Genomic DNA, 57,165 nt, shown 5'->3' with positions numbered 1-57,165 from the left:
GGATTCTGTGAAATTGGTTTTATTCGGTTGCTTTGGTTTCTGTGAAATTAAATTGCTTTGGGTAATGTTTTTTGAATCTTCATGCTCATGCATCTGGGTTTTTATCAAATTCATTTAGATTGCTCTGGATGTGTGAATCTTGAAACTTAGGATTTTTCATTTGATGTAGTAGATTTGTATAGTCTAATTGTGATGAATCCTTGTTCAGTGTTGGTTATTGCTGTTTTATTGCTGTTGTGTTGCTATTATATTGCTATTGTATTGTCATTGTATTGCCTGGTTATTGTGGTTGTATTGCAGTGATTTGGTCGTGGCTTCAAATGTGTTAATGAAATGTTGTTTTGTCATGGTCAGAAATGGAGACAATTATTATTCTATTTTGCTCAATGGAAAATGGGTAACCTTAAAGAAGATGTGCAAATACGAAGGGGGTGACTCAAAAGGCTTAATAGTACCACAGACCATCACATTTACTAAACTGTTGGATTGTGTGCATCAGATTGCTGAGAAATGAGAGGCAAGGCATGAATGTGGAAGGAGCATCAGGTTTTGTGGTGTCATTTTTTGTAATTTAGGGGATATGTAATGGTAGTGCAATGCATGACTTGTACATATAGAGTCCATTTTGAACGTGTGTATTGTAGGCCACATGTCTTTTAAGAGATGTATAAGTCAATCAAATAGTAGAGTCTGATGCAGTACCGACTGCAATGGGACCCTATTGTGACTGTATTGTGCTCTTATTGATATCATATTGCCCATTATTCGCATGCGTATTGTAGAGTTATTGCCGCTATAATCGTTTGAACTGGACATGGATAAAGGAAAGTGTATATGTACAAATACAAAAAGAGGCATCATAATTCCATCAAATCCAATTTCAAAACTTACATAATACAATAAGTAGCCACCCCATAGTTACATAATACAAAAAAAGGCCACCTCATAGTTCCATTTTACATATAAAAAAATATGTCAAATTAACAAGCATTATTCTGAAACAAAAAGTATGATATGGTTGGGAGCATACAAGTTAAAAATGATATACACAGGTTAATTGTCTTAGACTTTTAAGAAGGTTAAATGCAATGGTCATAATGACCCATAGTAACCCACCAAATACCAATTAATAACTGCTACAAAAATCATAATAAAACCATAATAAACTAGCAATACAACAACATTAAAATGCCATTACAACATCACTAAATTAGCAATACACCAGCAATAAGACAACAATAACAACAACAAAACAATAGCAGTGCAAACATCAATCCACAAAGAACAAACTCATTCACTGTTTCAAACAATGAGTCATCAGAATAAGACAATTTCAGAGGAACCCCTAAATCAATTTCAGAGAAACCCCTAAACCCTAAACCAATTTTGAACAAACCTCGTAACCAATTTCATAGAAACCCATAAACCCTAAACTAACTTCAGAGAAACCCCTAAACTGTAAGAAAATAATGATGAATAGTACCTGTTGGAGGTGAACGATGGAGTTGAGCTTCGATGAATAGATTCCGCTGGGAGAGGAAGAGAGAAGAGAGAGTGAGAGCTTAGCGACGACAGAGTAAGAGCTGGGTGACTAGAGATGAGAGAGTGAGAGCTGAGCGACAAGATAGTGAAGAGAAAGAGAGAGACAGAGCCAAGAGAGAGCTGAGAGAGAACTAAATTTCAGAAAAAGTGTTATTTGTGCAATAAGTGGACAATAAATATATATTTATAGGTGGTATTTGCAAAATTTGTGGCAGAGGTGGTATTTCCACTTAAAACTAAAAAAAGGGTGGCATTTAGAGCTATTTCCCAAAAAGAAAAGAGTGGAGGTGGGGTGGGGATTTGTATGGGAGTGGAGGGTGGTCATGGGAGGGGGAGGAGAAAATTGCATAAGGAGGGGGGGGGGGGGGGGTGAGTTTTGGGTCTGTTCTTAGGATTTTTATTTTTATTTTTATTTTTCTCCTTTTCTTCAATTTTTTCTAATTTTGTATTTATTTTAACCCTATTTTTATTTGTTAATTATAAAAAGTCATATTTACCCTAAAAGACAGTGTGATCAATAAAGTGAATAATATAGAGTTGATGGACAATTTGAACGAATAATTTAATTGATGGACCAAAATGTAAATCTGGTTTAAATTTGAGGACCATTTGAGTAATTTACCCTTTCCAACTAGGATCGAAAAGTATCGTCCAATATAATCTTAGAACTAATCTTAAAACCAATGATTTTACACCTTACACCCTTCCATGTCAATAAAGGCCCACTTATTATAGCATAAATCAATTAACCTACAAAAAAAAAACATTGCACAAGCCCCTCATTCGCCCTTTATTAATATAATAGAAGGTAAGGCCGGCTCGTCTATGGGTTCACTAAACATAATCAAAGGGCTTTCTTTGAATATAAATATGCAATCTTCCCTTAAACATCTCTTCCTGCCAATTAAAGCCCTGAATTTGTCTAAGATCAATTAGGAAATCAAATACATATATTTATTATCAACACCAAAACCCTATAGTATAGCAATAGAGATTTCGACAACCCATTAAAAAAGCAAGAAGTTGAAAATTGAATATTGAAACAAGAGGTTTCAATAGCATACAAGTTGTATGATACACATAGCCATTCAATTTTATATTTTTGAAATTTGAAATATGTTAGTATTGTTGTTGTTGTAAGTGTGGTGCTATTACTTTCATTGTTGACCATTGAATTTCGATCAATTATGTCATAAGAAAAATTGAATAGCTTGGTTTTGTTGTCCATTAAAAAGGATATGGTAGAAAAGCTTGATTATGTAAAGTTAACTGATACTTTTGAATCAAAAAATGCAAGACGGGTGACACTTAAGTGATATTTTGATGCATTTTATTAAGTTTTTGTATTACATTTTTTTTGTTTCCTTTATGTTACAATTGTGGATTTGAGTTCATATAATTTTTTTTAACTTACCCAAAAAATAATCACATAATATACGTATAAAGTAAAAGGCCCCATTTATATTGTTCGCTTAGGGCCTCCAAAATGTAGGACAGCCGCTGCACATGTATGTATGCATTAATTAACTGCATGCATGTTTGTTAGGCTAGTTATAGAAGATATATTATAAAAAGAACGAAGGGTGTAAGGTGCAAGAGTACTCTTAATGGAGACGAATCTTCATTCTTGTGATTTCTGGTCATTGGGAGATCTCAGGAACCCTCTGTCAATGCCCTCTATTGAAGAAGCTCTTGAGTTTGATACGTGGGTTAAAGAAGCTCTCCTCAATGGAAGGGATGATGATGTGAACCATTGCTTAGAGAGAGGGCTCATGCCAAAATGGCTCACCCCAATCTCGAGCATTTTTACCCATTACTGGTGGTAGTAGAGGCTGCCGTGCAAAGGCAAAAGCAAGACAAAGACAAAACGCATTCATCATCATAGTTTATTCCAACTACCAATTCATGTGCACAACCACCTAATATGTACCAGTTTCATAAATTCGAGGAAATTATGACAGTAGAAAAGGGTTATTGAAAGTTTTTTCGAGAGTAATTCTCTCAAGATCTTTTCAACTTTTTTATCGGATGGCTATGGCCATTGGGAAGTTTTTACCCATGTCAACCATATTGCCAATGGAATTACTCCATTTACTGTATGGGTCTTTTGTACTATTTTTTCCTATTGATCTAATCAATTTTATTGCATTTTGTTTCCCTCTTTTTTCCGACGGAATGAACTTTTGGTCCTTCTTCTCTTGGATTGCGTAGGCGTGGCACCACCAAACCATTGATTGGCTTGAATGGAAAAAGTTGGATTGTTATGTTCGAGCTTTTGACTTCTAACCAGCTGATTGATCGACCAAGCAAGGAACCTCCTCTTGGCCTAGGTTCTTTCACTTCGTCTGGTCGAGGATGATTAGGTTTTGTATGGGTATTTTAGTTTTTTTTTTTTTTGGAATTTAATGATAATGATGCAAATTAAATTAAAAGATGATTAAACTAAATAACAAGAAATTAATGTAAAAATAAGATCGAAGCAACAATAAACATAAATTTAAGTAAGAATGAAACAAGAACAATATGAACGATAAAGGCGATAAAATAAAGCAATATGAAATTAAATTAAACTTAAAGCAAAGCTGATAACAATTAAAAGTAAAGCAATAAACTTGAATCTTAAAACGACGTAATGAAAAAAGCAAGAAATTAAACTTACACTAATGAAAGCGAAGAACTGAACTAGTCTACTTGCTTGGAAGATAAAAACCTAGCCTAAGGATAGAAAAGTGAAAGACAAAAAGTAAATTCGTGTGTCTGATGTTGGGGGTACCTTGACTTAGCTGGTGGAAGACTATGTTGTCCTGAGCATTAGGAAACAGATTCTGATCAACACCCATAGTAGCTTTCTCCGAAAATTTCAAAATCTTTCAATCAATGAGGTCCTGCACAACATTTTGGAAAATAAATCAATTGTTAGTCATGTGAGACCATACATTATCACTTTCAAAATGTCTTATTTCTAACTTCATTAGCCGATGGAATATCATGACCATTAGGCAATTTTATCATTTTTTCATTTAAAAGTTAGTCAAAGATTAGTTTGGCTTTGGAAATGTCAAAGGTATAGGATTTGGTTTTGACTCCCTTTTGTGAGGTTCCGCTAAACTTAACAATGTGGATAGTCATCGGCCTCTGATCCTTGGAGGCTTTGGACAAAGCCTTACTTACATGTGGTTTGCTGACCACGATTTCAGCCAAGTTTCCCCAACCGATTCTTCTTCTTCCCCTAGGAAGACTTCCTCGTCTCTTTCCTTCGAGTCCATATCTCGTTCACTGCATGGATAGCGGTGGTTCTAGATATGGAAGGCTTTGGCAGATCTCTATAAAAGGCCAGCCGAGATGTCGACCCATTCTTTTGTAGTTCCTCATTCAGAAAAGCTTCATATCGATCCACCTGAAGTAGGAGGTCGTAAATGTCGTGAAACTCAATACCTTCGAACTTCTTCCGAAGGTCTAGCAACAACCCACCTTGGGCCAACTTTGTGAACTCATGTTCAGGCGTGTTGACTGTATATCTGGCCCTTGCTTCTCTAAAGTTCTTCAAGTATTCTTGGACTGACTCATTTGGTCATTAGCGTATCTTAGCCAAGTCGACCATCGAAACCTCTGAATCCGGCCGATAAATTGTCCATAGAAGATTTGCTCCATGGTCTGCCAATTTGGAATGGAGTTCTGAAGACATTTGACATACCATGAAAAAGAAATTTCCTTGAGGGTACTCAGGAATAGCCTGAATTTAAAAGCCTCATGATGTTCGATTTCGGCACATTGAGCCGCGAATAGCCAATATGCTCCATGGTTAAGTGAAGTCTGTCTCTTGAAAACAATGCAAAATTCAAAACTTTGAATCCTCGTGGAAACTCATCTTGATCAAAATGCTTTGGATATGGCCTTCAGTAAATTGGTCTACCAATCCTCCTAGCATGAGGCACCATATCTGGGATCATCTGTTCAATCGCCCCTCGGTCGATCGCTTGGTTTCCTAGTAGTTGATTATTCAAGTGTGCATTCCCACCAAGTTTATTCCATCCATCGATTCCAACGAATTGGTTGATATGAGGTCCAACGAAGTTAACTCCTGCCTCCTGGTGGGCTTGTAGGCGGAATTGGTTATATGGCGAGAATCCTTGGAATTGGTTGGCCGCCACATATGGGTTATTACCCATTGGCAGAATTGACCACTGAGGCTGGGTTTCCCCAAGCTGGTGGATTCGGTTTAGGCGGATTTGCACCAAAGATGTTTGGTTGGATCTCTACCTGAGGCCCCGCCACTAGCACTTTATTCGGAACCATTTGATTCCCATTTTGGTCATTTTGTTAGCTTAGCAATCGATCAAACCTCTCATTTATCTGAGAAGTTTGGGTAGCTATGGTTTGAGCCTTGTCTTGCATCCGTTGATGGTTGAGTTGGTTTGATGTCTTCATTGCTCGGATGAGTTGTTGGATCTCCAATAAAGTGGCCAAGTTCGACCTTAAGATTGGTCCTCCAATGACTTTCGTAACATCTTTGACCACCACGTGGTTGGGGTCGATGGCCATGGCTCGGCCAAGGCCATTTTGGCCTTGTTGACCATTCAGAACAATTTGTGGCTGATTGTTCATGGGAAGCGAACCAGCCATGCTTATCTCTGATTCCAAATGACGTCTAAACTCTTCAAACTCTTGATCTTTTCTGGGATTCCTCTTAGTGTTTACCACCATATAGAACCTAGTAGTCCCAACGAGCGTGCCAAATTATATTTCCCTCTTTTTGGTCAATGTGGCCAACGGAAGGAACTTGTAGTCATTCTTCTCTTGGATTGCGTAAGTGTGCCATCACTAAGCCACTGATTGGCTTGAATGGAAAAAGTTGGATTGTTGTGTTCTCCCTTCTGACTTCTAACCAGCTAATTGATCGCCCAAGCAAGGAAGCTACTCTTGGCCTAGGTTCTTTCACTTTCTTAGGGTCAAGGATGGTTAGGTTTCGTATGGGTATTTTAGTATTTTTTTTGGGATTTAATGATAATGATGCAAATTAAATTAAAAGACAATTAAACTAAATAACAAGAAAATGAATGTAAAAATAAGATCGAAGCAACAATAAACATAAATTTAAGTAAGAATGAAACAAGAATGATATGAACGATAAAGGCAATAAAATAAAGCAATCTGAAATTAAATTAAACTTAAAGTAAAGTCAAAAACAATTAAAAGTAAATCAACAAACTTGAATCTTAAAACATCGTAATGAAAAATGGAAGAAATTAAACTTACACTAACGAAAGCAAAGAACTGACATAGTCTACTTGCTTGAAAGATAAAAACCTAGTCTAAGGATAGAAACGTGAAAGACAAAAAGTAAGTTCTTGTGTCTGATGTCAGGGGTACCTTGACTCAGCTGATGGAAGACCTTGACTCGTTTGATGCCTATCAAGCCAAGGGAGTCTCCTTTGTCATGCTACGTAGCCCTAGAGGTCACCTCACTAGATAACTTCTTTTTGTCCCATAACTTAATACCACAAGACTTGTGGGTCTTTTTGTTTTATTCATTTATTTATTGACGTTATAAATAACAACCTCCTTGTCCATCTAAGCCTTTTGGGGTTGGGTCTTCCACCTTGACCTTAGATTAGAGTTGGGTTCCACCTTGACCTTGGAGTGGAGTTGCTCGACCCCGACCTCGGGTTGAATTTTAGACCACACCTAAACATATTTTTATCAAACATGAGAACAATAGAGAGCTATATAGCTCATAGCAGCAAATCTTTCTTCAAGGTTGAGCCAAAGTGATCTTCATGTTGGTGACTCAACCCTATATACCTTCTTATTCATGTTGGTGACCCAACCCTATATACAATTTTCTCTTCTTCATCTTGAAGGAATATATACAAGATTACTTTTATAAAAATAAACACATTACTTTTTCTTTTTTTTAATCATTAAAGAATTAGAGATTCAAACTTAAGACATCTTTCAACAATAGAAAGAAAAAAGAAGTATTATTAAACCAAAATTATTAGTTAGTCAAATATTTAATTATTTTTGTTGTTGTTTAATTTTTAAACTTCTTCTTTTACCGAGAGCGTGTTCTGCTTCATATATTTAAAAAAAAAGAAGATATTTAGTGATATACCAATTCTTAGCACTAATATTATAAATAAACCTTACACCATTGAATTTCTATAAACGAACCCAAAAAAAACTCAAAAAATGACAGCTGGCCTTATTGAATTCAATATTGATTATTAAATTACTTTGATGCCCTATTGAGTGTTTTGGGTATTTTTATGAGATTTTGGGGTTGTGCTTGTTTTAAGAAATTGATGGCAGTTTTGTAATTTATAAGAAGTTAAAAGCTTTTTTGTTATGTTGTAAATGGGCTTTGGGTGTGTTTCTAAAGTCCATTTTATGTAGGGTATTTTTATAATTTGGGCCCCCATATTGGGTATAATAGTGAAATTGGTATATCACTAAATATCTCTTAAAAAAATGGTCTACATCATTTATATTTAAAAAAATCTTTTTTGTCAACTCATAACATAAATGGTAAAAACAAATATATATTAACAACTTGTTCAAATATTAAAACAACTTTAATAAATAAGAGTAATTATATAAAAAATAATATAAAGAAAAGACATTGAAATTCTCCTACAGATTTTGTGAGTAAAATATGAGTACCGATTTTAATTATAATTAATTATAATTTTTTTGCGCGACCAAAAAAAGCCAATTATATTTTTTGCATCTAAATATTATAATAAATTGGATTGTTGTGTAAGCGAGTTGACTTGAGTTTGGTAGCAGACTGGAGCTTCGATTTTTGACTCGTGAGTCGTGACAAGCCCGAGTTGCAGTCGATTTTAGTGGGATTTGGTACGGCGTGTCCAACCAAACCAAGTGAATTTCAACCGTCCATCAAAGACAACAACATGATGATATCACTGTCCACAATCCAACGGTGCAAAAGTTCATATCGCTCACTGCCCACAGCTCAGCTTTGATCTCAACGTTTACTCTCTCTCTCTCTCTCTCTCTCTATGATGAGTTTGCGTGAGCTATGGAGCAAAAAAGCTGACGTATATTTTTTTTTTATCTCGAGAAAACTGAAAATCTGAGAGGAAAGTAGAAGACATGGGAAGAAAGTAAGCTCTAAAGCTGGTCGTCTGACTGTGATACTCATTGCATCTTATATTATCAGGTATAATCTAGTTGAATCTGCTACGATTTTCTTCTTCTTTCATTTCTTTTGCATCATCGTTTTTGGGTTGTGGGTTTTGTTTTCTGTGAAATATTGTTATATCTTGCTTAATTTGAAGGATTATTAGTGGGTTTTAAGCTTTTCGTGGAGTCGATATCATTGCTTGATTTGATCGTTTTGGGATGGTCAACTTGGGAAATTTCTTATCTTTAGTGTAATTTAGTGTGTGAATTGAGTGTATATGAAGTTTTTGAGACATGGGTTTTGCTTCTATGCTTGACATATGTCTTTGATTTTCTGAAATTGGATTTATTTTGCTTTTCCACTATGCGGGTCTCTGAGTTTTGAGCCTGTTGTGTATTGACTTGTGTTGTAGTACTGGTTTGAGAACTAAGAATTAGTTGAAAATGTAATGCATATCCGATAAACTTATACTTGCCTATAATCACCCACATAGGAATGTTTGATAGCAAGTCTTTAGTTTTTCATGATATCAGTTGGATAGATTTATTCACCTTCCACTTGTCTGGTTTTATCTTTTTGTTGAAACATGGTTTTGTTTGTTATGTATCACTCTCCCATTCTTGTTTCTGTATAGTGGTGATCTCCCCAAAAAATTGAGGAGTAAATTAGTAATGTATGAACAACAACTAATCTGTTTGGTTATGTGATCCTGATCATCTTTTTGGTGGACTGGCATTGCTCATTTACCAATTATGTGATATTGCAATCCTGCTCTCCTGCATTTTACTTTTTACTCTTTTAAAAATTCTTTAAATGTAGCATTGTTCAATTTGTGTTTTATAGAAATGATTAAAAACACCTGATTATAGTTCTGATTCTGTTGCAGCTTACATATGAATAGAAATAAATTATTTGAATCTTTTAGCTTCAGATAGTGTTGAAAGTAAAGAAGGAGGAGGATTTGTAGATAAAGTGCAAGTTAAGTATAATCTATGCATCCTCACCTTCCAATTTGGTTGGCGGATTTAGATGGATGTTCCCTGTCCAGAACCAAATAGTGACGCTCAAAGTGACCAATTTCCTTTGCTACTAGAGCAGATGGAAAGCCCTAACGATCATGTGCACATAATTGATGTAACAAGGAATCGTGATACTTCAGCAAGTTCATCTAGTGATGACCGACCTCCTAGAGTGGACTTGCCTCAGCATGAAGACAGACCATCAGCTAGTACACATGCCCCCACTTATCAAGCTGCTTCATCCTCCTCAAACAGATTAAATTCTAGGAATTCGTCATTTATGAGGAGAGGTGATGGGTACAGTCGTCGCCGAAGAAGCCCTTTGAATTCAGGGTTATGGATTTCTGTTGAGCTTGTTGTCACTGTGAGTCAGATTATAGCATCTATTGTTGTTTTGTCATTGTCAACAAATGAAAATCCACAAGCCCCTTTGTTTGCATGGGTTGTGGGTTATGCATCAGGTTGTGTTGCAACACTTCCTATTCTTTACTGGAGGTTCCGTAACCGCAACAGAGGTGCTGAGCAAGAATCCATTCAATCGCATCAAGGGTCTTCTGAAAGCAATCCTCCTGAACCAATGTCTTATACAGCTATTTCAATTTCTCAAGCATCTGATGAAGAAAACAATCGCACCTCAGACACAGTCACAAATAACCCTCATATTGCAGGACCCTTAAGTGCAAGGTTTTTCAATTTTTCCCTCATTTTTCCATTTTATATTTTAATTGATGGGTGATGTATTGCATTTTACTTGATATCATCAGCTGTAAAGTTTCCTGGTGTGGTTGCATTTAGGGGAATGGATTTGGTTTAATTCATTAATTTGTGTCACATACACCCTTTCATAACTACACTAAGATTTGTAGCCCTATTTGCTACAACAAACAATTTAAATGCTATCTTCAAGTTTTAAGCATCTTTTCTTTTCTTTTTGTGTTTCCCTACATTTTACACATGATTTATAGATGATGTAGTGAAGTGAAGAAGCTGGTTCTATTTTGCAGACTTAATGGGTTAGTGGATCATTTCAAGATGGCCTTAGATTGCTTTTTTGCAGTCTGGTTTGTGGTAGGCAATGTGTGGATTTTTGGAGGCCACTCTTCTCCCTCTGATGCTCCTAAATTGTACAGGTACCTCTTAATGACATAATGTTTAATATATACTGGTTATTGAGTCATCTAACGTTTTCTGGGTTTCTCATAGGTTATGCATTGTGTTCCTAACCTTTAGTTGTATTGGATATGCCATGCCATTCATACTATGTGCAACAATTTGTTGCTGCCTGCCCTGCATCATCTCTGTCCTGGGATTTCGAGGGGATTTTTCTCAGACTAGAGGAGCCACTGTGGAATCAATTAATGCTCTCCCAACCTACAAATTCAAGTTAAAGGAAAATGAGACCAATAATGATCACGAGTGCAACCTGGATAGTGAAGGTGGGCTCTTGGCTGCAGGGACAGAAAAGGAGCGCGCAATATCAGGAGAAGATGCGGTGAGTAGGTTCTGTGCCTGCTGAGTTCATGCTCTTCAAATTAAGCAACACTTAACCAAATTTGGATTCTCACACCAACTTTCACCATCAAGTTCAGGAAACTCTTCCTAACAGAAAATTAAAATTCATGCTCCTTCTGCATAGCTTGCTGGTAGAAGTTGCTTTTATGTTGAATATGAAGTACTCATGTTGAGAACATCCTTTCTCATAACAGTTTCTGTATCTGTATCCAGATATCACTTCATTTTTCCAGTGCTTTAAGGAAGACGCTGCCATGACATCCCCCAATATGTGATTAACTTGCCTCATTACTTATTAGGCTAGCTGGATGCATCTAGTATTGGAACAAATAGAATTTGAATTGCTATAATCTGAATATAGTATTAATGAAAATATAAAACACAATCGATGTTGATACTGGTTAATTGGCTGTGACAATTTTTTGGTTTAGCTAAAACTATAAGTTATATTGTGGATTAATTGGTTATCTATAACAGTACGTTTATTATGGGAAACAAGGGTTTATGTAGAGTAATAAATTATCTAAACTACCTGGTGCCTGTTTATATAACTTTCCTTCCTCATTATTAAAATATTGGTTATCTGTAACTTTCCTTTCTGAATCAACTACCTGGTGCCTTTTCATATATTACTAAATTGTTGCAAAGTAGAAGTAACAATGAGACCATTTCCAAAATTTTCATTTGATTGATGTGCTTTTCTCCTTCAATATGGTGCAGGTTTGTTGTATTTGCTTGGCAAAGTATGCAGATGAGGATGAGCTAAGAGAGCTACCATGTTTACATGTCTTTCATGTGGAGTGCGTTGACAAATGGTTGAAAATCAATGCCTCATGTCCCCTCTGTAAAAGTGAGGTTGGAGAGAGCAGCAGTGCCTCGCCATTGGCCAGAGACTCGGACCAGCAGTAGAGTGAGGGCGATGGGCTCAGCTGATGACATTGTATATGAAAGCACAGGCTTTATTCTGAATTCTCAAATGGTCAAACCCCAATTGGGGTGGTTCATCGAAGTGCAAAAAATTCCATATTGTTTCACAGAAGAGCCTTTGACAACTGTTGTGTCAGGTTCTGTCATGGGGACACGCGGTTCAGTATATCTGTAAATTTCATATATACTACTCAAATATGCAGGTGAGTTTTGTACCTTGTCCTGTACTCTTTTTGTTTGGTGGGCACATTCATGGAACCCTTGCAATGGAAGGAAAAATTGATAAACATGTCTCATGTCCAAACTACACTCCCTGCAAGTAAACCTTGTCACCTAAGACGCAATTTTATCGAAATTCCATTCCGTTGAGGTTCTGATATTGAGCTGCCAACATTTGAACATGCCAGGATGTTCAAATGCCTGATACATTAGTTTTTGGCCTTTTTATTTAAAAGTTAAAACTGATGTATACTGAGGTTCAGAAATCTGGAATATCCTCCACTTTTGTGACCACAAGATATAGAATGATGGTCAATTGATTCTTGAAGGAATCATATGTAGACCAGTTCCCAGACTTCAAAATATGGAACAATTTAGGTTTTTACGTCCTAAGAGTGAGTTTTTTGGTTTTTGGGTTTATTTATTTATTTATTTATTTTTTTGTAACCAGAACTGCTAACCTAAAGACACCAAACAAATAGCATTTCCTGAGACATGCTTGCAAACATGGTAAGGTCGATGTTTAAACATGCGACTTGAAAGATTTTCTATATGCGTAAACTAGGAGAAACAAAGAGGAAATCAAGAGTCGAGTAAATTTTTCGGTCAGAAGAATTACAATAATTTAAGCATCCACAATTGTCGTCATTCAATATTTGATGTGCTTTTCTCCTTCAATACGGTGCAGACTTCTTGCATTTGATTGACCAAGTATGCAGATGAGGTTGAGCTAAGAGAGCTACCATATTTACACGCTTTCATGTTGTGTGCGTTGACAAATTGTTAAAAATCAATGCATAAACAATAGGCTTGTAACTCAAGTGGTTAAGAAAATTTACTCATGCAAATTTGAAATGAAAACAAGAGCTCAAAAAACGTAAAGAAATTCAGAAGGCAATGATCCCAAGGAGCTTAATTGAAAAATGAAAATAAAATTTGTTCAGTCTCATGGTCTGTATGTCACAAACCACCAACGCTGATCCAGAAGCAATATCAAATTATCAATTGCAAATTGTATGGAATCCATGGCAAAAAATTTCAAATAATTTAGGGTTTATACATAATAATGAAGTCAATGAAATGGGAAAGTACAACATGCTCCGGTATCTATTCTGACCGGATCTAAAACCAGTGCCAAAAAAAATGATATTCTGTAGCTCCTCCCTCAACCTATTAGTAAAGATCAAATTTAGGCGCACATCCCCAATAAGTAACCTCATCTAAGATCCTCACAAAAAATGTGAGAAAATTCAAAAAGAACGAAAATAAACCCTAGAGTCACAATGGAAAAGTAGATTATACACATTTTTCAGATTCACAATTGGGAAAGGCAGAACTGGTGGGAAAATTAAACCTGATCTCAAAAGGAAACCATAACTTTGTGCACAAAACCCCAGCATATTTCTCTTCAGCGAGCTGCAACCTATTGTCTGGGCATATGTTTCTGACCTGCAGCTTGGTTTTGGGATTCACCAATCAAACATGGTGAACTTGCAAGTTTCCTTGGCTAATGTTTCTCTTCAACTTTATGGTTGCACGGTGAGGTCTTTAAATGCCTCTAATTTCCCATTTACTGCGATTGAATCTGCACTTTGCCCACCTTCTGAGTGGTTCGCACTTCCATTTTGGTTGTATGCTGAGTTGGGTACTGCAGAGCTACGATTCCCTTCAAAATACGTAGAGTAAGGGAAGTACTCAGCACATCGCTCTTTCCATCCTACAAAAGAATTAAAGAATTATAGGAGCCCATATCTTGAACCAGATGAACATATTACTGATTTGCACATTCTTAAATTGGATGAAGACATGTAAAAAGCTATACAAAATCCCAGCAGTCTTCACAGTTCCCTAAGGGCCTTTTTTCCCCAAACAAAAAATGTGTCATCTTTGCAACATGGATTACTACCCAGAAGGAAGAAAATCACTAAGAAAACAAGCACAGGTAGCATATTTTGCCAACAGCAAATGGAAACTAGAGCGACATGAACTGGAGCAATCCAAGACACCATCTATACTGTTATCTCCAATTTTGTGAGAAGTAACCCAGCTTTTAATATACAAACATAAATAGGCTAAAATATGCCAACAAACACCAATGTACAACTGCTTTTAACATTCTGTTGAATATAAAAAGAACAGAAATAGACTCTAGCTATTTTACTTACTCAGAGCAGCCTCAGGGTCAACAATTATTGTTTCAAGGAGTTTGTTGACAGTAATGCAATCTTTGAGTTTCCACTCTTTGACAGGTCCAAGTGCTCCACTTCTGATTTGATGCATGCAGCCATTTAAGAACAATCACTCTTACAGACATGTAAACCAATTTACAATTTTCGAAGGCAAATTAGAAGTAGGAAATGGAACAGGGCATTACTTGGGCACCATATTGTTGGTTGACTCTTCAATTAATTTAATAGCCTCAGATTTCTTTTCTGGTTCCATAGTATATAGCATTTCTGCAACTGCAGCTCTATGCATCAAGGAATCTGCAGAAAAAACAAACACAAAAACAACGGAAGACATAAGGAAAATGAATGCTTATGCATTTTTCTTTTACAGTGATAATCCTAAAAGTCACCTTGATGTTTCTCCAAGAAATTCTTGTTTGCCTCAATTAAAGACTTCCCTTGTAGTTGACTAGATTAAAAAAAAAGATGTTTGGTAAGTGAAATTAAAATTGTCAAACACATACAGGAGCATGAGAGAGAGAGAGCGCAAAGTGCACATTAAAAGAGAACCTGATCAATGGGCGCTCTGCTTCCAACACACTCCAAATGAGTTTCTCATTATCAGTCACAGGAGCAGGCATGGAGCCAACTTTATGGAAGAATTTAATCTGCAATACATGAAATCTTACAATAGGGCCAACAGAAAGATCACAACATACACACCCACACACAAACAAGCAAGCAGACACTAAACAAATAAAAATACCAAGGAGCGATGCGAATCTGGGTGTTCAGCATTCAACCTCAGAAGCTGCTTCAAAGCCTATAGTTGAGAAAAAAATTTAATTAAAAAAAAAAGCCGTGATAAATCAAAAGAAAGTTTAACTATAACAAACGTCCGTAAAATCTTGCGAAGTGATTTAACTAACAAACATGAAATTCCATTTCTGACAGACTGCTCTTTGTTAGAGACGAAAAAGTAACATGTACAAATTCTAAGCATTCCTTTTGTTGTTGTTTCTGACAGATGTCTTCGGTATCAATATTTGTGACAAATCTTTGCTTCAACTCTTTGAACCAATAAAACAAAATGGGAGTGCTTCAAGGAAATCAAACTAAATGCGAAACATCTCACTCAACATTTGAACAAATTTTTACCTGAAAGGCAAGCAAAATCTTCTGCTTTCTCATATTTACTTCAAAAGAAAGCAAGTGTGTCAGCAAGGACTGGGGCGAGTTCTTCTGAAGCAGCTTCAAGTACTTTGTAGCTTCTAACATCGGATCCTCAACCTGAGTAAATATGTAACAGCGTAAGAGAGACAGGATAATGCCATTTACTCTCTGCCCGTACAGCAGTTAGAAACGTGAAGCAAAGGGGTAAGAAGCAATCGGGAATAGAAAAAATAACCTGCAACAACTTCTCCCCATGTGGATCTGGATCAACAGGCTTTACATGTCGTTTCCCAGACTTAGATACACCACTCACACTAGATTCTTCATTTTTTCCCTCTGCCTCCTAAAAGAAAGCTAAACATTAGAATGGGGGAAAAATGCTAACAACCCCAAGGAACACAAACAAAATACAATACTTTCTTAGCTCGTGCTTCTGCCTTTCTCTGCTTTTGCCTCATTTTCTTTTTTTGAGAAGGGAGCAACTTAGACATCTCATCATCTTCTTCAGAGGTAGATTTCAAAGGAGAATCATACAGCTTCAAATAGCATCTGCAAGTCAAATACAACCATAAGTATGAGTGTGGGTCAATATTTAAAGAACCGCATATAGCTTTATTGCAAAGTGACAAACATAACACAATATTATTTGGATGCAGTTGTGAAAACTGGACAGATTAATTATCCTCTTTCACCTAAAATTTTTCTAGGGGCCCCTTGATGGAATAGAAGCCCCCTCTGATGTCATTAAAAATAAAAGATAATAAGACTTTATTTGTGATAACGGAATCAAAAGAACAATGTTCAGTCAGGCCTTCTTTCCACTTTTGAAGCAACTTATGCGATAATCAGTAATGCAACAACACAACCACTTTTACAGCCAACAATATATATACAAAATCCTCAAGAGTTTACCTAATTTGAGAATGCGTTCAATGAAACAAGAAATCAAGGAATACAAGTCACAAACTAATGTTAAAAAGTATAACAACAATAATAATAAACTAACAAACTCCAAAAGTATCTATACTCATTACAACTTACTTCACAGTTCTAATGAAAATACTTCACCTGATTGCACCAACTGCTGCTTTGTGAAAATATGCATGTGAATGCAACCGATCTTGAAATCTAAGCATTTCTACATAGGCACGTAGAGTCATTTTCCTTAAGCAATAAGAATGGAAGTCAAACTGATCTTCTGTAATATCAGCATAGTGCTTCTCCACGGCTAAAAATTTTTTCAGAGCTCGTCCAAGATCACCTTGGCGATAATAACTCTCACCAGAAGCAAGTTCATACCTTCAAAAGGACAATATAAAACATTAAGCATTCCTCACCAAAAGTGATATTTCATGAAAGCAGTATACAAAATCGATGCACACCACATGCACTGCATATCATGAAGGTTGTTGTGCTGATCACCATCTTTTGTGAACAATACAGCAGTTTTTTCTGCCAGAGGAACCTAACAAAGGAGGAAAAAAGCATGTAGAAACACAATCAGTACAGGGAAGAAATAGAGAAGAAAGCAACACAAATCAAAAACTAATTTCACATTAAAAATGCATAGAAAGTGTGCCCGCCTATATAGTTTTCTTTGTTTTGGTCTAAGTATGGCATTACTTGTTTTGTTTTAGGTGGTTTGGTTCGGATGGACCCCTTGTCCACCTCCTTTTGCAATGTGTTCCCTCTTTCTATGAAGTTTTTTTTCTATTAAAAAATAACAAAGTAAGAAAAGGAGATTAAAACCTGATCAGCCTGCAACATACGCTTAACACAGTCACTGTTTATATAGCGATCTGCAAGATCCATACATCTAGCTTCATCTGCCAATGCAGCAGCAGCAGGCAAATCACCAGCATGCTTCAAAACCCGGCTCTGCGAACATAACACATGTGAGAACTATTTTTTTGGTACAAAATGAAAGCTTTCCAACAATCCATGTATAACATCATTCAGTTTAAATAATCCACTGTTTTTTTTTTGTATAATTAACATAGAGAGAAAAACATAATTACCCAAGGATGCTAATTTGGATAATTAAAACTGACATTAATGCAAAATATAAATTAAAAAATTACAACCTAAGGAAGAAAATTTAGAGTCTGCATAAGGCCTTGCTTGTGGACTTCCAATATGGCGGGGGAAAGATTTTTATTTAATGCATTCCAACAAACCATATAGGAAAATACCAGAATACAGCACTTATTGTTTGACCTTTCGATAATGACGCTGTCAGAAGTTATCAAGGCTTCCATTATCTCAGTACCAGGTTCTTACATGTTACACTGAATCTCATTTGCGCACAACTTTAATAATTTAATTGAAAATTCAAAAAGAAAAATATATATACGCTTATGTACTAATTCCCATTGCTTATATGCATTACTTCAATAAACAATATCAATCTAGACATCTCTATGGTTTGAACACATTGTTATATTTCTCAAGAGAAAATATAGAATAGCAACACTTCAGGAAACTAATTATTTAAAGCCATTGAAAGTGAAATCAGAAGAGTGCATAAACAGCACAAGCTGATAAACTTAGTAATATGTATCAAACCAACCTTGGCCGAGTATAAATCAATCACAGTTGGAGTGTGCTCCATGGCCTCGTCAATTTTAGATAAAGCAATGTCATATTGGCCTCGTCTATCATAATGCTGCATCAGCACAGAATCCATTAGTACATGTGAATTCAAATAAATAAGGATGGAAGGCGTACAAGCACCAAAGAAAAATAAAAATAAAAACCAAGAATGACAGTCAACCTGAGCCAACAAAAACAAGGCCCACAAAAGTGTTGAAGGGGGCTCCTTCTCAGCCCTGCATTCAAGATTAAAAACAACAGCACATAAATATAAATAAATACTAAAAGAATTCAAAGGCACAAATACAACTAAATTCATGAAATATTTTAGATAGTGTTGGTTATAATTTTTCTTTTAGGAAAGGATAAATAAGAGATGGGAAAACTAAAAAAAAAAACCCTGGATCACTAAAAGTAGAGAATTGGAACAAAAAGGTATCTCATTTATGATCGAGTGATCCCGTATCACAGTTTGTTAGGGTAATATGGTATTCATTGTATTGTGATAACTATGGTCTACTTCGCATGTAATAAGCGCAACTGACTGGTCAGGCACAGAGTTCAAATAGTATCCTCTTAGCACATGTAAAAGCCTTGCCAGTAGAGACAGAAAAACACCTCAAGAAAGGATGGCCCAAAATTACATAATGTTCATTGCATAACTCCTATCTTTCCAACAAGTGAAGCGAAAACTAAATCAGCTTCCAAATCTATACATTTAGAAAGCCAACATCCCTTTGGTCTCTAAATTTATCATTCTTTAGAACTGGTATGCTGTTACCCGGGCCTTCAAAATATAATATATGATATGCAATCTAACCAAAGCATAACTCTTCAAGCTTATTCTTCTCAAATCATAATGGAACTAGTAAAGAAAAAAGTGGCCATCTAATATGGGTGGAGTTCATGTGGGACCAGTATTAAAAAGAGAACACCGAAAAGAAACATATGTGATTCCATTTAGCTAAACTTGCATGAGAATTTTTTGACTGGTTTTCATTCTTTATTCTGCACAAGGCATCATTGGCACATAGGGAAGCATCAACACGTACTGGTTTTATATCACACATAATTTTTTACAATCGTGTATTACCTCCCAGGGTATCGGCCAGTCATCCTAATTGAATGTTCCAACTCAAGAATAAGCTGTTCCAGAATGTCTGCCTGGACAAGAGTTTCCAAAGTAAAATTTTCAAAACCCAATGAGTTAATGATTCCACAAAAAATACCATTCAGTTTCATAACCTCCACAAACAAATCCAAACAATAATACCAAATGATTAATAAGGATGATAAGAATTACCTTTCCAGGGTGATCATACAAAGGAGAAAGATCGGAGAATAATGAAGGAACTCCCTAGAAGCATCGACAAGATCAGTCAATTTAAGTTGAACACCAAAAATTAGGCAGACTGATAAGAATTGTATGCAAATGACCCTAAATACCTTGGTAAGGAGGGGCCTGATATAATTATCTGCTGCTTCTCGAAACTTGTCACCTTGTAAAAAATCAAGTGGTATTCTCTGATGGAAGGGAAGGGAAACCAAAGAAAAGTTATAAAATATACTATGAAATCTTCAGCATGCATCTTTGACTAACAACAAAAACAGCAGCAGCAGCAAAGATGATAAAGTCCCCTTATCCTCTTATGTAGTAAACTATAATATCCTTCCCAACCAAGAAGGTACCAATGGAGGTCGCATCAAACATCAAACTGATTGTTCATCTCTCTTTGCCATGAGAACAAAACAATAAATAAACGCTATTATGACCTTCCACATTTTCCAACGTAAAAAGGTACTTAGAACACATGATACCATTGCATCACCAAAAAGAAACTCTAAAATAATTCTTAACAACAGCAAAAAAGTTCCCTTGGTTCTTTTCTAGATATCCCAATTTCCAGCAATACAACAAAATGAAGATGCAAAAACACTACTTCCTACATTGCAAAAAGCATCACAGAACAAGGTTTCTGTCAGAGTTCAGAATCACCTGATAATCTAGAGTGCTATTATTGCCCAAAAGAATGAGCAACTTTAATAAATGATAATCACTAACATACTTTAGAGGTGACAGAGAGAATGAAGAATAATATGCAAAGGATAAATGCTGGACATAAGTTATATACCACATGAATCTGGGATACCCTCAATAAAACTATAAACAAAAATAGATGGAAAATGTTACCTTAACAGCAGACGACCAACTGTATTTCTGCCCAAGTGATTTGTATAAGGCATCTAACCGTTCAACTTCATCAGGTGAATACTGGGCATTCTCGGCATACAGCCCAAGACATTTTTGCAGGCCTTGATAATATCTGAGCATTGAAAAGGCAACTACAATAAACTCACCTTAAACAATAAGGGAATGCGTGCATGCACGCACAAATGAGAGAGAAAGAGAGAGAGAGAGAGAGAGAGAGAGAGAGAGAGAGAGAGAGAGAGAAAGAGTGTGTGTGTGCGTGTGTGCGCGCACGCGCACGCATGTGGGACACAGAGAGAGAGAGAGATTACATAATACATGGTAATACTAAACTTAGTATACAAAATTAAACAAGTTAAAAGCAGAAAAGATGAACACAATCATGAGATGACCAAGGTCACAACCCATTGATTCTCTTAATCAATAAAGCTTTAGTCCTAGGATAGCATATGATCAACAATATTATTGTCCAAAAACAATGAAGAAAATCCAACCACCGTTCTCTATAATCTCAACTCAAATTAAGCACATCTCCATTCCCTCAAAAAAATTCTTGCAGATCTTCCAATTTTTTTTAAAATAATTTAGAAACCATCTCTGTAAACGTTTTGTAAACACGGAAAGTGAAAAAAGAAAATTACCTATAATTGTCAGGATTCATGGAAAGCAATATCCTATACAATTCAGCACCTTCTTCCAGGTGATCAAGCTTCACCAAAAGAGAAACTTCTTGTTCTTTATAATCTAACTTATCAACCTAGAAAAAGCATCAACAAAGAATGGTAAGTACCATAGGATCCTAATAGTCAAAGCATAAAGTTCAACAGCCCATATTGACCAGAAAATTGAAATACACACTTACAATTTTTGTCTCTTTCTTGTGCAATTCCTCAAGAGCTCTCTCAATTAAGTTACATTCCTCTAACAATGAAATCTACAGACATTAATATGCAACGACCATCAAAAACTTATGAGGTAGCTACTAAAAAATAACATTAATTTGCATCAACTAACAATTAGAAAGGTCTTGTACCATAACAAGTTAATGGAGTCATGACTGAAAGAATTATAAAGAACTAGGGATGATTATGTAAAAGGAGATAAGCCAAATTTTCGGTTATTCCTATCTTGAGCAATGGCACCATTTCCCACAACAACAAAAAGTTTTGTAAATCACTGTACAAAGCCATATCATAAAGATTTACTTTAAAAAATGATAATTAAAATGTTGTGGCTATTATTAAACAAATCATTTTAATGGCACTGTCACCGGTGAACAGAAAGTACTTCAGATAAAAGTATTTTTACTTTTGGTATACCACCACAGTACTGATGAAAACTTGATCTAGCAAATCCTTCCCCAACTTTATCTTCCAATTTCAGCCTTTTAAGTTCTGTTGATTCTTCCCATGGCATATCCAAACTTCTAAATATATTCATGGGTTAATCATTTTATTAATTCCTGAACTTAGACCTAATTTGCATTTGAGTCCCTCAATTTCCAAAATCGTTCCCGTGGTCCTTCAACTTCAGTTTCATTAGGACAAATGGTCCTGCCGTTAATTTTGTTAAATTTTCTGTTAAATGCAGGGGCAAAATGGTATTTTTGTATTAAATTGATTAAAATATGAATAAAAATTTAAAAACTAAAAAATTAAAATTAAACTCTCTCCCCAAAAACTTGATTTTTCTTTTTTCTTTTTCTTTTTTTTGTTGGTTTTTTATTTGATTTTCTTTTATTGTTATTTAAAGATATGATTTTTTATTCATTCTTTTGTTTTCATATAAAAATACCATTTTGCCCCTGCATTTAACAGAAAAAGTTAACAAAATTGACGGCAGGACCATTTTTCCTAACAAAAGTGAAGTTAAAGGACCACGGGAACAATTTTGGAAATTGAGGGACTCAAATGCAAATCGGGTTCAGGGACCAATAAAACGATTAACCCTATATTCATCACATATATCTAACATAAACTATACAATTGAGACAAAAAAAAAACTACTTTTGCGAATTACTTAAAGACCTCCGAAGAATCAATTTATTTCAAACCAAAGTAACTCGTTAGTTCCAACATCTTTGACAGTATGAAGCCTAAATAAAAGTCATAAATGAATACATGCAAGTGTATGTTTTCTAGACTAGAACAGTAACCTATTAGGAACTTGGCAAAAGTGTCCAATAAGTGCAAGGGGTATCTGAACAAAAGCGTTATATTAAAGGGCAAGGCTCCTCTCTATTTGTATAAGAAATGGGGAAGTACAAGTATTTGATCCAGACTGTTTCCCTGTACTGGAAGCAGAACCCCAATGGGTCCCAGATGGTTCCAGATTATACAGGCGTTCTCCATTTTGTACTGCAAATGGAGAGGAGTTGAGCTTACATGAAAAACATCAATGAAAAATACCTTATATAAAAGCATCTCCCCATGCTCACAGCGTTCATTATCTGGAGGATAATCATCTTCTAATGTCCCTTCATATGCTTCGAGAATTTCAACAGCTTTTAAAGCACTAATAGATGACAAGAACATTCATTTAGCGTAGTACTCGTTACAGAATTTAACAAATCAAAGGTTAGATCGTACTTTGCATTTAAATGCTGGGCAACAGCAAAGCCAATCCAATTCATGCGATGATTTGGTTTTAAAGTCAGAAGTTGTTGTCTTGTCTCAACAAAACCAGTCAAATCCCGCATTTGAGCCTGACACATGATTGGTAAATGCGTCAGTAGCTGATTGAAATTTGTTTATAAATAAATCAAGTATAGAAGTTTGTATAGATCACAATAGAAAAGAAAGAAATGTAACAAAAGCATCATAACCATAGCAACAAAACAAGTGAAACTAGTGCAAAGTGTACATGAACAGGGAAAAAAAAAACCCAGGAAGACTTGAGAGTCAAAGGAATATCCATAACTTCAACACCCTGGTCCTGAAAAACTTTTGAAGCTGTTGTTAACCTGTAAGGTGGACTCATCCTATATAGGTGAAACAGGTGGGAAAGATTTACTGCAATTTCATACTTCAAATAGATTATTATACAGAAGTGTTGACTAGATGCCTCATACACTACCAGAACACTAACGTTAGCTATCAGAATATTTTCTTATATCAATTCCCTTTTCTGCAAGTCTGATAGACCCCAGGCAAAATATCATCTACTATTAAAATAAATACATAAATATTTTATTACATTTCTATGTATATTATATATTTTACATAAATAATTAACGGTACCTATAATAAATAAATTAGAAACTAGTTAACAAAACATTTCATATTATGACGTTGTAGGGCAGTCAGAAGATAGAATAACGTGGTTCCATGGACCACCTTACAGTGTCGTAAACTCCTAATAGCTAGAAAATAAAAATGCAATTTACATAAGTCCAAATGAGCCTATCATTACCGCCCACTTTCTAAACAAGTGTGCCATATTTCAAACGACCAGGATCTGCAGTCTATATAACATAGAGGTGAATCCCCAGCACTTCAACTTAGTTCTTAATGAAATGTAGCACAAAATCTTTTTGGTGGTAGAGACTAGAGACCCATAAGAAAGATGGATCTGATTTTAAGTGCAAGGTAGGAATAGGCAATGGCAGATAGCCAAATTCAACATACTGCGAACCATCTCTCCAATAGTTGCCAAACAGATGTGTGCTGTTTAGCCATTTCCAATGTTGACTTCCATTTGCAACCCATTATTGGTGTCAAAAATGTATAACCTCTAGTTATGCATTTCCCTTTCTCCTCACATACGCCAATGTGTCCGAATCTCATCCAAGTTATACCAAGTTTAATTCACAACTTTAGTTACAGGCCTGTTAGAGCAATGAGGTCACAAGATTTGGAGACTTTCTCTTATAAGCTATCTCAAACATAAAGTCACTCTTTATATATAATCTTTTAATTCTTCATAAGTCAGACTTTATGATATCCTCCAAAAAGTACTGTGACAAATGACATCACAACTCAATGACTCTAAATAAACATGAAATGGTATACATGCTGGTAGAAAAAGCCCTTGAACCCCGTCAATTTTCCAGACAAGCATAAACATCCAATACGGGTTACCACAAGGGCTAACAGTAAATATTAGCATTAGCATACCAAGACACTCTTAATACATAACATTTCATTTTCAAACCATACAAGAAGCCATGTTGCAATTGATAGATTGCAAAATGTGAAGTCATTTGACAATGTCAGACACTGATAAATCACAAATGTCATGTTTACCTTTTTCTTAGGCAAGACTACTGTCTTCTTGTGCGCAAATTTATAAGAATTATTCAACAGACATTTACTTGGTTACAAGCTTTAAGTGGCATCTAACGCATACCTGTAAGAGTGACAGGTCACGTAATATTTCAATATTGTCTGGATCTATCCTCAGCGCATTTCTGTAGCATTTTATGGCCTCCCTGTATTCTCTGTCTGACCGATAAAGTAGACCATAAACATGCCAGCAAACATGACTTTTGAGGTCATTCTGGGAAAACAAAGACAAAAAAGTAAGCCAGACAAATCACAAAGCCTTAGCAATTATCTTGGAAACAAAACTAAAATATCAAAAGAGTTAAAACAACATCCTGACCTTTAATCCAATCCTGACAAGTTCATATGCTTCGGATTTGCGGTCCATGCAATTTAATGTCAACCCCTTCATCGACAAAGTTTCTGCAAAGGTCACAAGATTTACATTCAAGATGACTAAGCAGTCTACCATAAACAAAAACAGCAAATAAAATCAACTACCAACTCCAAAAACACCATAAGTAGCATATCACAAGGAAACCACAGCAAATTGGGGGAAAAGAAACAAGGAAACTTGTGGGTGGACAAGTAAAGTATCATAGCCCCAATAAAAACAAAACATATCAAATAAAAGCACCCTAAACCCATCACCATCTCCAATATCTTCAGCTTCATGGGCCGTGCTACACATTCATAAAGATTACTACTAACTAATAATATTTTTTGACAAGGCAGACAACAGCATCATCACTTAAATTACACATTTCACGTCAGAGGAATCCTACACAATGGATAACCTAACTAATGACATCAATACCCACAAGATGATGGTGACAACGACTATATCACCAGGATCATGGTTTCAGTATCAAAGTCTTAATTTTCAGAGAAGTGCTAATTATCTTCGTCTAAATGTAAGTGTTTGTACATATGAGATAGAAAATAGAGCATTTCGAGTGGTTAAGCAATCATATTTTGAGCTCAAGAACTTCTACCATCCCACACTTTCATTTAAGTTGTACTGGTTCCCTATCTTTCCAGAACAGTACTCAGTCATATCACTTGTTCTACCAGATTTGCCCCTTTTTCAGAATTTACTTTAAAAAAAACTCCCATGAAGAATCTCATGCCCTCTTCTTCCTTTAAAATATGCTTTTTAGAAGGGAAAAATGGAAGGTTGGAATCATGGAAATGAGTGGAAGAGGGATACACAACCCCTTCAGGCCCACACTTTTGTAAGAATTGGGGGAATATGCGTGGGTGCCTGCGCTCGTGAGAGAGTGGCGAAACCAAAACAAAAAATCTCCTTACGGTTTAAATATATAGAAAAACGGAAACCTCTAGGATATCTCTCCCTCCTCTTATCTTATCCTTCCACTCTACCGAACGAATCAAGGCATGAAAATTCCACCCTCCCTCATGTTCCATCCCACCTAGCAATCATAGTATTAAGCTTCTATGCATGCTCACGTGCTTTGTATCTTTTATTGTGTAGTTAAACAAAGAAAACATTAAACAAGTCAACGAAAATGTCCAAATACGACATGCATCTACTACAGATGAAACTGAGCCAGAATATTCAGTGGGGTACATAAAGCATTTTCAGTAGACAATCAGAGTTTCATATAAATTTTATGTAAATTGAGTGTATTTGAATTATAACATTAAATCAAAGGAATTGGCCTGGTCAGAAAAGCAAAGTCAACATCAAAATTTACTTGGGCCAAAAGCTAAGCACTTCTAAATTAAACATTGCATTTAGTAAAGGCTATAAGCATACCTCCATGGTCTGGAAACTTTTTCAATATGGCATCTGCTGCCTTCAGTCCCTTCTTATATTGTTTAGTTTCATATGATTTCTGCCATGATGTAAACAAGAAAAAACAGGTTTGAATTAGTTGTAGCAAAAAGATTTCTGACACTAATAATTTGTGATAAGTACATTAGAAGAGCTACAGATCATATTGCCAATTACTATCACCATATTAATATAATAATAGAGTAAACCAACAAGACACGGTAGCATAATCATATTTCAACTAGAAAAGTCAAACAGCTCAATTAAAAATCATCTCTGGTAATAACTTGGATACTAAATCTCATCAATGCACCCAGCAAAAGAAATTTACTTAGAATTTTTTTTGATGTATTTCTTTCTTCTACCAAGGCAGCTCATTTGATGGAAAAGAAAAAAGGTAAAACTTTAAGAGGATTGTTTGATACAGTCAACAATACTATCTCAGAAGTTAATAGTCATGGTAGTGTCAACCTCAGTTAAAGTTACAATAAAATGCTTGCAATCCAAATTATGAATCCGGCATCAGAATCAGCACCATATAAATTAGACATATTGTTATTAAACCAATTTCAACTCAACGAACAAGGGCATCACATAGCTTTGAAGTGTACACTGTACAACTCTCAATAAGCTTAAGAATGCACTACCATAGCACAACAAATTACCAGAAAAAGGACTGTGTTCAAATTAGCTTCTCTTACTAATTTTTGTGCACATAATAATCACTACCCAGTTCAAAATTTCACTTCTCAATCACTTTCTTCTGCTCAAACACTAAGGGGGGTGTATCCAATTCAAACTTTTAATGACTTTTATAGAGTTTAACCGATGCAGTACCAAAGTCTAAACCTTTACACTCACTAAAACCAAAGAAAACAAACACAACTTAAACTGTTATGCTTCCTTATCGATAAAACCAAAAAATTCACTAAGGTAACGAAATAACAGAATACCCAGTAGACTTGACCATTCATTTTGTTTAAAATCCCCAACATCAATCACAAAGAGCCCCAATTACTACACTTTACTCAAGTTCTCTAATTTCTGAGCAAAAGAGAAAGAAGTATACAATCAAAGCATAGAATCGGACACAAAATCTAGGGTTTTGCTTCTTTTTACTTTTCCGTGATTGTGTTAGTGAGAATAAGTTATCTAACTTGGATCCTAGTGATTATCAGTAAGAGAAAGAGAGGAATCGGAGCTTACGACGATGAGCTTGAAGAGGTTGGCCTCTTTGGGGGGGAGTGAGGCACCCATTGTTGAAGAGAAAGAGAGAGAGTTTCAAGTCCAAGAGCGCTTGAAGAGGTCTCCGAGAGTGTGTTTTTGTGGTGAAGAGCTGCGTTCGGAGAGAGAGGAGAAAATGGTGGCGTTTATCTGCTGCAACCCTACTGTGAAGGAGAAAAGCAAAGAGAGAGAATATAATAAGACCTCGAAGTTCTTGGGATTTTTCCTTTTTTTTTTTTTTTTTTTTGGGTAAGAGAGGTTTAGGAGTTTCTATGTCCGCGTGTGAAGTGAAGACTATGTTTTGTAACTTTTTTTTTTTTCTCTGGAGAGGTTATTATTATTTTTTTTTTTGGTAGAGGGCTAGAGAGGATTATTTTGCCTTTGTTTTTTCTCTTTTTTTCTTTTTTGTCTTTTCGTATTTTTTTACTTTGCCTTTTCATTCTTTCTTCTAATTAGGGGGGAGCACAATGTTGGGTCACCCGACCCTATTTTAACCCTACTCACCCTTACTTAGTAAAATGTATATGAGTTTTAATAATGAACTTGTTAAGTTCCATTCTTACTCTACACTATCAAACTTATGCACACCAATGAAATCTTCTATCAAAAGATTGATAAATGGATGACAAAAGATATTAATACAAAAAACTTGTAAAATCACAAAAGACAATGAACTGAAACATGGTCACATTTGACATAGCTCATAATTTAAAGTTTATCAATGCATTTTCATACAATATGGTAGATTGTTTTGAAATTGTCATGTTTAATTTTTGGGTTAATGACCTAAATTGTCTCCTAACTATTGCTCTATTATCATTTTGGTCCACCAACTAAAATTTTCAATTCAAACGTCCTTAAACATTTTATTTTGTACCAAGATGGTCTATCCGTCAAAGTTTGTGTATTATTCCATGAAATCGAGGGACAAAACCATATTTTTAGGTGAGTATCCTCCTTTCAAAGGGTTATTGATCTCAATGGTCCTCCAACTATTGCTCTAGTATCATTTTAGTCCGCCAACTAAAAGTTTCATTTGAACCATCCTTCAATTTTTATTTTTTATTTTTTGTATCAAGGAAACTATTATAAAACTTAGAAAATTTTAAAAAATTGAATCTCACTAGCCATATGGCTTCTTTTTTTGTGAGATTGGCCTAACAATTAATAATAAAAAATTTCTCTATTGTTTAAATTAATTAAAATCACATATATATATATATAAAATAACAAATTTTTTAAAAGAGCAAACAATAATTAAAAATTAAAGAAAACTATTATAGGAACTTATACCTAATTTTAAAATTGAAAAAATTGAATCTCACCACCAACATGGCTTTTTTTTTATGACATGGACTTAAAAAGTAATATTTTTTTTCTCTATTGTTTAAATTAATTAAAAATTTTAAAATCAGATAAATACAAAAATAAATAACAATAAAATTGACGAACTTTGACAGTAGGACCATCTTGATACCAAAAAAAAAAGTGGAAGGACGGTTTAAATGAAAATTTTAGTTTGTGGACCAAAATGATACTAGAGCAATAGTTGAGGGTCCATTTTAGTCATACCCTTCAATAGAGCTTCTCAAAAAGTCGTATATACCCTTCAAAACTCAGTCACGTGGCCATCGCGTGATCAGAAGTAACGGAATCTGTCACGAATGGACCATCTTGGTACAAAATAAAAAGTTTAAGAACGTTTGAATTGAAAATTTTAGTTGGTGGACCAAAATGATAATGGAGCAATAATTGTGAGACCATTTAGGTCATTAACCCTTTATTATTTTATTTTTTTAATGAACCGTCATATTTAATATTTGTGTTTGAATCCCAATATAGTTACATATAATTTGATAATTAGAATATATAAAATTTAAAACAAAATTAAAAAGAAAAAAACTAAACCTTTAATAGTTTAATTTGAATCCCAAATTGTTGAAATCGATCGACCTTACCCAATTACAAAAGATGTCGAGGTGATTTGGGTTGGCCCAATTATGAGAAGGTATTGAACTCAAGAAATCATAAATTGCTTTGTATGGGTTGAGTTACGGGGTGGGACCAAAATGTACCCAAAGTATTCCTTTTGAATTTTTTAAAAATACTAAAATCTCATACCATTTTTATACGAGTGAATTTGGGACACGAAGTTATGCATGTCAACCCACATGATGAAAAATGTCGAGATAAAGTTTGGATCAATCTGCCAAGAGCCAATTTATAAACGAATAACTTCCAAGTAAATCCATCAAGTCCCAATTCCGTTTACACTCCGAGACATTTAATACATTTAACTTTATTTGTCTATTTTTATAGAGTTAAAAATTATGTTTAGCATTACATTTATGGTTTTTAAATAAAAATTGTGTATTATGATAAGTTTTTTTTAATACAAATGTGGATGACAATAAATATTTAATCCATTAGTTTATGATTTGGAGGGTTGATTGTGAAGTCTTCAACAATATTGTTTCTTCTTCTTTTTTCCCTTCATCAGAAACATAGAAATTGACTTTGTAAACTTGAAGAAGCGGTTACAAAATAATAACTAAACCTAAGGAGCTTAATAATATGTCTTAAAACTAAGCCCTACTCTCTGTCCACTTCCTAAGAACCATTAAGGAGATGGCATTCAAAAAAGAGCCAAATGGTATTGTTTCATAAGTTACAAGAGAAAACAAAAAACAATGTGAAAAAATATACTTTTAGATAAATTAGAACATTTAAACATTATACTCTTCTTTTTTTTTTGTTGCTACATAAAGGAAAAAAAGAGAAAAATAAAACTGCTAACATAACATGTTGGAAGCAGGATCGAACCCCAACCCCTTTGTTGTGCAAAAGCGTTAACCAGTATGTGCAAAACTGTGAGTGCAAACAAATAACAATAGGCAAGAGACAAAGATAGCAAACCAAACAACAATAAGAATACCAAGATTTATACTGATTTGGCTTTATACGCCTACCTCCAATTTGGAGGCGACGGAGTAATCCACTGTAATCAAATGAGAGCAATATAAAGTGTTTTCATTTAAGAAAACCCAAACCCCAAATACACCCAAGTCCATACACTCAAACAATTGGAAGAGAAACCAAAACTAATATAATATGTATCTAGTAGCAAGAACAATTAGAGATACTAATTTCTTCTCTCTTGGCCGATTGGCTTTCTTGTAATTTTCTCTTCCTCACACAAAAGTGTAGCAGCTGCAAACCATCCAAAGACTCTCACTAAATATCTCACGACAAGATAGGCTATTCTTCAACTTAGGCTGCTCACCTTGATCCGTCCAACACCTCATCTGCACTAATAATAGTTGCACCAACCCCAAGTGCCTTCTCAAACAAGCAATTTCAATTAGTTGACAGCCAATCCAAATTAAAGGTGACATGGCAAATATAAAACCACACAATACAAAAGGTGATGGGTTTTAATGTTGAGCTAATAAGTCAATAATCTCCACCTTGACTCAAGCATTGAATCGAGCTCCCAAAGTAGAACACCCAACTATCGCCTCCCAATCCCTTAATGGACAATCAACAAATTTTAAGAATGTCAATCAAGTACAAACAATGCTTAAACTTGGGCAAACCAACTTTCTTTGTCAACATATCCTCAGGATTATCAGCCGTTCCAATCTTCTAAAGAAGAATATCTCCCTCATCCACAATCTCACTAACAAAATGGAACCTCACGTCAATGTGTTTCTTCCTTGCATGATGAATTTGATTCTTTGCTAAATGAATGACACTTTGACGATCACAATTAACGTCCACATGGTTCTATAGGACCCCATAAGTCATCAAGCAACCTTTGAAGCCAAATAACTTCCTTAATAGCCTATGTTATCGTCATGCATGCCGCCTCAATAGTAGACAAAACAATCGTAGATTGCAAAGTCAACCTCCAACTCACTGGTCATCCAGCAAGAGTAGGGATAGCAATGGGTCAGGTATGACAATACCATCCCCGTCCTCGCTCTTCATCCCCGTCCTCGTCCCTGAACCCATCCCTATTTAATAAATTTCAAGGAATCCCCGTCCCCGCCCCGAATCCCCTTTTTTTTTTTCTTTTTCTTTTTTTTTGCATAAAGTCAAATGAATACAAAGCAAGTGGACAAGATTCTCCTGAGAATAAATCTCCACTAAAGGCCTCTCTATGAATTTGAGACTTTCAGCTTAAACAATATTCTCTCTGGACATAAAGAAGCCATTTGCCAAACACATATATATTATATAGAGAAAAAAATATTACGGTGGACTTGTAATCAAGACTTGAGATACAGTTTAAATACAGAGAGGGGGATATGGTTGTTGGAGTAGAGAGAGAGAGAGAGAGAGAGAGAGAGAGAGAGAGAGAGAGGGGTAGTTGGAGACTAGATAAGATTAGGAAGAAGCTGGAGACTAGATAAGATTAGGAAGAATTAGGAGAGGGAGGTTAACTTAGGATTAAACAAAAATATTATACTTATTTATTTATTTATTTAAATATAAACATATGTATTTTCGAGTCAAGTTCGAGGACGGGGACACCAATACCATCATCGCCCCATACCTGTTGGGGATTTTTCAAGTTCAAGGATCCTCGTATCCGATACCCGTTTTGCCCTGAAATCTCCCTCAATTAGGGTCGGGGACCGCTCCTGTGAGGATTTCTGTCATCCCTAAGCAAGAGTAAATACAAAACTTGTAGTGGACCTACGATTGTCCAAATCACCTACGTAATCAGAGTCCACATATCCAATAAACAATAAGTCAACATCCACAGTACCCAGAATATACCGTAGAATCCATTTCACAGTCTTCCAATGTCCCTTTTCAAGATTATTGATACAGCATAGAATCACGGGTTTACGAATTGACAAACGTCTAAACTCAAAAAGATAAACTGAAATCCATCAGTGACTGTAATCCATCAGCGATTGGAATCCACCATAAAATAGAGAAAATCTCTAAATTTGATTAAAAATATGATAAAACTGACAAATACAACGTTATGAGTTGGTTTAAATAAAAAAACAAAGAAACCCTAAAGCCGTAGGAAACCTTAGGTTCTAGAACATTCTTAAACTTAGTTAACAAGAAAATAATAAAAATCATAGCTAAAATCATATTAGGAAAATAATATCCTAATAGATAACTTATTCTTAAAAATATTAAATTAAATATTAAATTAAATACAAATCTTGACACAATCATAATTTCTTTAAACTTCCTCAATCAATCTGAAAATCCCAATGATACGTCTTCCTTTTTTTCCTAGCGCTGTAATTGACATTTAATTCGAATTTTCCTATCTTGAACGATTTCCTTACAATTTTGAGCCACTTTATTTTAATTTATTATTCACACCATAATTGACTCATATTTCGTCCTACATCAATTATGCATGTACCTACTAACAATTTTAACAACTTGTGAAATATCAAGCCTAGTATACATCATAGCATACATCAAATTACAAACATCACTCACATATGGAATTTGAGCCATGTAACGACTCTCCTCATCAGTGCTTGGAGACATAGAAGGACTAAGTTTGAAATGAGAGGTAAGAGGTGTACTAACCGATTTTGATATATTATTCATCCCAAAATGTTGTAGTATCTTCTTCAAATACTGCTTCTGACACAGACTAATCTTTCCATTTGCTCCATATCTTTCAATTTCCATACCTAGTATCTTCCGAACTTCTCCCTAATCCTTGATCTCAAATTCATTACTCAACTCAATATTCAATTTTTTAATCTCCACTTTGCTCATATATGCTATCAACATATCATTAATATATAAAAATAATGAGATGAAGGTTCCATCTTGTAGCTTGCAAAAATAAACACAATGGTCATATTGACTCACTGTGTACCTTTGCCCAATCATGAACAGATTAAATCGCTTATACCATTGTCTTGGAGACTGCTTCAAATCATACAATGACTCTTAATTTTTGCAAACCTAATTTTCTTTTTCAGCAACACGAAAACCTTCTAGCTGAGATATACAAATCTCTTCTTCTAAATCATCATGTAAGAATGTCGTCTTGAAATCAAGTTAAGCCAACTCAAGGTCAAATTGCATAACCAAAGCCAACAAAATACGAATATAGGAATATAGGAATGTCTTACAACAAGAGAGAATACCTCAATGTAGTCAATGCCTTCCTTTTGAGTATAACCTTTAGCTACCAATCTAGCTTTGAATCTTATACTGCCTTTTCCCAAAGATTCCATCTTCTTGGCATAAACTCATTTGCACCCAAGTTTCATTCTTATGAAGAGATTTCATCTCCTCATCCATAGACTTCTTCCACTCCACACTTTCTGAACTTCTGGTTGCTTCTTGATATGTGGAAGGAATGTCATCTTCAATAACTGGAAATGCATATGCCACAATATCAATATACCTTGCTGTTGTGGAGGCTCTTGGTTTGGTGCCTCCCCTTCATTACTCTCGTCCTCATCATCAAAATTCAACTATAAGACTAGTGTCTGAATCATTAGACCATACTGGAACAACTGTTGTTTTCAGTAACTCCACATGCTTTGAACTACTCATGGTCTTAGTCATATCAATATCACTTTCATTCTTGTTCTGATTAACCATAATAATCTCATAAAACTCACATCTCTACTTACAACAAATTTCTTTTTATCTGGACACCAAAGTCTGTAGCCCTTCACGCCAATGCTAAAGCCCATAAATAGAGCTTTCTTTGCTTATGGATCTAACTTACTTTCCATGACATGAAAGTAAGCAGGACAACCAAATATATGTAAATATTTATAATCAGAACAAGGTTTACTAGACCATACTTTCATAGGCGTTTTTCCCTTGTTCGCAGCAGCAGACAACTAATTAATAAGATGGCTTACATAAGTGACTGCCTCAACCTAAAACACTTTCCCCAAATCAATATTAGACAATATACATTACATATTCTCAAGCAAAGTACAATTCATGCGCTCTGCCACCCCATTATGTTGTGGTGTCTCTCTAACCTTAAAGTGCCTCACAATACCCTCATCCTGACAAACTTTCAAAAAATGATTAAACCTATACTTACCTCCATTGTCTTATATGAGAATCTTGATCTTTTGACCACTATGAGTTTCAATCATCTTCTTCCACTTCAAAAATATCTTCAAAACTTCATTATTATGCTTCATGGTATACACCTATACACTTCTAGAGAAGTCATTAACAAATGACAAAATAATGGCTATCTCCCCAAGAAGCATTCTTGGAAGAACCCCAAACATCAGTGTGAACATAATCTAGAATGCCTTTAGTACGGTGAATCGTTGTGCCAAACTTCACTCTTGTTTTCTTACCCATAACACATATTCACAAATTCCATTTGCAAGTCTTTGAAATTTTCAGTAATCTTGCTTCATAACCCTTGCAATGCCTTCTCACCAGCATGCCCAAGACGCATATGTCATAACCTCGTAGTGTTATAACCAATTGCGTTAACAAATTCAATCATAGCTGCTCCACCAATAAATGTACTCCCATACAAGAAAAAAAAAGTTATTGTGTCATGTACCTTTCATCACCACAAGTGCCTCATACACAACTTTAAGAACTTCACCTTCCATGATGATCTTGAGACCCTTCAATTCTAAAGCGCCTAATGAGATTAGATTCTTCTTAATATCTTGCACATACTGAGCATCACTCAATTCTCTGAATGTTCTATTATACATCGTCAAACAAATTTTACCTATCCCTTTTGTTTTGCAGGCATTGTCATTGCCCATCAACACAACTCCATCATCTAACTCTTTGAAGCTAGAAAACCACTCTCGATTAGGACACATATGATAGGTGCAACATGAATCCAAAATTCAATCCTTAAAGTTACCATCAGATGATGAATTAGCCAAAGCAAACTCGAAATCATTATCTCCAGATTTTGCAACATTTACTTCAGAACCTACTTTCTCTCTCTTTGTTCTTCAACTTAAGGCAATCATTCTTCCAATAACCTTTTTGGTGACAAAAGGCACATTTATCTTTAGCAGAGATCTTTCCTATTAACTTAGAACGAAACTTATCCCTTTTATTAGACTTTCTATCATTAAATTGACCTCTTACTACAAGTGCCTCGGATGAATAATTATAAGTGTTTCGATCTTTCTTACGATATTCATGATTCACCAAGGCAGCGGACACATCATCAAATTTCACCTTAGTTTTCCCATACAACAGAGTGGTTTTAAAAATGATCATAATCATCAGGCAGTGAATTTAACAAACATAGTGCCTTATCTTCATTAGAAATTTGCCCAACAAGGTTTGCCAAATTAGCAAGTATTTTATTATAATCATTGAGGTGTTCGTTCATAGAAATATATGACCGATATTGAAATGGGAAGAGTCACTTATTGAAGAAGAGTCGATTCTCTGCCCTCTTAGTCATACACTTCTCCTTCAATTTCTTCCCTAACTCCTTAGCAAAAGTTTCCTCCATATATGGGTATTTCAACTCTTTATCAAGGAACGATCGAATGGAGTCACAAGTATGAAGATTCATTTTTTTCCTCCGCTTATCTTCGATGTCTTTGGGTTTATCCTATAACGCAATATCCAGGTCTTGTTAATACAACACATCCATAACTTCATATTGTCACATGCCAAAATTATTAGAGTAATTGAATCTATCAACCTCTAACCTCGAATTAACAATCAGATATCTACATGATGTAGACGACCACGAAGATGACAACGTAAGCCACAAATTCACTTTAACCGATTCTTCTTTATCTCCAACCATCAAATGCATTCACAATCAACACCCAATTAAAAACCAAATGCTCTGATACCAATTTGTCGAGCGAAAGCGTCAACCAATACGTACAAAACTGTGAGTGCAAACAAACAGCAATAGGCAAGAGACAAAGAGAGAAAACCAAACAACAACAAGAACATCAAGATTTATACTGGTTCGGCTTTATAGGCCTACATCAAGTTTAGAGGTGACAAAGCAATCTACCTATAATCAAATGAGAGCAATACAAAGTGTTTTCACTCAAGAAAATCCAAACCCCAAATACACGCAAGCTCACACACTCAAACAATAGGAAGATAAACCAACACTACTCAAAAACTCTCATTGAATAGCTCACGGCAAGAAAGAATATTCTTTAACTTGGGTTGCTCACCTTGATTTGTCCAACATGACATCTACACTAATAATAGTTGTACCTACCCTAAATGACTTCATAAATAAGCCATTTCAATTAGTTGGCAGTCAATCCAAACTGAAGGTGAAGTGACACATATAAAAGGTGATGGGTAATGTTGAGCCAATAAGTCAAGAATCCCATCTTGGCACAAGTATTTAATTGAGCTCCCAAAGTAAAACTCCTAATTGTTGCCTCTCAATCTCCCAAGGGATAATCAAAAAAATTTACAAATGTCAATCAAGTCTAAGCAATGTTTAAACTTGAGCAAACCAACTAGTTTTGCCAATATATTTGCAAGATTATCACCCGTTCCAATCTTCTGAAGAAGAATATCTCCCTCATCCATAATTTCATGAACAAAATGGGACCTCACGTCAATGTGTTTTGTTCATGCATGATGAACTTTATTTTTGCTAAATGAGTAGCACTTTGACTGTCACAATTAACATCTGCATGGTCCTGTAGAACCTCGAAGTCATCAAGCAAACCTTGAAGCTAAATAGCTTCCTTAATAGCCTATGTTATCGCTATGTCTTCCACCTCAATAGTAGACAAAGCAACCGTAGATTGCCAAGTTGACCTCCAACTCATTGGTCCTACAGCAAGAGTGAATACAAAACTTGTAGTAGACTTACGCTTGTCCAAACCACACGCGTAATCAGAGTCCACATATCCAACAATACATTGACCAATATCATTATCCCGCTAAACCAATAAGCCAACATCTATAGTACCTAAAATATATGATAAAATCCATTTCACAGCCTGCCAATGTCCTTTTTTCAAGTTTATCCATGCACCTACTAACAATACTAACAACTTATGAAATATCATGCCCAGTACACACCATGGCATACATCAAAATACAAACAGCACTTGCATTTGGAAATTGAGCCATGTAACGACTCTCCTCATCATTGTTTGGAGACAAAATGAGAGGCAAGAGTTGTACTAACCGATTTTGATTTATCATTCATCCCAAAATGTTGTAGTCTTCTTTAAATACTGCTTCTAACACAATATAATATTTGAAAGTTAAAGTTGGGAAAGAAAAAGAATAGATTATTGGAAGTTAAAGTTGGGAAAGGAAAATAATAATCTTTTGTAACTAATACTTTCTATACACAAATTTTTAATTTATTTTTTTGCAAAAAAGTAACCAAAATGAGCTGTTTGTTTTACTTTATTTAAATACTATTGATAATTATATTAGAAAAGCAAGAAATAATTGTATGCTCGGAACAATACAACAAATATTTGGGTGGCTCTGTTAAAATTCTTGGTGTCCAAGGCAGTTGTAAGCCAATAAGGGATTTTAGTCTAAGGCTAGTTAGGTTATATGCAGATATTCTCTTATCCAGATATCTTACACGACATGAACCCAACACGACATGTTTAAACTGGTCGTGTTCGGGTTGTGCATTTTTAACTTATTTAAAATCGTGACACGACACATACCCGACATGACACAATCCATTGCCGAGCTTAGTCTTCACCAACAAGTGCTTCAATTCTTGATAGCTATATTAACACATACAAGGCAGTGAAAATATATATTTAGCAAAGTCGAAGCATCAAAGCCAATATCAAGATAAAAAAGAATACTAATCAAATATGAAACTACTCACCTCCATGTGCCCCACATATCTTCCATCTTTTCATAGAGGATTGGGATTTCGAGATTTAAAATGTTTCAATTTTGCAATGTTTACGAAGGTTTTGTTAGCGTATCATTCAAAATCCTAGCTCATTACTCGCTCGTATTCTCCATGATAAATACCATATGCTGACAACCATTTTCTCCATGCAAACGATACGAGAGGCTCTTCTTGGTGATGGAAGGGGCTTATTAAAAGAAAAAAAAAGTCTTGATGGCAGGTCTGAGATAAAGGGTATGCACGGGTGCAAGTATCAATATGGTGGAAGATCCATGAAACCCAACACCCCATACTTTCCGTTCACACTTCAACTTAAGGTTGATCAAATCAGTTGATTTAGCATTGGAATAAACAGGACCGGTATATGGTTAAATCTAGGTACAATGTGTCTTTATCTCTGAGACGGAATGGAGAGTTGTATAAGAAAAGAGAAGGTGAAAACAGTACCCGTACTCAACATCATGAAGGCTGGAGTGGTAATTGGAAGCTCCAACTCCCTCCAAAAATCAAATTCTTTATGTGGCGAGGTTTAATGAATTCACTGGCTCTGCGGTGTAAAAGAATAGATGTCCCTAACGTGTGCCCGCTATGTACGACTGAAGGAGAAACTCAGCAACATGTTTTCTTTGATTGCGAGTTCGCACGAGCCTTTTTGTTTGCTTGTCCACTGCAACTTGATGACACCAGGCTTGGACAGAGCAATATGAAGGCGTGCTGGGAGTTCTTAGAGTGGACCCAAGACCAGGAAAATAGTATCGAGTTTATGCAGTTGATGGCTTTTGGTCTATGGTGGATTTGGAAATGCCAAAATGCAAAGGTTCTTAGGGGTGTGCTCAGAAACTGATGGTTTCCATGGAGTTAATGAGAACATAAGTGGCAGAGTTCTGCATTGTCCAAGAATAACAGAGGTCAGCGCCTCATGCGCAGCGACGACCCTCCGAGTTGACTTATTCTCCAACTGTTAAGTGGGTTATGCCTTCAACTGGAATGATCAAAGTAAATTGTGATAGTCTTGGCAACCGAAAATACTACGCTGAGGTACTGGCTGAGTGTGCCGATATACTACAGGCTGGTATTTGCACGCTGGCGACGAAGGTGGTATACTGGGCCAATTAGTTCTTATAATTAAGGCAATGGCTATCCGGGAGGCGTTACCGGCATTTTGGCAAAGTGGTATGACAATGTGGTAAGAGTAGCATTATTCATTTCATTAACACCAACTTGTTTACCAACATTTTGATACCAACACATGTGGCACATGATATGACAACTTACATTATCTACCACATCATCTTTTCTCAATTACTCAAATTTTCACTTAAATACACAATCCAAGATTTAAAAATTAAAATTAAACCATTAAGGGACTGAAAACATAATTATTTTGTCAAGTACTCCAATAAATTCCATTTGGTTTATTTTTCTTTTCTTTTTTTCAAAACCATGATTTTCTTGATATGAAGAAAAATAAAATTCTAACTTACCATTATAAACCATTCTCATTACCCATATACCTTTTATTTTATCCCATTTCGCAATTAGGTTGTCACATGCATATATTTTAAAGTAAAAATTAAGTTTAAACATTACTTTTTATGTAACTTACACATTAATTGCCTACGTGGAAGGCGTGAGTCCCACCTATTCGTTTATTTCAATATCAATAGAAGGGTATTTTAAACATTAATTGTCTACGTAGGTTGCCATGTCATTTGCCATATGTGTTGGTATTAATATGTTGGCAAACAAGTTTGTGCCTCTAGTATTACTGAAAATTAAAAAACCAGAGAAATGCAACCCTAATACAATAATTAAAATAAGGCAACTACAATAAAATAGGAAACTAATAGAATTCTTCTGAGGTAAGTAATCAATCCTACTAATTACATATCGCAACATCCTCTCAAGTTGGTACATATATTTCTTACCTGCCACTTGTCTAGAAATTTTTAAATTTTTTGACTTAGTACTACTTTGGTAAGGGTCACAACCATCAATCACAGACATGCAAACAAATAGGGTTGGAACGCTTATCGATCTATCAATCATTTTGAAATTCCAGAGATTTTAGGTCATGAAGCAAGACAAACTATTTTACTTGTTGGCCTAATTTCAATTTTGAAATTTCAGAGTTTTTACTACTAATTAAACAAAATCCAATTTGGCCTCAAAGGAGAAATCCAAATTAGTCCTAAATATAGTACACAACAGAATAATATATTTATAAAATCAATAAATAAAATAAAAACACTAGAGTTTGTCCAAATCTGCCCTACATGGTACTCAAAGGTGAAAAACCCTAACCCTACTGGGGACAATGACAAGGCTGCAAAGGGTAGGGCTATGTGATTAAGTATGCTTCCCTGTAAAATGTCCATGAGGGTAAGCCGTAGGGGACTTGTATGGCTGGGGGGCTAGTATGACTTTGATGATTGCACTTAAAATTAGGCAGCGAGCATTGCTGGGAAGGCGAAGGCGAAGGCTACTGTTGGGAGGGAGATTGCTGCTATGAAGGTGCCTCGGAATTATTTTGTCGGAGCATGTGACGTCTTTGCATTTATATGAAAAAATAAAATAAAATAGAAAGCATAAATAAATAAATAATAATAATAATCAAATAAAAATAACAAAGGAAATATACCTTCGACGTCTAGAATGTAATAGAGTTGTATTAAAGGTTGTCCAGTAAACTTCCTTTGATAGAACGCATAATAGATCTGGTAGTAGCACCACCCACTTGAACTGGGAAACCAAAAGCTGTTGCCATCAAAGGCTGACGCACGACCCCTTGGACAGTAGCGAAGTGACCCCTTGTGTGTACACCAGGTGCTCGATGAAGTCCCATCCTGTCTGCCTTGCATTGTTGCACGTTTTTTTTTTTTCTAATGAGCCTGGCCAAACGACATCATTTGGTCCAAGGCTCATTCAATTTTTTTTTTAATTGACCTGGCCTCAAAACAACGTCGTTTTGGGATAGGTTTAAAAAAAACAGAAAACAAAAATGATCATCCTTTACCCCATAGCACCTTCTCCGAACCCTTTTTCATTCCTAATTCAATATCTCACCTTCTCAAACCCTGAAATCTCCAAACCTCCCAACCTCCAACCTCCACCACAACTCGCCGGTGCCGACAACAACCACCTTATGCCAACATCCGCCCGCCGCCTTATTTTTCAACTGCAAGTGAGCAAAATTGATATTTATAATTTATAATGATAATATATATTGTTGATATTGATATATTTTTTTATGGAATGAAATTTATGGATATGATAATGTGGATTGATTGAGTTTATAATTGATTGACACTGTGGATTGACTGAGTATATTGAATATTGATTGATATGATAACTTGGTATATTGAATATTTATTGATTGATATGATAATTTGGTATATTGAATATTGGTAGTGGGTTATTGACATTTTCATATTCATATGATGATTTGGATAAAAATTAATAATTAATTGAACTAATTGATGTGTAGATTATGGAACGATTCTACAAAAGAAAATTATCCATGGATAGTCCTTCTCCATCTAATCCGGATAGTTCAAGTGCAATACCAATTGAAGTAGATGAGATATTGGCTAATCTTTAGGCAGGCCTTGGACTAAGAACTCGAATGACGGATTATAGTCCTAATATTCGAGATGAGATCCGAAGAACATATCTACAAAAAAGATCTTGTTAACCTATAAGCAAACTAATCAATCAGGAATTAATAGACACTTCATTGCCTAATGGTTTAATGAGTTTGATTGGTTGGAATATAGTATAGCTAAAGATGCTATGTTTTGTTTTCATTGTTATCTCTTTAAACCTAATTTTGATCAAGTGGATGGTGACACATTCACTGGGGTAGGCTTTAATAATTGGAAGAAGGGAAAGGAAAGATTTAACCTTCATGTTGGATCGATTGACAACCAAGCTAGAGAAGTTGCTTACAATTTGATGCATCAAACTACACACATTGAAACAGTTGTGATCAAGAAAACAAACCAAGCTCGCACGGCTTATCGCACTTGCTTGAATGCATCACTCAAGTGCACTAGGTATTTGTTGTGACAAGGTCTTCCTTTTCGTGGTCATGATGAAAGTTACGCTTCAAGTAATAAGGAGAATTATTTAGAGCTCTTGCAATTTCTAGCGGATCGTGATGAAAAAGTTAAGGGTGTTGTGTTATAACAGAAAGGGTTGCAACCGCTTCAGTGGAGAGGGCATTTTCCGCCATGAATATTATTAAAAATCCACTTCGCAATAGAGTGGGAGATCAATGGTTAAATGATAGCTTGATTGTTTAAATTGATAGATATGTTTTCGCTTGTATTGATAACGAAACTATAATGCAATATTTTCAAAAAAATGAATACTCGTCATGGACAATTGTAACTTGTATTATTGGTTTTGCCATGAATTATGAATGGAAGTACTATCTTTCTGTTTTTTTAGTATTATTTTCTTCGTAGAAAAATTTCGGAACTTTTACACTGTGACCCCTTGGCCACAGAATCCTGGATCCGCCAGTGGTTGCCATAGCTAGATATTCCATTTTGTTTACAAAACAAGGTAAAGCTTTTGTGCATTCAATATAGGAGAGAGACAAGAACTAAGTGCATCATATTTATAGGCTTAAATATATTTATACCTAGCGTGTTTCCTTTTTATTTTGTTTACTTGACTTGCAAGAAAATTACAAAACCTACCATTAAATTTTGAACTTACCATTAAAAGATTTTCTTGATACGAAAGAAAATAAATTTTCGTGATGGTTCTTATTTATGAGAATGCTTCTCTTGGGTTGGTGTTTTCATGTTGGTCTCATAGCTTATCTTGGACAGTCAAAGCCACGTCAGACAAACTAATTCTTAACCTAAGAATGCTTGCCTTCAAGGTGGCATATGTCTTCCCAGCATGGGACAACCGGTGTCATATGAGAGAGCAACAACTTGGAAAGTGTTGAATAAAGAGGAGACAGCTCACTGTATGTGTCTACACTATTTATGTACTTCTATTTACTCTGGTGCATTTTGTGCATTTCGTTTGAGAGTGCTTCTGAAAGGACTAAAAGTACTTTCTGACAATCAAAAATGCTTCTGACAGTGTTTGCCAGAAAAGTCTAGAAGTGCTTATGGATTATAGAAGCGCTTTTTGAAAAAGCACATGTCGTGTGCTTCTTCAGGAAGCACTCCCAATTGCATTTCTAGGAAACACTTTGATTTTTAATGAAATTTTTTATAATAAAAGCACTTTTGTTAGAAGTACTTATGAGTAGAAGTGCTTTATAGAGAACTCAACCTTAGAGCATCCACATTTGGAGGGTGTATAATGAGGTGTATATTAAATATATACCATTTGTGATTGGAATCACCTGCAATGGAGAGGTGTAAACGAGTGTAAATTTGCATCATGATGCAAATTCAGATGCACATATATATATCTTTTTTTACATCTCTTGCAGGTGAGACCTACATGAAAAAATGTGAGAAAAAGTGGACAAAAGTGAGACCTATAGCAGAAAAGGTGAAAGAAATCAATTATACATCTTTAGATTTACATCTTCCCCATTGGAGCAAAAATCACATTTACAACTCCTGGAGGTGTAAATGGGATGTAAAAGTGGCTTTACACCCCCAAAATACACCCTCCCACTGTGGATGCTCTTAGTAGAAGTAGGAAGCTGTAAAACTCAACCTTTCTTTTTTTCTTTCTCACCAAAAATCAAAAATTGAAAGTTTACATATTTTAGATATGATTTGAATTTTGATGGTGTATTCTTACCTTTTTAAAAGTTAAATTTATATTTATTTAACAAATGATATAAGTACCAAATCAAATCAAGGCCCAGTTTAGGATTGCTTTCACTTTTAAAAAAAGTTGCTTCTGCTGTGCTTTGAAAATAATTAGCTGTAAAGTAAAGCTGCTCCATTTTTGGTAAACAATATTTTTAAAGTGTTGTTAGTATAAAAAGCAGTGTCAAAATTGTTTGGTAAATTTTAATATAAAATTGTTGTAATTGTGAATAATGACTAAAATAGACATGATGTTGAAAGTGTTATGTACTAATCATGTGGTGGTAGTAGTGGTGATGGAGTGGAGGTGGTGGTGGTGATGAAGGAGGAGTTGGCGGTTGTGGTAGTCGTGGTGGATGTGGAGGTTTTGGAGGAGGTGGTGGTGAAGGAGGTGGAGGTGGAGGTGGAGGAGGTAGTGGTTGTGGTGGTGGTGGCGGAAGATGAGGAGGAGGAGGATGTGGTGGTGGTGGTGGTGATTTCGATGGCGAGGGCAGTGGTTGTTGAGGTAGTAAACGTGATGGTGCAAGTGATGGAGTTGGATGTGAAAATGGAGGTGGTGTCATTTTTTAAAATGAATGATGGTATTTTGAGAATTAAAAAATTCATTAAAGGTTCTTCTCTGTTTCTTTTGAAAACAGCTTTGAAAAGCAATCAAGAACCTCCTTTTAAACGCTGTTGTCAAAAGGCTGTTGAGGCCTAAAAATCCAGGGTTAGGCCCAAATAAATTCTCGGCTCAACGCAATGCCTTATTAAGAAAAGACTCGATTTGAAACACTCAAAAGTTCTTCATTCACGCTCGCACGAGTCATGATCCACATGCCATGCCAAATAAATATGCAATATGTCATGCCAATAGTCGAAATAATCACTGGCTCTATAAACCCATGCTAATTATCCCATGAAGCATCATAACTGAAAAACATGCCAAGCGACATGCCATGCCAAGCGGGAAATTATTATTTCACAACCAACCACGCTACAAGCTTCAATGGGCCCAAGCCACACCAATGCCTGAGGCTTGCTTGAGTGGGTTGTGGTATGGATGGTAATAAGTTGTCATGAGGCCCATTGATGGGCCAAGAAATGGAGGTTCCGGGTTGCTTGGGAGCCTCAGAACTCAAGCCCATTTCTTAGACCCAAACGTGTGGGTGAGCACAAAGGAGAAAATAGTCAATTACCTTAGCCAAAATAGCCCATTAGCTTAACCAAAATTAGCCCAACACCTTAACACAATAGGCCAACACTTGGTGAGGTTGGCCCATTTATTTGATAAACCAACCCATTGTCATAGAAGGCCCATGTAACTAAGATAAAGACCTACAAAAGCCTCAGCTCCTTGCTGAAAAAACAGAAGCCACGAGGGGAGCAAGATGTCCACATATGAGAGCTGCTCCAGCACATGGGAAGGAAGAAGTTCCAAGCACAAAACATCCGAAGAACCAAGGGATATTAGCGCGCAAACTATCAGGAGGAGAAGCACCCTTCGAACCAGCATGTATATCCATTTGCTTTCCTTGAACAGATCTAGCCATGGAAGAAGGAAGGAAAGAAAAAGGGAAATAGTTGAGAATGGGAGTCTCCTACTAGCTGCGGGAAAGGGCTTTGAGCTCCCAAAAATCCCTGATTTTGTGCAAATAGATTGAGAAAATTTCACCAAGATGGGAAAAGTCAAGGGAGGAGAGAAGAAAGGAAAGGAAAGACTTGGCAAAATGGGACGGAAGCCATTAGGGTTTCTTGGAAATAATGGCTTCCATAGGCTATAAATAGGGCCTCTTCTACCCAACAAACATCATCCACAACCAGATAGCAAGCTTCCTCTCTTACTCCCAAAACCCAGCAATTTCGTGCTTAGCCCATCTTTTTCCCTTAGTTTTCCCTCTTGGCAAGCTGTTCTAATACTTGATAGAGTGTCTGTCAAGCTGCCAGAAAAGGCACTCAAGCCGCCCTTTTCTTTCTTTCCCTTATTCTCAACCAAACCTCTTTGCAAAACCCTTTCTCTCCTACCTTAATACCCCATCTTTCCCCTAGGAACACTTAATTTTCTCTTCAGTGCTAAACTCATGACAACTTAGCTCCCATGCCACAAGCCTCTCATGCCAAACTAGAAAATTTATTTGTAAGCATTAAGAAATCATCTGTAAGCAGCCATTATTTTCGGTTGGTGAAGGTAACCAAGGTGTTTCCTAAGGTTTTGCCATCCTTTCGAAGCATTTTGGGGTCTGATCTTTGAACTCAGACACAGGGGATATTTTCTTCAGTTTACTTCTTACGGCGGCCCAGCCCATTTGTAACTACCAGAAGAAAAAAAAAAACCCTACATAAATTGGCGACTCTGCTGGGGATCATGCCGTTATCTTCACCAATGCCTCCAAGGAAGAAGGCTAGAAGCAATAAACCAGAAAAAATAAAGAGGTAAGAATATTCTTTTTTTTTTCTTTTTTCCTTTTCTTGGCTATCTACTTTGTAGAACAAACATAATTTAGATTGCTCACATGCTCCCTTTGTTTGTGCCTTAGATCTCCATTCTCAAGCAAAACAAGATCTTATGAGAGAGCTGGGGGCTTTGGCAAATCCATCATTCATGCCTTTGAGCAAACTACACATGCAAACCCCAAAATACTTGGGGGCTTCATGCCAAACAAATTTTTTCAAAACAAAGAAGAAGCCAAGCACAAGCCAAGCATCTGATACAGAGAGGCCATCTTCTCTGGCCAATAGAGGAGACTTGGCTAACTCTAGAACAATATAGCCACATCTTGCACAAAACTATGCATGTGCTTCAACTCAAAATTGAACAAGTCCTATCCGGAACGCTGCTTGCATTGCCTCCATCTTTGGCACTGCCCACAGGATGCCCTGACTTTCTATGCCAATGTCAGTTCCACAATCCATATGCTCTCTGTTGGAGGCCGAAGATAAGAAAATCTTTTTTTTTTCTTTCCTACCTTTTTAGATTTCACAATAAAATATATATTATCAAGCGCATCACATTATGGCAGGGTAACGTTTCACAGTTTAATGAGTCTTCCACTTATTTGATGGGATGGTTAAGAGATTATCTATGGATATCATTGAGAAATAGGAATCCATATTATCAAAAGATTTCCTGCGATTATTTCGAGCAACGAAACAAAAAGGTTATCCAAAGCTATATACAAATCATCCACATCTTATCCGAACGTATTTAAGTAATTGTTGTTTTGTAAGACCATAATGAAAGCGCAATTTTTGTTTTTCTTCTAATGGAAGAATTTATAATTCCGATACGAACATACTTTTGAGTATTAATTTATTAAAACTTAATAAAAAAATTTATGTGTGGTGATCAAGTAGTTATTTAATTTATAGGAATCAAACCCGCTTTCTAGACGATCCCTAATAGAAAAGAGGGGGATTATAAAAATCTTTCTAGTTACTTCGTTCTCTCAAATTGCCATATGCCATACTTGTAAAAGCAGCACGAGCATGTCATCTATTCAAATACAAACATGTACTGATAAATTTTCTTTCTTTTATATATATATATAAATCATGTTTTAGGCCAATAGTGAAGTTGGACTATTCAGCTTCCTTTATTTCTTGTCTTTCACTTTGAAAGGAATACAAACACTAGGCATTTACACACTACCGAAAGCACGAGTATCATCATGTTCTTTAATAATTGCCAAAGCATCACATGCTTGCATATTACTGAAAGCTACCTATGTTGGTTTTAATATTGATGTGTGATTCATTCGATAGTTAATAATGTTGTATGGCATCCATTTAAAATCGACAAATATTAATTTACAAGCTGCAAAACATGTATTATTTTAATCACCATCTGCTTTGGTCATGCAGAAATTATATATCTGTCAAGCACTCTGTTCTTCCAAAAACGATGAGTACATTCCTACACCTCAAGCCTCAAGGAGCATGGGACCCTATGTTCCTGTACCGATCAGCATCTCAACACGCTCAGTGGCGCCAAGCCAAGCCAACAACAAAATTGTGGCATAGAAGGTGGTCTCAAGAGGAATTATGCCAAAAAGAAACAATCCATCTCCAAAATCATGCAACTCAAGCATTTCACTTGATGCAATCATTTCAAACAGACCAAACCAGATATCACAAGATCAAGCTTTTCAAGCGGCACAGTCATCATAAAAATGAGAACTTGGTATTTCTAGCTGCTGGAAGCACAGAGAAGAAGCCATGCCATCATGCCAAATTGTCAACATTGCAACAGAGGGATATCCTAAGTTCATCACGTCATGCAATGACCCAAACAAATACTCAGAAGGCCTCGCTGCAAGAGTTTTTGCAGCTCATGCCAAACAAATCTTTTTCTAATGATTAGGGTGCACTTGGGGGGGCTGAGGAAGGAATTCATTGCAATCAAACCCTCCAGGCCTTACAAGGTCCCTACCAGAGAGGAAAAGAGCAATTATAGGTACTGCCGTTATTATCAGTTTGTGGGTCATCCAACCACTGCTTGTCAAACTTTGAGGAAGATCTTGCACGCTGAGATACATGACGGAACTCTTAAGCTGCCCTCTAGGAAGCAAGCTTTTGACGAAGACCCCTTGCCAGAACGAAGGGGAAATGAGATGGCTGCTATCATTACATGCTTTGATGACTTGCTCGACGACGATGCATTGTGCTACCCTTGGAAGAATGACCCAAAGCCATCGGAGGCTATTTGGGAGCCTTGTGGAAACATGGAGAAAGCCTGCTGGCATAAATATTCAAAATCCTCTAGCTATAACACCCTATGGCCACTTGCTAATGGATGGGAAGATGGTTCCAGTAGCAAAGTATTTACATTGGACGTGTTGGAAGAACACCACTTGTGGGCTTCATTTGGTCAGCAAACAGCCGCTGTAAACCCTCATAACCTCACAAAAGTTGAAGAAAATGTGATGGGTTATGAGTCACAAATCACTCTCTGATTAGTTGGGTTATGAGCCGCATGCAAGTAAAGCAGCAGCTGTGGCTCTGTTAAATATCTCTGCAAAGCGTGGTAGCCTTGCACGACACATGCCAAATACATGTCACAAGCTTTCATGCTATTACAAGTCATGCACACTCCTTGGCCCTTTAATACTTGGGAGCTTAATTTGATTGGAGTATTCATCAATGCAAAATGGCTCAAAGCCTTACTACTGCTGAGTTGCTTTTGCACCTTTTGGCTTTTCAAATTTATTTCAAAGATGAACTCCTTTTGTGTTTCCACCATATGCTTTCACAACTTTTGTAGAATGCACCACCATTATGGCATGCCAAGGTGTAAGATGATATTTGCAATGAGAATGGAGTATTTTGGAAAAAGGAAAAAGAATTATTTCCTTACTTTTACATTCTTCTATTTTGAAAAACATGTTCTTTGAAAAAATAAAAATAGACAATCAAACTTTTCTTTACAAAGCTGAGCCTCTCAGTAGTAATTATACCAAGCAAAACCACTTAGATGGGATCCCAAGCTGTTAACAAGCACCATGCACAAGCAATATCATGGGTCAATCTTGAAAAGAAAAAAAGGAAGGTCATGCTATCGAGGAAAATCATCCCAGCCCTTGCAATTTTTGAAGAGTGTAGGTGTTGGGGTGCTGTGAAAAGAAAAAAAATCAGATCACATAAGGAAGGCTTTGTGGAGGAAGAAAAAAAAATGTTCAAGCAATGGGGCAAACACTTTTGTGATCCTATAAAAAAATTGGCAGCATGTACCTTGCACCCACCACAACCCAACCTGTTACAATCTCAAGCAACTCATGCATTTCAACCAAGCAAAGTGTACAGAACAAGCTGGAAATCATTCACTACTACAAAAAGTGAAAAAGACGACCAGAAAACAACGACGGTCTAAGTGAAAACCGTCGTGGTTTATAAAAAGACGACGGTTCTAAAAACACCGTCGTGTAATACAACCTTAGACAACTAAAAAATGGAGTTTCAAATGGCTGTTCAAAAACAACGACGTACATAATTAAACAACCGACGTCTATTTGAAACAGATTTCCTCAGTGTAAAATCAATGCCAACAAAGAACGGCAGAAGTTATGAATCGACCGACGTAGAAAGTAAAGACGACGATTTCAATAAAACCTGCCGTTTTTACTCATAAAATAACACGACGAGGTTTTCGTATAAGACGCCGTATAATTACAAACAAATCCACGGCTTTAAAATACAAAATATCGCCGTATTAAATTAATTTACAACGACGGAAAATATAAATATATCGACGTCATTCTCGTATAGTTCTACTACGTTATCTTTAAATCGTACAATAAAATTTATCGTCGTATTTATTCATTTTATACGTCGTACCTTTAATTTTAACGGTCGTCTTAATAAGAATTTTTGTTAACAATTTTTTTCTTTGATTTTCTTATCCTACGTCGGTAGATCTACTTAATGACAAGAATTGAAATAACCACGACGGTTTATATAGAACACCGCCGACATAATCAGTTTTGTCTGAGATCCCAAGGGTTACGAAATCTTACCAGATGGAACTCTGTTCCACATCATAATCTTAACAGATGACACAGATTTGCAAATATTGCGTCGTGTTAGTTTACAAATTCTAGAACATTAATTTCCCTCATTTTAAATTTCCTCGGGAAAGAAAAATCTATTTATCACGCTTTGGAATTGAAAACTAAAACTGAAAGAATACGGGAAAAAAAACTCCATTTATAATTTAAAATTAAAATCCACGTCGGTTGTAGTACACTTAACGACGTTTAACAAAATAATCTACGTCGGTAATTATAAATCTACCGCCATCGTAACTTAATATAGACGACGAGAAAAGACGACGGTAGAACAGAAAACCGCCGTTGTTTCAGTTTCTTTAACATATCTTTCTGCAGGACTTGTGTAGTTCAAAGCATTGACAATGTCTTCATCATATCTCCCAGAAACTACTGATTCAATTGCTCATGCTTTAGAGGCCATCTGAAGCCATTTCTATTCTTTATCGCATTCTTGAAACCCATCTTCTTCTTCTGAAGCTCTACGGATAAAGGAAGAGGCTATCACAATAAATCCGACGGATCTTCTTAGGCAAGAAAATCAAGCAGAGGATCAGGCACATCTGATCTTCAGATTTCCCTGAGAAGCGAACTTTCCTTCGACAGCGAGTGGAGGCCAGGCTTGCATCTCTTTTGATGGAAAGCAAGGAGTATTCAGAAGCACTAAGTGTCCTATCAGGCTTGATCAAGGAAGTGAGAAGGCTAGTTGACAAGCTTCTTCTTGTGGACATATATTTGATGCGAGTAAGCTCAATTTCTCTTTGAGAAAACATCCAAATTATTATCTTTGAGACATGAGAGACTGAGAGAGGAAGAACTTGGAACCTTAAATGTAAACCGAAAATGAATGAAAGCGACAAATTTATAGAATAAATTTTTAAAACCAACGGCGGTCCTTACAAAAAAACCGCCGTTTAAATTGTAAAATCAACGTCGGTATGATCGACGTATATTACAGAAATCCACGTCGGTAAATTAATAAAAACGACGTGTTAAATAATATACCATGACGCGAGTTATTACTTATGTACTTTAATTTTTGAGTTTACTACGACGGTACCTACAAACTACTGTCGTATTTATTTACCACGTCCGAAGTTAAATGTACCGTCGTATTTTGTAATTTATACGTCGTAGTTATATGTAACCGCCATATTATTTTTTTGAAATGGTTTTATATGTAAGCAACTTTTCGTCTACTTGACTTACACATTTGTTGTTTTTATATTCTTATTTTATTTAAACCTAACGACGTTAAATGAAATGATTCCACGTCGAATGAAAAATATTGCGTCGTTTTAGTTAAAAACGACGTAGTTAAATGTAACCGCCGTATTATTTTTTTGAAATGGTTTTATATGTAAGCAACTTTTCGACTTACACATGCACTGTTTCCAAACCCGATTAAAAATTTCAATCTCCCAGAGAAACCTTTTCGTCTTTTTTCCTTGTCAGAGCATTGTCAGAGTTTCTCATCGTCTTCCTCTCGTCTTCTTCGTCGTCTCTGAACTTAAACATCGATCATCTTCCTCTTGCTTTCATTGCACGCAAAAGGTAAGCTTTCATTTTCACTATTTTGGTTACTGTTTTGCATGCTCATACGTTTTTTGTTTGAAAAATCTTTTTACCTTTTTTCTGGCCAAAATCATTTTACTTCTTTCCAAGTTTGATAAAATATACAGACAAAGAGAGAAAGTTTCCAACTTTGAAGACAACTACATCAACTAAATAAGACGACGGTAGACCACGACGGTTCGTCAGTTGTTCTAGCGTCGTCTGAAAATTGACAAAGTTGTTTTTAAAATAATAGTCTTTTTTTATATGCTTGTTTAATTGCAGGTTTGATTTCGCTGAACAATGGTTTTTGTTTTTCCCTTATTTGATAAAATATAAAGAAAAAGAAACTAGGGTTGGTATCTAATATAGACGACAAAATATCTTATTGTTTTACGTCGTGTGAATGTTAATACCACGACGGTGTATTACTATTGACGTCGTATGAACATAAATACCACGACGTTATATAATTAATAGTTTACCACGACGGTGTATTACTATTGACGTCGTGTGAACATATATACCACGACGTTATATAAATAATGGTTTTAAACATTTATTACGTCTGAGATTATTTCATTGCGTCGTCTAAAATCATATCATACGTCGTATTTTTTTAATACCGTCGTTTGTGTTCTTAATGTTTTCCTGAAATATTTTCACTTGCAGTTTTGTCTGTTAAAATGGTTTCTCAACAACAAACTAAGGATTCTGGCTCCAAGAAGCTTGGAGTGGTAGCTCCCCAAGACAAGTCTTCGAAGGAGATGAAGTCTTCGAAGAAGATGAAGTTTGCTTCATCATCTGCTGAGACAGAACCAACCAGCCAGACAACAATCTCTGATGATTCAAAGACTGGTCGAGGTATGAGCACAATGCCTCGTGTTGTGAAGAGAAAGCTTCAGAAACTGAGGCCAATTGTTGAGTACAATAAAAGGGGGAAAGGTGTTGGCCAAGCACATATTGAGATGCAGTCGTATATTGGTGTCTTGGCACGCTCCAGGATCCCACTTGTGGACAAGAAATGGTCCCAAATCCCAAAGGATATAAAGGAGCAGATTTGGGAAGCAGTTGACATGGCTTTTGTCGTAGGCCAAGGGGGCAAGACCTCTGTTTTATCTTCTGCTGCCAAAAAATGGAAGGATTTCAAGTCTACACTAACGAGGCATTATATCCTTCCATACACCAATGACAGGGAGAAATTAAGCCAACCCCCTGAAACATATAAATTCATAGAGAAAGCACAATGGGATGCCTTTGTAGCTTCAAGGCTATCCAAAGATTTTCAGTCTGTGCATTCTCAACATTCACAGATTAGGGAAAAACTCGAGTACAATCATCGATTGTCTCGAAAAGGATATGCTGGATTGGAGGATCAATTGGAGGAAACCATGCCTGGGGTAGAAATTGATCGATCTACCTTATGGAAGAGAGCTAGACAGGACAAACATGGTAACATCCCTGATCCAAAGGTGGCAGAGAAGGCAAAATTAATTGTAAGCCTACTCACTCTGTTTTAAATTTTTATTAAACTGTGAATTATTCTTATTACGTCGTATGTTATATTTTTCGTCGTGTGAATGATATTACCACGTCGAAAAGTTTTTAAAAACGTCGTTAAAGGTCTAAATAGGAATCACTACTATGTTTTCTGTAATTATAGCATAAGACGTCGGTGGTTCATTTTCGCGTCGTGTGAAGGATATTACCACGTCGAAAATTTTTTAAAAACGTCGTTAACGGTCTAAATAGGAATCACTACTCTGTTTTCTTTAATTATAGCATAAGACGTCGGTTGTTTATTCATTTCGTCGTTTTAAATAAATAACCACGTCGGTATAACTACCGTCGTGATAAGTTATAATAACGTCGGTTTATACGTTATTGCATCGTGTGAAATTATATAATACGTCGTTTGTACATAAATAACCGTCGTGTGTTTTTTTGTTTATCTTTGTTTTAGGATGAATTGCAGAAACAAGTCTCGGAAGGCAAAGTCAGAGTAGATGGCAGCAATGATGTGCTGACCATGGCTTTGGGCCCCGAGCATCCAGGCAGGGTGAGGGGAGTTGGTGCTGGTGTTTCCCCAAGGCAATATTTCAATTTGCCCAAACCACAGAGGGTGAGCTTTGACGACCGTTTGAAGGAGAGTTTAAGAGTTCTCCTTCAAGAAGAGACTAAAAAGATGGAGGCTAAGGCAAGGGAAGAGGCCTTAAGGATGGAGGCTAGGACAAAACAATTGGTAGAGGCTGAGAGGGAGCATTTCCTGAGTCAGCTTTCCCAATTAATTCCCAATTTTGATCCAAGCATGCTTAAACCAAGAATTAGCCAAAGCCCCAAAAATCCAATGTCTGACAAAGCTAGCTGCTCTGGAGGTGATGTGAGATCCCTACATTTGGAGGATGATACTGCCAAAATGGGGAAACATCAGCCAGATGAAGAGAAGGAAGAAGAAAAGAGAGATGAAGAGAAGGAAGAAGAAAAAAGATATGAAGAGAAGGAAGAAGAAAAAAGAGATGAAGAGAAGGAAGAAGAAAAGGAGAAAGAAGATGAAGAAAAGCATGACGACAAGGTATGTTAACATAACTTTTTTATTTGTTTTTCAAAATTTCAGACGTCGATATTTTTATTTAATCCGTCATTTGTTTACAACTTAGACGGCGGAATTTTTTTAAGACGTAATAAAATATTTAAACGACGGTTTTTTCACCGTCGTTTAAATGGTTTCAGACGACTCTTTATTCATAAAACCGTCGTCTTTATTAAATTACCACGACAATTTTTTCACCGTCGTTTAAATACTTTTAAAACGACGTTTTATTCCTTAAACCGTCGTCTTTATTGAATTACCACGTCATTTTTTTTATTTCTTTAAACAGGTTATTGAAGTTGGTGCTTATTCAAAAATGGAGGCGCCATCTTCTTTAAAAACCCTTTGTCGTTTTGTGGAAACGACACTCCTGCCTGAGGATAAGACAGTCCAATTTACAATTGATAAGGAGGTGTTTGGTGGTGAGCGCGATACCTTCCTCCTGCCTGATGATATTACACAATTTGCAGGCATGGAAGAAATTGGAGCTACTGTATTGGCTGTATATATGAGGTTTGTACTTCTAAAATAATAACTCGTTGGTTTATATATTGCGTCGTCTTAACTAACTAACCACGTCGTCTTAACTAACAACCGTCGTGATAAATATATTATAACGTCCTCATCTATTTCAGTACGTCGTTTGAAATATTATAATACGTCGTTTTTTTTATACATAACCGTCGTGTTTTGTGTGCTGACTTGTTTATATTATTTTATTTGTTTAGGTACTTACACGATGTTTTGAAAAAAGCCAATATGTGCAGTATGGTTGGCTTTATCGACCCTGCTACAGTTAGTGCCAACTCTGGCACAATAACTGCAAGATCACGACTTGTAGCAGCTCGACTTCAGAAGACAGACGGTGAACAGATTTTCATGATGCCTTACAATCCAGGGTTAGTCTCCTTAGGATTTTGTTTTTAAGATTTTCAATAAATGACAGCTTATAAACTAACCACGTCGGTGTTTTATTTTATTTAGTCGTTTGAAACTACTAACCACGTCGGTATTTATTTATCATCGTGATAAATATATAATGTCGTCGTTAGCTACTTTACTTCGTCGTGTGAAATACTATAATACGTCGTTTTTGTAAATAACCGTCGTTTTTATATTAATTTTGTGCAGCCGTCATTGGATTTTGCTGATTGTAAGAGCAAAGAGAGAAACCGTCTATTTTCTGGATCCTCTGCCAGGAAATCGTGTGGTCGATGAAGAGGCCAAAAACATCGTGAACAGTGCTTTAAAAATATATAATACCCACATAGCCCGAGCAGGACGTAAAAATGTAATTTGGAAAACTCTCTCAGGCACACCAAAGCAACCCAGCAATGTCGAATGCGGGTATTATGTAATGCGCTTCATGAGGGACATCATCATGGATCCTTCCTTGGGGTTTGAGAATAAGGTAAGAAGAAATTACCTTCATACATTTCACGTCGTTTTTTGTATTATCAACGACGGTCGTGTAAAATTAACGTCGTTGAATGGATATACTACGTCGGTTATGAAAAATATCGTCGTCTGTGATTGAATTTCTTTTTATTTATAAACCCTAATAGTCATTGTTTATGCAGTATGCCAAGGGAAACCAGGAAGCTTCATACCCCCAAGAAGCCATTGATGAAGTCCGGAATGAATGGGCAGAGTTTGTTTTCCAAATTATTAAACAGGGCAATTATTGAACACTTGATATTTATGTATAATGTACAAATTTTCTCTATAATATGTAATGTAAAAATTTGTTGAGGTTTTCTTAAATTAAAAAAAAAACAAACATACAAATTGCTTAACCGACGTGTAATACTTTTCCAACGACCTAATAAAGTCACAAACCGTCGTATTTTGTTGTTTCGTGTTTTAAACAATTACGACGTAAAAATATAGTTAGACGACGTTCTTTGAACAATTGAGTCGTTTATGGGTTTACAACATCTCAATTTCTTAAGGGTTCAGGGTATAATCGACGACGTTTATGTAAACGAGCGGTTAAGTCGTTGATATATATATTTTACGTCGTATAGTTAATAGCCGCCATGGTTTCTCATTTGACCGACGTCATTTTAA

The 57,165-nt window shown here is 35.9% G+C and overlaps 2 protein-coding genes across 3 annotated transcripts; one reads left to right on the top strand and one right to left on the bottom strand.

Annotated features, from left to right (window-relative positions):
- On the top strand, positions 8,550-12,524 carry LOC18783772 (E3 ubiquitin-protein ligase At1g63170). 2 transcript variants are annotated; one of them, XM_007215367.2, is made up of 5 exons: positions 8,550-8,725; positions 9,615-10,392; positions 10,713-10,838; positions 10,912-11,200; positions 11,941-12,524. In XM_007215367.2, the coding sequence occupies exons 2-5, from the start codon at positions 9,719-9,721 to the stop codon at positions 12,127-12,129; spliced, it is 1,278 nt and encodes a 425-aa protein (XP_007215429.1). In that variant the 5' UTR covers positions 8,550-8,725; positions 9,615-9,718; the 3' UTR covers positions 12,130-12,524. The 2 variants fall into 2 exon arrangements, with proteins under 2 accessions (XP_007215429.1, XP_020416657.1); XM_020561068.1 differs by having other exon boundaries at positions 9,576-10,392.
- Positions 13,344-28,177, bottom strand: LOC18783773 (N-alpha-acetyltransferase 16, NatA auxiliary subunit). The gene is made up of 26 exons (XM_020561067.1): positions 27,775-28,177; positions 26,551-26,629; positions 25,111-25,193; positions 24,856-25,005; positions 23,097-23,212; positions 22,917-23,022; positions 21,371-21,442; positions 21,150-21,265; positions 20,491-20,623; positions 19,746-19,823; positions 19,603-19,656; positions 19,393-19,463; positions 18,481-18,535; positions 18,277-18,372; positions 17,457-17,585; positions 17,090-17,172; positions 16,776-17,006; positions 16,124-16,256; positions 15,943-16,050; positions 15,693-15,824; positions 15,301-15,357; positions 15,105-15,202; positions 14,945-15,003; positions 14,741-14,852; positions 14,532-14,632; positions 13,344-14,083 (listed from the first exon to the last, which is right to left on the bottom strand). Exons 1-26 carry the CDS (start codon positions 27,823-27,825, stop codon positions 13,893-13,895), a joined length of 2,694 nt encoding a protein of 897 aa, XP_020416656.1. The 5' UTR covers positions 27,826-28,177; the 3' UTR covers positions 13,344-13,892.

This window comes from Prunus persica, chromosome G3 (assembly GCF_000346465.2).
Source record: "Prunus persica cultivar Lovell chromosome G3, Prunus_persica_NCBIv2, whole genome shotgun sequence".
In the NCBI taxonomy this organism is placed as follows: Eukaryota; Viridiplantae; Streptophyta; class Magnoliopsida; order Rosales; family Rosaceae; genus Prunus; species Prunus persica.
This window is presented reverse-complemented; position numbering and strand designations above follow the sequence as displayed.

Coding starts and splice junctions, on each gene's coding strand:
- LOC18783772 (XM_007215367.2), top strand. CDS start 9,719: ATGGATGTTCCCTGTCCAGAACCAAATAGTGACGCTCAAAGTGACCAA. Junction 10,393..10,712: donor GCAGGACCCTTAAGTGCAAG/GTTTTTCAATTT, acceptor TCTATTTTGCAG/ACTTAATGGGTTAGTGGATC. Junction 11,201..11,940: donor CAATATCAGGAGAAGATGCG/GTGAGTAGGTTC, acceptor AATATGGTGCAG/GTTTGTTGTATTTGCTTGGC.
- LOC18783773 (XM_020561067.1), bottom strand. CDS start 27,825: ATGGGTGCCTCACTCCCCCCCAAAGAGGCCAACCTCTTCAAGCTCATC. Junction 19,824..20,490: donor GTTGGTCGTCTGCTGTTAAG/GTAACATTTTCC, acceptor CCCTTCCATCAG/AGAATACCACTTGATTTTTT. Junction 19,657..19,745: donor TCAGGCCCCTCCTTACCAAG/GTATTTAGGGTC, acceptor CGATGCTTCTAG/GGAGTTCCTTCATTATTCTC.